At 43.4% G+C, this 54,092-nt stretch overlaps 2 protein-coding genes across 3 annotated transcripts; one reads left to right on the forward strand and one right to left on the reverse strand.

The window, feature by feature from the left end:
* Positions 1-334: 334 nt before the first annotated feature.
* On the reverse strand, positions 335-28,120 carry LOC122681544 (ER degradation-enhancing alpha-mannosidase-like protein 2). The gene is made up of 11 exons (XM_043883748.1): positions 27,920-28,120; positions 27,565-27,675; positions 25,184-25,223; positions 23,104-23,209; positions 20,099-20,224; positions 17,466-17,677; positions 14,965-15,106; positions 12,408-12,532; positions 7,354-7,498; positions 3,692-3,813; positions 335-894 (listed from the first exon to the last, which is right to left on the reverse strand). Exons 1-11 carry the CDS (start codon positions 28,024-28,026, stop codon positions 394-396), a joined length of 1,737 nt encoding a protein of 578 aa, XP_043739683.1. The 5' UTR covers positions 28,027-28,120; the 3' UTR covers positions 335-393.
* A 20,954-nt stretch (positions 28,121-49,074) lies between these two features.
* Positions 49,075-53,539, forward strand: PROCR (protein C receptor). 2 transcript variants are annotated; one of them, XM_043884635.1, is made up of 4 exons: positions 49,075-49,348; positions 51,728-51,979; positions 52,351-52,629; positions 52,880-53,539. In XM_043884635.1, exons 1-4 carry the CDS (start codon positions 49,270-49,272, stop codon positions 52,999-53,001), a joined length of 732 nt encoding a protein of 243 aa, XP_043740570.1. In that variant the 5' UTR covers positions 49,075-49,269; the 3' UTR covers positions 53,002-53,539. The 2 variants fall into 2 exon arrangements, with proteins under 2 accessions (XP_043740570.1, XP_043740571.1); XM_043884636.1 differs by having other exon boundaries at positions 52,883-53,539.
* The last annotated feature ends 553 nt before the right edge of the window (positions 53,540-54,092 follow it).

Here is a 54,092-nt window from a genome sequence, read left to right on the forward strand (position 1 = left end):
ATACAGTACACTTCTTATATAGTTCTATATAAGCCCTATGGAATTTATATAATATTGTAAGTCAGCTATACTGCAATTAAAAAATAAAAAATGAAAATCTCTCCCTTCGCCCCCCAGAAAAGGACTAACAAATACATTTACAACACTCTCCAGAAAATGGGAACCTTGAAAGGAAGGGAGATTCAAGTATCAAGCCCTGGGGTCTTTGAAGCCAGCTAACTTTATGTTCAGCTATTTCTCCAACCGTAAAAGAAAAACTAGATTTGCAATTGGTTTTAGTTGTGCACCCTACCTTTGAATGAAACAACCCAATTTGTAAAATAGAAAACCATGATCATCAAAAGCAGATTTATTGTTACAGTTTAGTTTCAAAAACAAAATATCATCCAGTGGTTATGAGGAATCTAGGAAAACCTGTCCCAGTAATGCCAGCTTGGAGGTAAAAGGCTGACTAGGGCAGCTGAGAAGTGGGCTTTGCTGTCTGGCAGGCTTCTTTTCCCTTGCCCGCTCATGGTTTTCAGGGGAGGAGAATGTTCCAGGCCCTGTTGGGGGTTCCCATGGCCCGGAGCTCATGGTTTTCTTCTGAAATCTCGACCTTTTCCGTTTGAGAGAGTAGAATTCCCTCATCAAATCTTCCACTTCCCACTGTTCTTCCTTCAGCCTCCGGCAACAGTGCAGGGCAGCGGGGTCGATGGGGTGCGCTTCTGTGTTGAAGATATAACCCCCGGCCCCCAAGACGCACTCCCCATAGGGGGTGATCACCGCATCGAAGGTGGAGCCGTTGTTGTGGATAAAGTTGGTCGAATCAAACAGCAGATAGAGGTATTTCACAGTCTCGGCCAGGAAGAAAGACTCCATGCGGTTGTCAAGCTTGTGGTCCCGCAGATCTTTGATCTGCCACGTGGAAGAGGAAAGTAAGTCAGATTAGCATCAGAGCAGGAGAAAGGGTCGGGGGACCCCGTCAGGCCTTCCTGCCATTAGGCGGCTATGGGTCTTTGAGCAAATCACTTAACGTCATCTCTCACCAAGCTTATCACAATTTTCAACTGGGCTTCCTTCTTCCATTCTTACCCTAAAGGATTTGTTTTAGTTGCTAAGCTGTATCCTACTCTTTGTGACCCCACGGACTGTAGCCTGCCAGGCTCCTCTGTCCATGATATTTCCCAGGCAAGAATACCAGAGTGCCATTTCCTTCTCCAGGGGATCTTCCCAACTCATGGATTGAACCTGTATCTCCTGCTTGGCAGGCGGATTCTTTACCACTGAACCACCTGGGAAATGCTATGCTCAAGGATATTTTTATTTTAAGTCTTACCTGTCACTCCTCTGTGGAAAACCCTCTGTTAACATCCCATTTTCTGCCAACTAAAATCAAAGTCCTCATCATGGCCTAACAGGTGTTTGCTGATCGGGCTCCTGCTCCCTTGCTGACCTCATCTTTTTCCTGCTCTCTCTGTAGCTCTCGTAGGTCCAGCCACTCAGCTTTTCTATTCTGTGAACAAGCTCATGCCTGGCTTGGTTCTTTTCAGTGGTGTTCTTGAAGCCTGGAGCCATCTTCCTTCAGATATCTTCCCCCTCCTTCACTTCCTGCAGGTCTCTGTTCAAATGCTGCCTCATCAGAATGGTCTTTCTTGGTCCCCCTACATGATACAACAATATCCTAGCCCCTTATCCTACCCTTTTGTGACTCCAAACATTGATCTAATGTTTATGTCTCTTAATGATGTAAAAATGTAGCATCATTTACTTATTGGACATTAAGATGGTTATCAAGTTTTTTGCTCTTGTACACAACTGATTAGGAGTCTTTACAAAGAAAAATTCTTACTGAGTTTATAGTTGGGGATGAGTAGGTTTACTTGCTACAAACATTTAGTTTCTAAAATAAATATTTATTTTAGAATTAGCAATACATTTTCTTAAACAAAACTAGTTCTCAGTAGACATCTATTTTATACCCAAAAAATGTGACTAAAATATGGACTTGATGTACCAGGAATTATTATTCTTTTGTCCTATTTGCCAAAGGCCAAGGAGTCAGATGCCTATTCCCATCATTCGCCTTGGCAGGGCTCCAAAAGACTTCACTTCCATGGAAATAAATCAAGAGTTCTAAGGCTCCACTGAGCTCATCCACTTTGGCTTTTCACAAAATACAACATACTAGAAATTAAAGCACATCGTTGCTTTATATTTCTCCTAGACATACAGGTCTTTCCTTTAAAAATATGCATCTATGTTTTACTCATAGAATATAATCACATTACAACTTTTTGAAAAGGAAGAGTTTTTTTTATTTGTTTTTAATTCCATACCCTAAAAAGCCTCTGTAGGCTTTTTGGTGAATTTCCTTCCAGACTGTTTGCTTCCACATCTTGTTTTTACATGTCTGTAACCACTGTTTATTTCTATCTTGCCTGCTTGGGTCCTCTAAGGATGTGATATGGCTCTCCTCCTTGACCCTTTCAATCCATTCTCCACAGAGGGGCCAGAGTGATCTTTCTGAAATACAGCATGTCACTGCTCTGCTGTAAATCCTACCAAGGCTTCTCGTTCCCAGCAGAATGAAATCCCAGCTCTTCCTCATGGCTAATACAAAGCTCTATGTGATCTAGCCCCTGCCTACTTCTGGGGATGTATCTTCTCCCACTTTCCCCCTTGCTCACCCACATCCAGCCACAATGGCCTCCTTTCTGTCTCCTAGACATACATTCACTGTTTTTTCTACTAAAATGTCAGCTCAGGGGCTTGGTCTTTCCTCATTGCTATAATCCTCAGTCTAGCACAGCACCTGGCCTGTGAAAGACACTCAGTAAATATCTGTGAGACCAGTAGGGCTGTTTCATTAAGGATCCTTGGGTTTGCAAATAAGGCTTATTGTTGTTCTTTTTCAGTCTCTAAGTCGTATCCAACTCTTTTGCAACTCCATGGACTGTAGCCAGTCAGGCCCCTCTGTCCGTGGGATTCTCCAGGCAAGAATACTGGGTTGTCATTTCCTTCTCCAGGGAATCTTCCCAGCTCAGGGATTGAACCCACATCTCCTGTTTGGCAAAGGGATTCTTTACTACTGAGCCACCAGGGAAGCCCACAAATAAAGCTGTGTGCGTGTGTGTGTGTGCATGCGTGATTAGCTGCTCCATCATGTCCAATTCTTTGTGACCCCATGGACTGCAGGCAGCCAGACTCCTCTGTCCATGGGAATTTTTCCAGGCAAGAAGACAGGAGTGGGTTGCTATTTTCTCCTTCAAGGGATCTTCCTGATCCAGGAATCAAACCTGCATCTCCTGTGTCTTCTGCATTGCAGGTGGATTCTTTACTGCTGAGCCATCAGGCTTCCCTGAAAATAAGGCTATGGGACTGTAATTCCCTTCTAAAATCCATTTTGTAGGCCTTTTCACAAAATGTTTCACAAAACACTTCTTTGCAAAGTAGCCTATTCAGACAGCTAGAGGGTCTCTGAAGTAGGGAGAAGGCCAAGGGCATGGAGTCTAGATCCCTGGGAACGAATCCTAGCTCCACCTCTACCTGCTTTGTGACCTTTAGACAGGCTCAGCTTCTATTCCTCAGCCTCCCTGTCTATAAAATAAAGACACTACTTACACCTTTGAGTCCTTCCAGTGTTAATATTCCAGAGGCTCTGTAGCAGCAGGGGGAGACATTTCCTAATTCTTGGGCCCATGGAAACACTTACTGTGGCAAATCCACACTCCACCTTGCTGATTTTCTCGATGGATTCCACAGCATCTCTTCCGAGTTCTAAGAGGGTGGGATCCCCCGTGGCACGGTAGAGGTACATGGCACTCTCAATGAGTTCTGCAAAGTTCAAAGTGGACCCTTCTCATCCAGTGGCTGGGCAGGGAAGGCTGGGAGCCTGCCTGGAGCAGCGAGAGACTCCTCCCCTCCTTACTGTGTCCACAGGGTCCCAGCGACAAGGAACAGGGGGCAACTCCCTTGAATTGAATCTTCAGAGCCAATCCACCCACAATCTGAGGCTTAGTGGAGACCAGCATTAAAATGGATCATGGATTCCCATCCCAAGGGAGAGACGGGCAGCCAGGTTCTGGGAAGGGGAAGGGGGCAGGGGCTGCTGCCCACCTCCCAATATCTGTTCCCTCCTTCTTCCTTAGTAACAGAATTGCTAACTTTACCCAGGCACAAGACTCCCTGGATTAACAACTATTCCCAGCAGGGAGGTGTGGGATTAAGGTCCCTGACACCAAAGAGTACCACATAAGGCCAGAAAATCAGAGAATAAATTAAATTTCATGTTTTTCTTTTACCACACGGTATGGCATGTGAATCTTAGTTTCCCCACCAGGGATTGAACCCAGGCCCCTTGCAGTAGAAGCGAGGAGTCTTAACCACTGGACCGCTAGGGAAGTCCCCCCAAAATAAACTTCTATTTTAATTAAGCTACTATTTTTTTCTCTGCCACTTACAGCCTAACCTGATCCTAAAGCTTCAAAGAGTATGAGTCTGTCATTATAAGGCCTTTCCAAGATGGGATGGGCAAAAAGATGAAGGTTAAGATATTCAAGAATCAACTTACAATCTAGCAAAGATGCAGCCATCAGTTCACTGTGCCCAGAACAGGGCAACAGTCTTGCCTTGTTCTACACAACTGGAATCTGACATTCAGACATGAGCCCCATCATAAGATGAATATTAGCCAACTAGCCAACAGGAGCTGGACTAGACGGGACTATTTATCTGGAGAAAAGAAAACCCAGGACAATGTGTTTGTGCTTTCAGATATCTAGAGGGCCATTACGGAAAAGAAAGATGTGACTTCTGGGGTGGGCCGGGTGGATAGAAGCTACAGCTCCACAGACTTTGCTACTTCTTCACCTGTCTTTACTCGGACAGGAAAGAACTCATCTCCTCTCCCTACACCAGCCTCTCCTCCTCATGTTCTATTTCCTGTTTCCTCCTGACTCCTAATGAGTACTTTTTTCCCTAATGATTTATTACTGCAAACTCTATTTCTGGTTTTGTTTTTTTTCTGACCGTGGCATGTGGGATCTCAGTTTCCTGACCAGGGATCGAATCTGTGCCCCCGTCATGTAAACGCAGAGTCTTAACCACTGGACCACCAGGGAAGTCCCTTGAACATTTTCATGTGTAATTCAAGGAATTAAACACATTGGCTTTTATCGAGTTTGTTTCAATAGGAATTATTATTCCATTTCATTTTGGCAGAGTTGAGAAGACATCAGAATTGTTTTATATTCAATTTCTTTTTTTTTTAAGCCATGCCACACAGCATGTGGGATCTTAGTTCCCTGACCTGGGGTCAAGCCCAGGCTTCCTGCATTGGAAGTACAGACTCCTAACCACTGGACTGCCAAGGAAGTCCCATCTGTTTCTTATTTTGGGAGAAAATACCACTGCCAATCTCCCCAGTGTTCTCCTATTCTCCCTCCCTTTACCCCACAGGCCTGTGGACACTTACTAATCTAATTGCTCATATTCTAAGCATAGATGGGGGTACACTTACTGGTAGATGAACACACTGTGCATGTTCAGAGATGGAAAAGATGGTGCCCTCATGGGAAGCTTCCCCTTATGCTTCTTGCGGCTGTCTGGCTCAGTGCACCCAGGGCCAAGCATCTTGTTTCTTGTTTTCTCTTCCTCACACATAGGCCTGCGTCTGCTAGTGATTGCTTTAATTTCCTGTGTATCTGGTCAACTCTCTGGAAGAGGGTGAGAGCCCAAGGTTTAGACTTGGACTTAGGTGAAGGTGTAGGCCTTCAGAGGCTTTTAGGCTAGGTTCTGTGCTCCAACACTGCTGGTCAGAAACATGCATCAGAGCATAGGCACTGGCCAACCTAATTATAGAAGAGTCCCTTATCTCCCATTTGCTATTGTTTGGGGTAGGAAGAGTGACTGGTCTAAGGCATTTCTGGATTCCCGGCTGTGGTGCCTTACTTTCCACTGAGCCTTCCTGCCAGCCTATCCTGCAAACAAAACACATTGCCTCCGTAAGTAGTAAGCCTCATGTCGTTGGTAACTGAACAAAGAAACGAGATAACTACATGATAGGGCTATTGCACAGGGATATCAATTAGAACAGGAGTCCCCAACCTCTGGGATCTAATGCCCAACAATCTGAGGTGAAGCTGATGTAATAATAATAGAATAAAGTGCACAATAAATGTAATACACTTGAATCATCCCCACACCATCCCTCCCCCAACCTTGGTCTATGGAAAATTGTCTTCCACGAAACTGATGCACAGTGCCGAAAAGGTTGGGGCCACTGGATTAGACGACCTCTCAGGTTCCCTCTGTCTTTGAGAATGCACAAGCCTAGGTCTCACATTTAGTCCCAAACTCTGTCTTTATCCTATTTATTAGTAACATGGCATCAAAACAATCTGACCATTTTCTCTTAAAAAAAAAAAAAAAAAGCTATGAGAATAAATGCATGAGCAATAGTAAAAACAGCAGCCTCCAAGGAGTCAAAAATGACTAATTTGCTCATTCCAGTTGCTGTTTTATTCCCCTTCTGTTGCTTCTCCAAGATTCCTACAACAATCACTGAGAAGATTAGCAGGTCAAAGGAGGAAGGAAGAGGGGTAAAGAAGGGCAGAATGGGCAGAAGCCACTAGAAGGCCCATCCCACAGCTAAAAGGCATTCAGGTGGGAAGAGAAAAACAATGGGAACATAAGCTATTTTGGGGTAAGGGGGGTGACTGTGTGCTGACTCAGCTTCCTTCCTCTGCCCCCCTTTCCTTTCCCCTCCTTGTAATGTTTAACTTTCCTTCAGTGAATCAGAAGATCGGAGCTGGAAAAGAACGTAAGTTATCGAGTGTATGAACCCTTCCTTCTCTACGCCTTGAGGACTGAGCTAAAAATGAGGAGGTGATGACAAGAGATGATTCACTCCTAAAGTCCATTCCTAAAGTCCCAACATTCCACAGATGCACAGTTTATCTGACCTGACCCATTGACTTAGGTTAAGATTGCCTATGCGTCCGAAATCCCAGTGGCAGGAACTCAAAAGGCATCAACCAGGCTTTGTCCATCTCACTCGCTTGTCCAAGTTTGAAAAAGCATAGGATGTAATGAGGAGACCTGGGTTCCAGTCCTAGCTCCCACACCTAACAGCCTTGGGGAAGCCATTGCAACCAACCAGGCTTCCATTTCCTTCTCTGAAAATAAAAGGGATATAGAATTCCTAGCAGGAAAACCACCCAGAGTCACTGGAAGAAGCAGATGGGGGTGGGGGGTGGGGGTGGGGAATGGAGCTGTGAGCATTTGTGAGGCATGGAACCTCATAGAGATGTTGAGGGCTTGGGGTTCGGAGAATTGGAGGCTGTGAGCTGGCCATGGGCCAAAGATGCTGCTTACCTGGCCGAAGCGGGTAGCCCTCTCGCTTCTCCACTGTATATCCCTGAGGAATGTTGTAGAATTCTGGGAGCCCCCCAAATTGCTTCCAGACGGTGTAGTAGTTGAGGAAGGTCCTCATGGCATTGTCAATGTCCCCAATGAGGCTCTGCAGGAGAGCACTGGTTGTCAGGCAAGCAGCCATGGCAGGAAACCCACATACAGAACCCCACACACACCCTCGGGGAAAAGAGAAGGCAAAGGCTTTGGAGCTCAAGACCTGCGATCAAACCCTTAGTTGGCCATTTACTCACTGTGCAACCTCAAATCAGACACTTAACTTCTCTGAGCCTCATGTACAACATGCAATTATAGTGTATATTTTATTTTGCTGTAAGGGACACAGGGTGTATACAAAGTCCCTGCCCACTAGTACTTGCTCAGTCAATACTGGCTACTAATAGTTAAATAGGTAAGTCAGTCATCTGATTTAAAATTCTAATTAAAAAAAGGTTGATTATACTAAGTTTCACTCCTACCCTACACCCCAGCAAGTAATCATTTTGCATTAGTTTGTAAACATAAGCAAAGGTGTATGAGTATATATTACTTCCCCTGCATTAAATACAGCTTATTCAATATACTCTTCTGCAGTTTCCTTTATTCATTTAACAATACATCTCAATTTTTCCAAGTAAGTACATCTCCCTCCTTCTATTTCTATAGTTGCATAGTATTCCACTGCTTGGAGCACAAGCAGTTATTGATAGTTAGTTGACTTGCTTCCAATCTTTTGCTGTTTGCTGTAATAATCACTGTTACAACAAATAACCCTGTACTTATGTCACTTCAAATATGTGAAGTGTATCTGTAAGATACATTTCCAGAATTAGGATTGCTGAGTCAGAGGATGTAGGTGCTTGTCATTTTACTAGGTGCTTCTAAGTAGCTATTCATATTAATATAAGCTCACAGGGAAGCAGCTGACCTTCCTGACATCTCCACTGGATGTCTCAGGGATAGAACAAATGACGTTTTCCAGGCTAAATTCTTGGTTCCCTCACTCTCTCACAAATTTGCCTCTCTATTCTCACCTCTCTCCCTTTTCATTAAATGGCACCACCTTCCACTGATTCCACTCTGGCTAGACAGCTGGGGGTCATCCTTGGCTCTTCCTTCTTCCCTGACCCTTACATCCATTCTATCAGCAATACCCATCAATTTGCTCTCTCTCAAACATCAAGATTTTTCCCTACTTATCTCCAGAGCCACCACTTATTCACCAGCATCTTGCACTGGGATGACCTCAAAGGCCTCCTCACTGACTGGTTCTACGACTTGTCTTCTCCAGTCTACTCTCCCCAGTGCAGCCAGAGTAACTGTCTTACTCAAAGGCTTATGTTGACCAGACTCAGTATAAGGTCAAGATGCCACCATGGCCCTCAAGGCCCTGTGCGATCTGGCCACTGCTGACTTTCCATTAACTGTTCTTTCCCTTCCTTGCACTGTGGCCATCCTGCTTTTGTCTCTGATAAACACCTGACTCCTTCCTGCCTCCAAGACCTTCACACATCATGTTTCCTCTGCCTGGAACATCACCCCCACCCCTGAAGTATCAGTTCAGCATCACCACTTCTGAGAGTCCTTCTTATCTAAAGTAAGTCCCCATCTAATATTCTCTCTTTTAGCCTCTTACTTGTTTCCTTAATTGCAACTTATTGTTTTATGAATTTGTCTAAGTTTTTCTTTGTGTCTCGCTCTCTATGAACTTCGTGAAGGCACCCAAATGTCTGTTGAGGATATGAACAAATTTATTTAATTAATTTATTTATTTATTTAAAATTTTTTTGATATCAACAAATTTAATGTCCTCCTTTCTTCATCTATGGAACATCACCTCAATGGGCTATGATCATTCTGTGTAAAATGCCCAACACATAAATCATTCTTCCATAAATATTTATCACCTCTATGTACCAAACTGTCAGCTAAATGTTAGCTATTAGTGTTATTATAAACTCACAGAGAAATAACCCCAGAAACCTTTCTCAAAGTAGGAAAAGTGCCACACACAAAGCACACAAATCCTATACAAACTGGGATGGCAAAGTGTGACATATACTCACAAAGGAATATTATTCAGCCTAAAATAGAAGGAAATTCTGATATAGGTTACAAGCATGAAACTTGACAATATGCTAAATGAAATAAGTCAGTCACAAGAAAACAAATACCATGTGATTCCACAGATATGATACCTGGAGTAGTCAACATCATAAAGACAGAAATTATAATGCTGGTTGTCAAGAGGCTTGGGAAAGACAGAATGGAGAGTTAGTGTTTAAAAGGTGTACAGTTTTAGTTTTACAGTTTTAGTTTTACAAGATGAAAAGAGTTATGGGGATGGATGGTGGTCTGCATAACAACATGAACATAAATTCCATCGAACTGTACCCTTAAAAGGATTAAGATGGTAAATTTTATGTTGTGTGAATTTTGCCACAATTTAAAAAAAGGAAAAAAAATACAATCATTTATTTTTCTTTCATTACTAGACATTTGGATCATTTCCAGTTTTTCTTTGTCATAAACTTTGCTGCTAGAAATACCCATATATGAGTTACATCTTTCCCTGATCAATTATTTTCTTGGAAAATATGCACAGAAATAAAATCATGCAAAGTCAATAGGTGCGATCAGCTGTATGGCTGGCTGGTACAGCGGGTTTTTTAAGAGGAATGTAGTCACAAATGGTTTTAAGGAAATAGATTTCCAGATCCTCAACTTTTCTAAAATGTATCACCAACACAAAGGCAGGCTACCCATTCTGTCTCTTTCACAACTGTCCTTCTACCACTTGACAAAAGCAAAGTGCACCCACCAACAATCTCCAACCTTACTGTGGAACACTGAACACTCAACTAGGTTAAATTTAAAATATTAGTGTAATGAAAAACAAAAACAAAAAATACTAGCGTAGGTGTTAAGAAAAATGAATGACTCTAACCACTGGGTAACAAATCCTTCTGCAAATCAGATGGCTTTCAATTCTTTGCTTTCAAGAAATGAAGAGAGGAACTGGTCACGTTGTCGGCAGAGACATCATTAAAAATTATTTTTGATGACAAATCATTATGTGATTTTCTTTGAACAATATAATATTGCTACTTCTTCAGGTCAAAAATGGTTGAATGCCGGCAATTTTATACAGTTCAATCTATTAACTCAATGATTTCAAAGAACTGAATGATACTACAATTATCAAACTCCTTCCATCTCCATCTACTTATTTATGTGCTCAGGCTCCTCGGCACTTATATCTAAAAAAAAGTGAAAAACAGGAATAAAATTGATGTGTAACTGTGCCCCGTTTTAGTACATTTGGGTTGCAAAAGAGTCGGAGATGACTGAGTGACTAAAACAACATATTCTTCATGCACAAATACATGAACTACTTAAAAATTTTAAAAGCCCCAAAAATCTCATTAAGAAATGAACCTCCAATTAAGTTGCTTTCAGGTTAATAATCATCAAAAATTGTAAGCTATAAATGTTGTTTTAATCATTTACATACTAATGATAACTAAATCCAGAAAAAAATAAATACTCAGAGTCTGTGGACATGGGAAATTTTAAAACATTTAAAATTTCTACATATGAATAAATTTTGTCACAGAGACATATAATAGTGTGTCCAATAAAATGCTTTCAGCATAAAATTATAATTAGGATAAAATTCTATTGAGGTAGTAGAATGGAAATATGAGTTGGAGGAGAAAAAGGAATGGTATGCCACTATTTAAATTCATAAGATTAAAAACATGCAAGGGACCCTATAATTTTTCAAAATCCTTTTAGGGGATACTCAAGTAATAAAATTTGAAGATCTCAGAAGAGCTGGACCAATATTCAATATTACCCTCAAGTTCTTTCTGAGCTTCTTTCCCCATCTGTAGAATGAAAGGGTTGGCTAAAAGTACATAATGGGGAACTAGTTAAATAAATGATGTTATATCTATTCGATGGAATATACACAACTGTTTAAAAAAGTAAAATTGGTCTATGTGTATCAATAAAGAATGATCTCCAAGACAGTGAAAAATAATAAAATGCTCCTATTTATATAAAGAAAAAAGGGGCCATAAATATACACATATCTATGTATATGGATTTCTGGAAAGAGGTATAGAAAACTGGCAATAAGGGCTGGCTTAGGGAGAGTATCTGAGGGTGGGGGCTTGAGACTTATCTATCATTGTATTCCTCTTTTTGGGGGCTTTTCTTTTTATGCTGAAAAAATTTACTACTATCTACATGTCTGATTCTTTGCGACCCCATGGACTGTAGCTTGCCAGGCTCCTCTGTCCATGGAATTCTCCAGGCAAGAATACTAGGGTGGGTAGCCATTCCCTTCTCCAGGGGATCTTCCCAACCCAGGGATCGAACCCAGGTCTCCTGCATTCCAGGCAGATTCTTTACCATCTGAGCCATCAGGGAAGCCCCTACATGTGATAACCTTTTTTTAACTTCTTAAGGTTAAAAAAAAGTTTATAAAAATATTTTAAATATATTTTAAAATACTTACAGCTTATAAAAATATTTTAAATATTTGAGGACACCCAGAGGGTGGATTAGCTGGGCTCTAAGATCCCTTCCCACTGCAATGCTGTCAAGACCATGTAATCGGAAAACACAATGATGGCTGCAGAGTGGCCCCAGATGCATTCACGCCCATCTTAGGCCAGCTGTCAAGAATGAGGACATGTGACAGAAATGTCCGATGGAGAAATGGTCACTGCCAATGGCTATGACCGCCCAACCCAGAAAAGACACTGTGTACTTTAAATGGTACAACATTTCACAGCCAACTAGGAGTTCAGTTCCTGACACCCGAAAGCTCCCCCTGAAAAACTCAGTGTGGCAGAACTTTTAAATCTGTCTGACTCACTCTAAGCTTCTCTTCCCTCCCCAATCCACCCCTCCAATAAAACGTACTCAAGCGCTTTTGATTACACATCAGAATGAGCTTGCTTTGCCCATTCCATAGAAAAAGGACCACTCTCTCTGATTGCTCCTACCTGCAGACCAGGCCAGTATGCCTCCAGAGATTGGAAGACTGGCATGGACACAGTCCCCTTGTACATCTGCACCCACAGGTACCAGTCATCAAAGCGGGTGTAATTCCGAATGGCTTTGTTATATTCTGCAGAAGAAGTAAGACAATGGACATATCAATGATGAGGGACACAGAAGGCAGGCTTTGGCAACTGAGGAATGGATTTAAACAATTGAAAGACCCTTGGATGACCCAGACTCAAAGTAGACAAGGAATGCAAGGAGACAGATGAAGGAGCATAGACTCTGCAGTTGAACTTCCAGGTTCAAATTTCAGCTCCAGCTCTGCTACTTGCTAGCTGTGACCCTGGGGTGAGTTTTCCCCCTCTTAAGCTTCAGTTTTTGGTTTTTAATTTAATTAAAAATATTTTTATTGGAGCACAGTTGATTTACAATGTTGTGTTAGTTTCAGGTATACCATTAAGTCAACAGTTACGCTGCTGTTGTTCAGTTGCTAAGCTGTCTGACTCTGTGATTCCATGAACTGCAGCATGCCAGGCCCCCATGACCTTTACTATCTTCTGGAGTTTGCTCAAATTCATGGCCATGCTATCTAACCATCTCATCTTCTGCCACCCTGTCCTCCTTTTGCCTTCAATCTTTCCCAGCATCAAGGTTTTTTCCAGTGAGTTGGCTCTTCGCATCAGGTGACCAAAGTATTGGAGCTTCAGCTTCAATCCTTCCAATAAATATTCAGGTTTGATTTCCTTTAAGATTGACTGATTTGATCTCCTTGTGGTCCAAAGGACTCTCAAGAGTCTTCTCAGCACCACAATTCGAAGGCAATGATTCTCCAGCACTCAGCCTTCTTTACACTCCAACTCTCACATCTGTACATGACTACTGGAAAAACTATAGCTTTGACTATGTGGACCTTCGTCAGCAAAGTGATATCTTTGCTTTTTAATACCCTGTCTAGGTTTGTCATAGCTTTCCTTCCAAGGGGCAAGCATCTTTTCATTTCATGGCTGCAGTCACCATCCGTAGTGATTTTGGAGCCCAAGAAAATAAAATCTGTCACATATACATATATCCACTCTTTTCCAGATTTAAGCCTCAGCCTTATTATCTATAAAGTGATGAAAGTAATGTTATACATCTCATGGGATTATGCAGTCATTTGTTCACTCAACAGTATTTACTGAGCACCTCTAGGTCCCTGGGTCGGGAAGATCCCCTGGAGAAGGAAATGGCAACCCACTCCAGTATTCTTGCCTGGAAAATCTCATGGACAGCAGAGCCTGGCGGGCTAGTCCATGGGGTCGCAAGAGTTGGACACAATTTAGGGATTAAACCACCTAGGTTCCAGATATCTAGGGAGTGGCAAACAAATCAAAGTTCAACCCTGAGGGAGCTTGCATTCCAGTGGCAACTCCCCCTAGAGTGTAAATCCATGAGAATTAGGACTTTGTTTTGTTGACTGCAGGATCACCAACACGAAGATAGTACATAATAAATATGCAAAATAAACATTATCTGGGGACTTCCCTGGTGGTCCAGTGGTTAAGAATCTGCCTGGCAATGCAGGAGACAGACGTTTGATCACTGGTCAGGGAACTAAGATCCCACATGTCACAGAGCAACTAGGCCTGCACGCCACAACTAGAGAGTCCATGCATCTCAATCAAAGATCCCTCATGATGCAACAAAGATCCTGCAGGCTGAAACTAAGACCCAATGTGGTCAAATAAATAAATAAATATATTTCTTAAAAAGCAGATATTTGAAATAAAAACAAAACATTATCTGAAAGATTCAAGTACCAAAAACACATCCAAATAAATAAGACAATCTCAGTGTTGCAAGGTTTAAAAGAAATAGTCCATGCTCAGTACTTGGTACTGCAGTTGACACATCAATGGTACCCAACAAATATTTGCTGAATAAATGAATGGTAGCCATAATTATTACTAGGTGCCCAATAATTCCTCAGTATTATTATTACTAGTGTCGTGTCTAAGGGACTGGAGGGTAAAATGTTTCTATTCAACAGACATTCATCTGCTAGCTACTTCCTGCAAAGCACTGTGGGAAGTACACAGATGAATAAGGCCTGGATGTTGCACTCAGTTGGTGGAGCTGTAACTTGTGATGACAGCCGATGGCAAAAAAAGATGCTGAAGGTCCTAAATTCTGAGGAAGCATCAAGCTATTTCCTGGGCAAAATGACATTTAAGCTGAGCCGTAAAGGGTGAACAGAATTTGAACACATAATGGCAGGAAAAAAAGGCATTCAAGGCAAAGGAAACACTGTGTGTGCAATGGCCAGGAAATGAAAAAAGAAAATCCAGGGCCACCTACAGGAAGGCAGCATGGTTCAGCTGGGCTCTCGCAGGATAGCATGAAGAGGTGTTAGGGGCCTCAAGTGGGCAGTGTAAGTCCATGGTAGTTTTGAATGCAGACTGGTACTCAGAACTAATTGTGTAGGCAGGCACTTGGGAGCAACTGAAAGTTTATAAATAAACGATATTTCAACAGGGGAAACCAAGAGGAAAAGCCCCCCTTCCCCACCCTCTTTACCTAGGAACATGGCCATGAGCTTTTTATCCTGAAGCAGGATGGCTCCTTTCACCAGGTACTCAAAGTAGGAGTCCACGCCAGCCCCGATGCCCGCATCCTGGGCCACCCATTTGCCAGTGAGCACGTCGATGTGGTTGCCAACCTAGGAGGAAGACACGTGGTCTCAAAGGAGGGCCCAAGACTAGCAAGGAGATGCATCCCCCGGCTGCCTGGTGAGATGCAAGGTAGGCACCCCAGCACTTCTTGGGAGACATGGAGGTTCTTGGGGTACAGGGTTGGGGAGCAAGGTTGGATCATAGCCAGCTCTCCTGTGTATCTGTACAATGGAGACGCATCTCATGTACATTTAGGAGGACTTAATTATACAAAACTGGTCAAAAACTGAAAAAAGAACTAGACTCGGAGTGTTCATGCCAAGAACATGTTCACGCCTAGAATGTATTCACGCCTAGTGTCTAGAGTGAGTGTGAGCTGGGATGTGAGAACGTGCTGTTCCCACAATCTGTCTCAGACTTCTCAGCCTGAGAAACTGCATGTGGTTCCAGTGTCTAAAGACACAAGGCACACTCTACATTTCCATTAATCAATCTGGGCAGGACATTCAAGAAACAGAGCAGTTGCTTGTAAGGAGAGGAACTGAGTAACTAAGGTACTTTCTTGTATTCTTTGACTTGTGAACCACTTAAACATAAATTTTAGGGACTTCCTTAATGGTCCAGTGGCTAAGACTCTGTGCTCTCAATGCAGGAGGCCCAGGTTCAGTCCCTGGTCAGGGAACTAGATCCCGCGTGCTGCAACTTAAGATTCCCCATGCTGCAATGAAGGTCGACGATCCCATGTGAGGCCAAGTAAGACCTGGCACAGCCAAGTAAAACAGAAATACACTTTGAAGATTTAAATGAAGAGATATGTTGTCCACATAACTGCAACCCCGATGGATGCTGAGAGCTTCACCTGGTATTCAAAGAAACAGCTAACTGTCCTGTTAGTTTGGGCAGATCCATGGTAAGGAAGGCAGGAAGTAGTTGATTTGGAAAGTGAGTTCCTGGAAACTCTGGTAGAGGAGAGGGAAAGTGAGGCAGGACAGGGAGGCAGCCCAGGAAAGGTGTACCAGCAGGCAAGTTACCACCATAACTGGAGCTCCATCCCGCTGGGCAACTTTGGGACTCAGTGTAGAGCACAAGCCTCAGACCTTAGGTGGGATGGGGAAGTGAGGTGTTTACCCACAAAGTCCCATCAGTATCAGTCACTGATGGAGAACTGCTCCAGGGGAGAATTAAGCTTTGGCCCTTTTAGCCAAGGACAAGCAAAGCAGGATCCAGGTACCAGAAAAAGGCCTGTAGGCAAAGAGACTTAGGTGATAGCAGCTGGAAGACAGGCCAGTGTGCACAGAAATGATAAAGGGCTGAGGGGGTGTGGGCAGGCCAGCCACGGAGTCCACCATGGTTCCAGGGATGGAGAAAAGACTGCCTGTGTTGGACTCACTAAAGGAGTTACTCGAGGTCCCCAGAGTGGCACCCTCTTGAGGAAATGTTAAGGATTCCTCACACAACTTTCACTTTCAAGCTGACTTAGAACCAGAATTTGTATAAACATGCCCCCACCTGAATCTTTTTCAGACAACACTGTCTTTATCAGTCATAATGACTCAGTGAACAGGTATAAGTATGTCACCATTACTACTGAAGCAATTGTGGATCAGAAAGGGTGAGTGACTTGGCCAGGGTCACACAGTTTCAACAGAGTAAAGCCAGAACTCGGTCTCAATTCTGACTAAATCCAGAGCTATTTCCTGGACAGCTCTGGCTCAGTTACTGTTAGTTTCACTGGATGATTCAGTTTAGGAACTGCAATCGACCTCAGAGATGACTGGTCACATTTTTCATAGGTTAGTAGGTGTGGAGAGGAAAGGGAAGACCTGGTATCAAATAAGTTTATGAAACATTGTGCTAAGCAAAATTAAACAGATGAATTTATCAGAGGTTTTCATAACCTTTAACCTGTTTGTGTTCATTGTGATTCTTCAGAAAAAGGATATTATTTATAATATTCCCCAAACTTAATTGACCAGGAATCTTTTTTTTTCATGGAATAGTCATTCAGTGTCTCATGTATTTTCTGGTTCTAGGAAACATAATTTCACAAAAATACGTAAAAATGAGGGCCAGACAGGCTGATTATCTAAGGCCACTAAGTGAGTCGGGGCATGAAGCATGCGACCCACTCCCTGGAAATCAGAGAAGCTCAAGGAGTCAGAGTTCGTCACACCCCCCTTCCTGGAAAAGGATGTGCTCTCATGCTCTCCTCCTCTCTGTGCCAAAGCAGGAACTGGTGGTCTCATCTACTTTCTGTGTCATGAGCCTAAGTCTTGGACCACTCCTGAGGTCACCCTTCATTTCCTTCAGCTGAACTGCAATTTGTTGCTCAGAGCCCCGAGCCAAGTAAGCTCGGGCTAAGGTGGCCAACTTGACCTGGCTGGGAAGGGTGGCAGCGGGACCTACCAGCCCAATGTCAGACCGGCTCTCCCAGAGGCGCATCAGGGCCACTCTGGCCACGTCTTCAAACACGGGGTCACCGGTGAGGCTGCTGAGGGTGGCAAATTCCACGATGAAGGTCCCGATGCCTGCCGTACAGGTGACAGGAGTCTCTCCCGGGTTCACGCCGTGAAGCAGGTTCACCGTGCCATATGGCATGCCAGTGGGGGTCTGAAAGGCTGAAGGATCACAAAATTAAGACCCCAGACAGGAGTGGGGAGGTGGGGATGGTTGGACACAGGTCTAAAGCCTGAGGCTTTGGCCAGTGCTTCCCTCTTGTCCCCTAGGTCCGCAGTCCACAACCTTTTTGGCACCAGGGACCGATCTTGTGGAAGACAGTTTTTCTACAGACTGGGACAGGGGGATGTTCCAGGCGGTAATGCGAGTGATGGGGACTGATGGGAAGTGGCAGATGACGCTTCGCTCGCTTGCCCACCACTCACCTCCTGCTGAGTGGCCCGGTTTCTATCAGCTTGCACACCAGTACTGGTCAGCAGCCGGGGGCTTGGGGACCCCTGCCCTAGGTGATCTGCTAGAGACTGAGCCAGAGAAGGATAAATGTCGCAAATGGAGACCTCAATGGCCACTTAACCCAGATGCTGCCAAACACCGCTCCCCATGCCTCGGGCTCTTGCCTGTGGTGCAGAGGGGAACAGCAGGCTGTGCTCTGGGTTGGTGTGCTCCACACATGCTCACTGTAGCTAAAGGAGCTCTACTTTTACTTATTTTATACTGTGTCTTCAGAGGCCAGGCAGGTAACTTAGTGTGAAGCAGCTGGGGCTTAAGCCATAGGCAGTGGTGGAGCTGTTGGCACCACAAGGAAGCCATTCATCTACTTTTTAAAACACCATTCTGACAAATGAACCATATCTGCAGACTCTAAACAGTCCCAGAGGAGCCAGTTCGGGATTCCTGCTTGAGTCTTGGGGCTATTTTTTTTCTTTATTTTTTTAAATTGGTATATAGGTGCTTTGCAATGTTGTGTTAGCTTCTACTGTACAATAATGTGAATCAGCTATATGTATACATACATCCCTTCCCTCTTGGGTTTCCCTCCCACCTCCCCCCAACCCACCCCTCCAGGTCATCACAGAGCCCTGAGCTGAGCTCCCTGTTCTATACAGCAGCTTAGCATTGACACAGATACACCATCATGTGTAAAATAGATAGCTAGTGGCTATGTTACTTTTTCTTTTTTAAAGGATATAAACCACAAACCTGCTGATTATAGTCCAATCCTCAATTCACAGGTAGGAAAAGACATGTTTGCAAAGAAGTGACGCAAAAGTCACACAGCGAGCCAAATGGAGCTAAGATGGGAATGACTGCCACGTGCCCCCTCCCTTCTCCCTCCCCACAGGCCCAGTGTCCTGCCCACCCGACCCCAGTGCTTTCCGACTCAAGGCAAGGATCTAGACAGCAAGCCAGAGGCAGAGACTTCCTCTCCAGGCTGAAAGGTCAACCAACCCCAGAGCAGCCTGTGCGTCACCAAACTGTGAACAAAGCTGTCAAAACTTCCAAGAACCACAAGGCCCAGCAACTTTACTGTAGGAGGAGAAACTTGCTATCTGGCAGACATGAATGGAAAGCAAGGAGGATTCAAGTCACCATCAAGAAGGCCCCAAAGAGATAGCTCAGAGAAGTCAGGCAGTCTTAAAAAGAGAGGAGGGTGACTAAATCCTGTTTCTCGACCTGAATGGTAGAGACATGGGTGCCAACTTCAGCATGCACTGTGCAATATGTATATTTCTCAATTAAAAAAAAAAAATTAATGCAAAAGAAAAGGGAGCAGGCAGGTAGAGTTTCTTCCAAGGATAAGTCACACAGGACATGAAGGCTGTGAGAGAGCAAGCCTGAACTGGGCTCGCTCATTCTCCTCAGCTCGTCCCCAAGGATCAGAGGCAAGTCCTGGGTAAAAGGGAGAAGTGACATGGCCAAGAGGCTGGTGGAAAGCACAGCGTGACGTGTTTGGGTGTGAACAGCACTCAGAGCCTCCACCACACCCTGAAGAGAACACAGCGTCCAGCTGATGCTGCTGAGCCCAGCTGCTGCCCCAGCAGACAAACACCGCGGCTTGGCCCGCAGCCCCGGGCGAGGCTCAGCTACAAAACAAGCCCATCTCGCGTCTCAGTGGTGTTTGAGGTTCCCCAAGAACTTTCTCCATTCTGATCTCATTTTATGTCTCCCCAGGGGGAGGCAGGAATTATGACTGTCATCTGATAGATGGGGAAATTGAACCAAGGAGAGTATATGGGTCAAGAGACTGGCTGGAGAGCCGAATCTGGAATCTGGGGTTGCAAACACTCAGACCTGGAATCCTTTCATCCCAGCAGTGTGTGGGCCTGGGAGGGGGCAACAGCACTCACTTAAATAAGGTTAAGAGCCTTGCAGCCGCCAGGCTCCCTGCCCACAGTCATGAGGTCAGCTTATCCATCCTAGTCTAGCCCTCCAAATGCCCAGGACTCCCCTGATTTCCATGGTGGGCGCTGAAAGGCTGAAATACCAAGTGTCCGGTATAATAATTCAGCCACTCTCTTTTCCAGCAAGAGCAGCAGGACCTCCTGAACTTCCTCTCTGATCTGTCTCGACATGGGTCTTACCTGGGAGGAGTTTCCGGGCTGCCTCCTCCGCCATCCTCAGGAGAGGCCCTGAGCAGGGCCATCCGGCCTCCACTTCCACCCCAGCCTTCTTTGATAGCAGGTGAGCCGACAGAAGTCCTCCTACCACTACAGATGGCACAAAAAGCAAGTGTCAGACTCCCAAGGACCAGTCTTTCCCTTGTGCAAATTAAACCCAACGCTCTGTTTGGTGGTTCACTGGGAAGTGGGTAGAACTACCGAGGGAAAGAAGAGTCCATAATACCCACATTAGTACAGTGTTAAGGTCACCAAGTCTTTTTTCCTCTTGGTAGGTCACAAAAACAATGACTATCACTTTTAGTCCCTAGGGTATATCAAGCAGGACTTCCCAGGTGGTGCTAGTGCTAAGGAACCTGCCTACCAGTGCAGGAGACATAAGAAATGCAGGTTTAGTCCCTGGGTTGGGAAGATCCCCTGGAGGAAGGCATGGCAACCCACTCCAGTATTCTTGCCTGGAGAACCCCATGGACAGAGGAGGCTGGCGGGATACAGTCCATAGGGTCGCACAGAGTCGGGCACAACTGAAGCACCTTAGCACGCACGCACGTGCACCAAACACCAGGTATCTTGTGCCCTCTTCAGACAAAGACACTGAGGTTCGGAGGGGCAAAGCGACTCGCCCAGAGTCGCCCATCTAGCAGGTGGTAGGCCCAGGTCTGCCTGACTCCAAAGCCCACGCTCACTGTACTTGGTCACTGTCTCCCAATCGCCAGGAGAAGAAGAGAAAGATACTTATTACCTTCATTTTATTCATTTCTCTATTTCAATTTATTAAATAATATTTAGGACTTATAAAAAAAGACCTAAAGCTTACATATCTGGAAATATGGCTAAACTGGTGACCTTGGGCTTCAGTTTCCGCCCTTCAAAGGCCAAACAAAGGCAGTGAGATAAAGACGTTTTCATACTAAGAAAAGCTGAGAAAGAACACACCTGCACTAAAGGACATGCAAAAGGAAATTTTTCAGATAAAAGGAAAGTGACCACTGATGTAAGGTCTGTGATACAAGAAGGAAAGATGGTTCCAAAGTGGCAAATAATAGTAAATCTAAACCTTCAATTCTATAGAACAACAATAATATATGGACAGCTTAAAACAAATAATTAAAATATATATATAACTAAGGCATACAGGTACAGATAATCCTCAGAGCCAGGTTTTATATTATTCAGGAGGAGAATAAAGATCTTCATTAATTTTAGACTATGCTTGTTAAATTTTCCAAGAAAACTAATAAGCTAGATATATTGCACAATTTCTAGATTAGTATAGAAAAATGGGATGAGGGGGAAAACAAATCAACCTACAGAAGGCATAAAAAAGAAAGGGACTTCCCCAGCGGTCCAGTGGTTAGGATTCCATGCTTCCATTGCACGGGGTACAGGCAGGTTCAGTCCTGGTTAGGGGAACTAAGACCTCATATGCCACATGGCATGGCCAAAAAAATAAAATTGAAAAGAAAAAGAGAAAGAGTAGAGAGAAAAATGGGACAAATAGCACAAAGTAATACCATAGAAATGAATGCAAATATGTCAGTAGTTGCAGTAAATGTAAATGGATTGAATGCTTCAGTCAGAAGAAAAGATTGTTAGAATGGATAAACATACTATGTAAATTACAAAAGACAGCTAATCATAAAATACAGCAAGATAGAAAATAAAAGAGAAGAAAAAGACATACTGGGCAAATGTCAACCAAAAGAAGGCTGATACAATTACATGTATATCAGAAACAGAGACATAAGGACAACCTTAACTTATAAGATGACAATCTGGACTCAGCAGTTCTGGGACACAGCATTGAGCATGGCCTCAAACGCAGGTCTGATCCCTACACCAGGATTTTATACCATGCTGTCCCTCTGCTCCATAGTCTTTTTTTAATCAAAAAAATTATATATCTGTAATACAAATTTCATTGCACATAACATATAAAATAAAGATGAGCAAAATAAGGAGGAAAAAATATAACTGTATCATCCAGAGGTGCTGGCTGTTAAGCCACCAATGGTCTAGAAGCTCACTGAAAAGAAGGGTTGTACTACTTTCATAAGAATCATTGGATCAAAATTCACTGAAATGTGTAAATCTGTGCATTTCAGTATATGTAAATGTACCTCAACAAAAGGAATGAATCATTCTAAAAAAAAGATTCATTGGAAGCTGCTAAAAATACTGATTCTAGGACCCAACCCAAAGATTCCAATTCATTAGATTTAGAGTGGAGTCTAGACAGCTGAACTTTTAAAAAGGTCCCAGGTGCTTCTGATTGGCAGCCAGGTTTGGAAACTAATACCCAAGACTCACACTATGTAATACAGCAAGTAGTAAAAACATGCCACTATTTAAATTTGCATTCATTAAAATTAAATAAAATTAAAAATTCAGTTCTACAGCTGCAGTAAACACATTTCCCCTGGAGATGGAGGCAAACCATTTCAGTATTCTTGCCTGGAAAATCCCATGGATGGAGGAGCCTGGCGGGCTACAGTCCATAGAGTCACAAAGAGTTGGACACAACTGAGCGACTTCACTTTCCCTTTCAAACATGTTTCAGGTGTGACTACTGGACTAGACAACAGAGATATAAAACATTTCCATCATCAGTGCAGTTCTATGGGATAGTGCTTCCTAGGCAAATAAGCTATGAGAAGGCAAGGATTACATCTTTCTTGCTCTTGGCTGAAAGCCTAGTACCAAGTATATGTTAAATATGTGAGTAATCCTGGCATGTTTCTCTTCAGTCTTTTCTCTGTCCCCTGCTCACTTTCATGTCTAAAACTGATGAGGGATCCTGAGACCTCACTACCCCACCCCCCAGGAGGGAAGAGCTCTGTCGATCTGTTTTGAGTCAAGTGCCCTGGCAAGGCTGGCCCTTAAGATCCTATTTACCACCTCCTGGTTTATACAGAGACCAAAACTCCACAGTCTCCTTTCTTCCAAGGACCCTCGAAGGCACCCCTCACCTCGGATGTTGGTTTCAAACACAGAGGCGTTCACGTCAATATCAAAGTCCACATTGTCCTGGAGCACTTCAACCACTCTTTGGAATTCTGAGACATTCCCCAAAATCTGTAGGAAAGAGCGACCTGATAGTGAGGCTCCCAGGCTTGTAGGCACTGGAGATGCTAGATCAGTCTAGGATCTTCTGCTGGTGTGACTCTCACTTTTTCAACTTAAGACCTACAGTTTCTGTTCTAGAACTGCTGGGAACAATTCAAAACATTGAGAGCTGGAAATCACACAGACCCAGTATTGAGACATTAGTAAATTCTTTGGTTCCAATTTAAGAATCCTATGTACTCATTTAAATGAAACCAATATAAAGACTGTAGACCACATAAGGAAATCTTAGTTTGACATTTTCAGTGGACATCTGTTGTTTTTAACCTTGTCACATTCATCCTGGAGGAAAATACTGCAGGTTGGTTGACCCAACACTGATTCCCAATCTTCTTTATACTTGTAGCTTCCAGCCTTGGAGCTAGAAATCCACATCCTTGTTTCTCAGCCTCATTTGCTACTAGAGGTGCTTGTGTTATCCAGTCAATTCTGAGTGTTGTAGTCTACTAAGGGCACTTCTCAGAAATGGCCTAATAAAAAGAGATAAGATACCACTAGCATGGCTTTTACTCTTTTCCTTTCTACTTTGAAAGCAGACTTGATTTCTGGAGCTGTGGCAGCCATCCCAGACCATGAGGTACTAAGCATGCAAATGAAAGTCAATATACTAATGATGGCAGAATGGAAGGATACCAAGAGCATGGGTTTATGATGACACAATTAAGCAGCTGACCCAATGCTAGAAATTATTAATACCTTCAGATTTACTTTTACTTGAGAAAATTAAACCCTTTTTGTTTAAACTGTCAGTCAAATGCAATCCCGATACCTTTTATTCTGATACGACTGCTCCAATTTTCCCCTGAGGAATCACCCTTCTTCCACAGTCACTCTTATAATTTGAAGAAGCTGATTCCATTCCTTCAGCTGCAAGAATGGGCACTTCACCTACACCAGCCAGCATACTAAACCTCTTGGCCAACTGATTAGTTCAGGGATAGATGTGTAACCCAAGCCAGATCATTGAGACTCAATCATTGCAATTAATGAAAAATAACATTCTTTCCATACACAGGTTACTAAATGAGTGGGATGTGAGTCTGGGGTTACCATTGGTTACCCTGTCAGCTTAAGGAAAGCCTGAGAATACAGCCAGCAAAGAAGGCAGAAATAAGAGACTGAAAAAGATTCCTACTGACATTCTTTATATTGTCCGGAACCAGCCGAGTCGGAGGCCAGTCTTTACCTGGATTTTTTAGCTATGTGACTCAGTAAATTTCCTTCCTATCTAAATCTATTACTTGCAACCCAAACAATCCTATCTCAGCATTTAAAGCCCTCTATGATTTAGACCTAATCTATCCTCTGTGTCTCTCATTGTTCATCTAGCCTCGTCTCATCCACTTCAGTAGAACTGTATCTACTGTTCCTCGATTTTCTAACCTCAGACATGCTGTTCCCTCTACCAGAAATCACACCCTGTGTCTTCCCATTTACAAATCCAACTTACCCTCAATTGTCTACATGTTACCTTCTCTAGAAAGTCTTTGATTCCCCCAAGTGAAATACCTCTTCTTCCCTCAAAAGACTCCAGTTAAGTTTATCCCCACAACTCTGAGGCATCTATTTCTTTCCATGTGATGAGAATCTTTGCACAGGCAGGAGGCTCACTCATTCCTACGCTCCCCCAGAGGGCTCAGCACAGTGCATGAAACAATTACTCAAAAAATATTTGTTAAATGATTGCATGAATCTTTCTCCACATTGTAGCCAGTGATCTTCTCAAAACAGAAATCTAATTTCCTACCCTCATCTTGAAAAATGCCAGTGGCTTTCCACTTCCCTCAAATTAAAGATCAAAATGAAAGATGAAACTCAAAGGCTCAGGTGAAGAATTCACTTTTCACCCACAGCCAAGCTGCCAAAAAAGGATATTGGTTATGCAATGTTGGGGAGAAAAAGGAATAGATGAGGGACACTTACCAGCAAGGTGTCCAGAGCATCAATCAGAGTCAGAGAAAAACTGTAAAAGGACAAAAATATCAGCTGCTTAGTAACAAAATCAAACACCATATATTAAGGCCTCAGATCAGATACCCCAGAAAATAATAAGTGAGGCATAGCAATGCCTCTGCCAGTCCCACTTGCTGTCACAACAGAGATGCCATAGTGAAAATCGCCAGGAACCTCTAACCCTTTTAAGGCACTTGGGAGGTGGGCAGATGCAGCTGACTATAGTTAAACATCGCCTATATTCTCTGGCATTCTGCTCCACCATAGGGAGGCAGTATAAGATTGCCGCTCATAGCACAGGCCTCCCACATCCATGACTATCTCACAGTGCACAGAACTGCAGGCTTGAGAATACTTATGGCAGTATTGTTTTTAGAACAGCAAAAAGCTAGAAATAACCCAAATGTACACCAGTTGAAGAGTGAGTAACCAAATTGTAATATATTCAAATAATGCAAAACTATGAGGTTGTCAAAAAGATTATCAAGAGTTCTATGGGCTAATGTGAAAATATTCAAATTATCTAGTTCAATGAAAAAGACAGGCTACAGAATAGGTAGTGTCATATGTTCTAACTGCATTTTCAAAAACAGACATATATACAGAAAGATTAGCCGTTTTTTGGGCCAGTGGTGGTGGAGGGATTAACTATAAAAGGCCACAAGGGATCTTTTTAGGGTGACAGAAATGGTTCTCTATTTCTGAGAGATAGCAACCACCAACTATGATGGTGGTTGCTACACACTTAGTGGGTTGCTACACTTACATTTCATGTAAGTTACACCTTTAAAAAGTTAATTTAAAAAGATACATATATACATATCTATCAATTCAGTTCAGTTTAGTCGCTCAGTGTCTGACTCCTTGCAACCCCATGAATCGCAGCACGCCAGGCCTCCCTGTCCATCACCAACTCCCGGAGTTCACCCAAACTCATGTCCATCGAGTCGGTGATGCCATCCAGCCATCTCATCCTCTGTTGTCCCCTTCTCCTCCTGCCCCCAATCCCTCCCAGCATCAGGGTCTTTTCCAATGAGTCAACTCTTCTCATGAGGTGGCCAAAGTATTGGAGTTTCAGCTTCAGCATCAGTCCTTCCAATGAACACCCAGGACTGATCTCCTTTAGGATGGACTGGTTGGATCTTCTATAGGATGGTATAAATAAAAAATATTTATGGAAGGACCCACAAGAAAGTTAACAGTGATTGGAGTTCTAGCATATGGGAGATATTTATTTTATTACATAACATTGTACTGATTAAATTTGCCATTCTCGTGCATTATTTTTTTTATCTAAAAAACAACCCAACAAATTTTGGGGGCTTCCCTCATAGCTCAGTTGGTAAAGAATCCACCTGCAATGCAGGAGACCCCGGTTCAATTCCTGGGTCGGGAAGATCCCCTGGAGAAGGGAAAGGGTAATACTGGAATACTACAGTATTCTGGCCTGGAGAATTCCATGGACTGTATAGTATAGCCCATGGAGTCCCAAAGAGCTGGACACGACTGATCAGCTTTCACTTTCACTTTAATTTCTCCAGTTCTTAGCATACTCATTTGTAAAATGGAGATAAGAGCACTTAACGCCTAGGGATGTTAATTACATGAGATGATGCAAGGAAAATGCTTAGCACAGTGTTTCATCAATGTCAGTTTCAGCTAAATGCAATGCTTCTTCACTCACTCAGCAAGGACCAAGACAGAGGATTCCATGTCAGAGATTTTTTTTTTCATAGATTTTTATTCTATTGGAAGTGAGAAATACAAACTAGCAGATAAGTGAAAATGACAGTATCAGAGTGAGAAGTGCTACAAAGAAGATAAAAAAGTGTTTGTGAGACTGACTAGTAGGTGATGGGTATTTAAGGGAACTGACACTAAGGTGACAGTTTGAGCTGAAATCTCAAGAAGCAGTCAGGGATGTGAGGATAAAGAGGAAGTGCATTTCAGTTACACTTAGCAAGGCTCTGAAGTTTCACCTTTGGGAGAGTTCACTTACAACATGAAGGGGTTGGCTCCTCTGACTTCCTGAAGCCCTCCCACACATCCTATGGCTCCAGGGATTTGCCCAAGTCCCAGCAGCTGGTGCCTGTTACTGCTATGGCCAGAGCCCAGAGATCCAGCCCACTAGGATAACCCAGCCTTTTCCCACCTTGTGATCCAAATTTCCAGGAGGCTGGGTGGATCCCGGTGGCGTGAGCCTGAATTGAAGGCAATGCGACCCCACCCTGACTAGGAGATTTTCCTGGAACCCCGTGAGGAGACCATGAAGCCACCAGTCCCAGCAGACCCGCAGCCGAGGACCACAATGCTCGGCCCAGGCCTCCCCCTTGCCCCTCCCCTCGCACTACCTGCCCCAGGTGTCGTGCCCGTCACAGGTGAGAGGTCGCAGCTCATCGTAGGGAAAGGCATTCTCCAGGTAGCTGTCGTAGGCGTGGTAGAACATGGCTTTGACTCGCTCCCTGTGCAGGGTACGAGAAATAAGGCAGAGGGCCACCAAATGAAACCAGGCAGGGGAAAAGGCCAGGAAACAGCGCGGAAAGTGGGAATTATCACCTGATTTCTGCCAGGAGCCCAGTAGTTGGGTCCCAGCAGGTCAGGATGGGGGTCCCGGGATGGAGGGAACAGGGAAGGGACCAAGTCTGGGCTTCCCATTCCCCAACTATGGAAGGGCAGGGAGCTTGACCCCCCCCCCCCCCACTTCACCTGTAGTGGGCGGGGTCGGGTGCGGTGCCATCAGGGCCGGGTGCACCATGGTGCAGGGGCAGCAGCGCACACAGGAGGCCAAGCGGGACGAGCAGCCGGAAAAGCATAGAGCTCGTATCCGGTCAGCGCCGCCGCTGCAGCAGCAGCCGCCACCACCCGCTCATCCTGCGAGCCTCAGCGTGTTCTTCCGGGAGTTTGCGGCACTACGCCTGCGTGCCCATGAATCATCCACTCACTTCCGGACTACAAGCCCCAGAATGCAATGGGCGGCGGAACTCAAGCAAAGAGAAGCTTGGGATATATAGTCTCTGAAGCGGAGATCAACGTGTCTTAAAGATAGTGGCTGTTATAGCTACTATTATTAATTAATGTTTTAGCAACAGCGTGTTTTAAAGCTTTCTTAAATTTAATTATTTTATTGAAGTATAGTTGACGTGTAATATTATATGTTACAGTATAGTGATTCACCATCTTTAAGGGTTATACTTGATTTATAGTTACTATAGAATATTATCTGTATTCCCTGTGTTGTAAAATAGATCCTTGTAACTTACTTTATACGTAAAGTTTGTACCTCTTAATCCCCTACCCTTAAAACATTGCCCCTCTTCACTTCCCTCTCCCCAATGGTAACCACTAGTTTGTTCTGTATATCCCTGAATCTGTTTATTTGTTATGTCACTAATTTGTTGGGTTTTAAAAAAAATTCTATGTATAAATGATATCACACAGTATTTATCTTTCTTTGACTTATTTCAGTTAGCATAACGCCCTCCGAACTCCATCGATATTGCAAATGGCAAAATGTTCATTCTTTTTTATGACTGAGTAGTATTCCATTAAATAAATGTATCAATACCACATCTTCTTTATTCAACCATCTGTTGATTGACACTTAGGTTGCTTTCATATCTTGGTAATTGTAAATAATACTGGTATGAACATTAGGGTGAATGTTTATTTTTCAATTAGTGTTTTCATTTTTTTCAGATGTATATCCAGAAGTGAAATTGTCAGGTCATATGGTAGTTCTATTTGTGGTCCTATTGATGACAGCCATTCTTTCAGATGGGAGGTGATAGCTCACTGTGGTTCTGACTTGCATTTCCCTGATGATTAGCAGTTTTGAGCATCTCTGCATGTGCCTGTTGGTAATCTGCATGACCTCTTTGGAGAAATGTCTATCCAGATCTTCGGCCCATTTTTTAACTGGGTTGTTTGTTTTTTTGATATTGAATTGTAAGAGCTGTTTATATATTTTCAATTAACCTATTATTGGTCATATCATTTGCAAACATTTTCTTCCATTCAGTAGGTTGTCACTTTGTTTTGTCAATGGTTTCCTCTGCAATGCAAAAGCTTTTAAGTTTGATTAGGTCCCATTTGATTATTTTTGCTTTTATTTCCTTAGCTGTAGGAGATGAATCCAAAAAATAATGCTATGATTTGTGTCAAAGAATGTTCTGCCTATGTTTTATTCTAGGAGTTTAATGTTTTCAGGTCTTACATTTAGCTCTTTAGTCCATTTAGAGTTTATTTTTGTATGTGATGTTATAGAATGTTCTAATTTCATTCTTCTATATCTAGGTGCCCAGTATTCCCAGTACCACTTATTGAAGAGGCTGTCTTTTCTCTTTGTATATTTTTGCTTCCTTGGTCATAGGTTAATTGACCATAATGTCTCTGTTTTTGTGCCAATACCATACTATCTTGATTACTGTAGCTTTATAGTGTGATCTGAGGTCAGAGAGCATGATTCTTCCTGCTTTGTTGTTCTTTCTCAAGATTGTTTTGGTTATCTAGGGTCTTTTGTATTACCATATAGTTTTTAAAATTATTTGTTCTAGTTCTGTGAAAAATGCCCTGGTAGATTGGAAGGGACTGTATCAAATTATAGATTGCCTGGGGTAGTATAGCCATTTAAAAATATTATTTCTTCCAATTCAAGAACACACTGTATCTTTCCATCTGTTTGTGACATCTTCAAGTTCTTTCTTAGCAACAGCATTTTAAAGGACTTGTTACCAAGACTGTATGCAGTACTTTAAATATATTATCTTTTTTAAAAACCACCTTATTATGCATGAAAGCAGAGATCTGCAGGGACTTAATATTTATTAGTGGATGCATTTAAAGATGGATAAAGAATGTCCAGCCTTTACTATAATTAGACATATTGAGTTTCCCAAACAAGTACCCTGCTAAGTGTAAGATACAACATACTTCCATTTATTTGTCCAAAGCTGCTACTGTCAAGATTTTCAGAAGTCTCATCAGTTCTAGGAATTCATGAATTCTTGTCATATCCTTTTTCTCATTTGGGACGTGGTCACATTATTATGGTCTCTTCAGTCTCTGTCCCAGTGCAGAAGCTTCTCCCTCCCAATCCCCTGGACCAGCACAGTGGCTGCAGCCCTGTGGGTTATCCTAGGTGAAAATTGGGCACCATAGCTTTAAGAAGGAGAAGGCAATGGCAACCCACTCCAGTACTCTTCCCTGGAAAATCCCATGGACGGAGAAGCCTGGTGGGCTGTAGTCCATGGGGTCGCAAAGAGTTGGACACAACTGAGCGACTTCACTTTCACTTTTCACTTTCATGCATTGAAGAAGGAAATGGCAACCCACTCCAGTGTTCTTGCCTGGAGAATCCCAGGGATGGAGGATCCCGGTGGGCTGCCATCTATGGGGTTGCACAGAGTCAGACATGACTGACGTGACTTAGCAGCAACAGCAGCAGCAGCTTTAAGAAAGATGGGACCCATTTTTCCATTTTCCTGCTTGCAAGTTCCCAGAATTTCATCAACTTTTTCAACCACAGCAACACACTTGACTTTGAACAGTGCAGCAGAATCAACCCCAGGTTTGAAGTGCAACTGGGACTTCAATTCCAACTTTACCAGTTAAAGCCTCTATAGGTGACCCTAAGCAAGCCCCTCTCCTTCTGTAAACCCAGCTTTATCATATATAAAATGAGGAATTTAAATAAATGGATCTCTGATGTCTTTTTAAACTGAGCTTTCTGTGATGCTAGAGTTGGCTATTCTCTTCTCTTTTCTAAAAAAATGGCACTTCAGTTCCTTGAGCTAGAACAAAGACATGTTTGGTCTCCCTTGGTACAGACTCCTTGAAAATATCCCTCAGATAAACTTGCCAAAACATCGACAGTAGATATGAGAATTAAAACCCTGATTTAACCCAGAGAGCTTGAGGTAGTACAATATAGAGGTTAAAAGTGTGGTCTTTAAATCTAAGCAGACCTGAGTTGGAATACTAGTTCCATCACCTATTATGAGTATGGCTCCACCAGCTTCTCTTCTGAACTTCATTTTACTCATCTATAGAACAGGAATAACATTAGGATCTACCTAATAGGATTTATGAGGATTCAGTGAACCTGTAAAGTACTTGTCACAGTTCCTGGCAGAAGAGATAAAACACACTAGGATGGTTTTGGAAACTCTTTTCGGAAGTACCAGATGGAGTGGGAAGGAGATGACAGTAAACTGAGACTCGGATAACAACACAGGGGCATGGTATTAGTTTCCTGTGACCACAGTAACAAATTATAATTACCATAAACTTGATGGTTTAAAGCAACAGAAATCTATTCTCCCAGAGTTCTGGAGGCCAGAAGTCTGAAATTAGTTTCAGTGAGCCAAAATCAAGATATTAGCAGAGCCACACTCCCCCTGGAGCCTCTAGAGAAGAATCTGCTGCTTGCCTCTCCAGCTTCTCTGGGAGAAGAGAATGTTACTGGCATTCCTGGCCTGTATCACTGCCAGGCCTCTACATACTCTGCCTCTACATTCACACTGTCTCCTCCTCTGTGGATCTGTATCATATCTCCCTCTGCCTCTCTCTGCCTTTCTAAGGACACTTGTGACTGCATTTGGGGCTGATCTAGATGATACAGTGTAATCTCCCATCTCAAGATCCTTTACTTGATCACATTTGCAAATACCCTTTTTCCACATCCAAATAGGGCATTCTTACAGATTCCAGGAACTAGGACCTAACTGGGCCTCACTGGTGGTTCAGATGGTAAGGAAACCACCTATAATGCTGGAGACCTGAGTTCGATCCCTGGTTTGGGAAGATCCACTGGAGAAGGGAATGGCTACCTACTCCAATATTCTTGTCTGGAGAGTTCCATGGACAGAGGAGCCTGGTGGGCTACAATCCATGTGATTGCAGAATCAGACACAACTGAGCGACTAACACACACACAGGACCTAATTACCTTTAGGGAACCACTTTTTTTTTTTTAGCCTAGCACAGGTATTAAGCATTTTTCAGGTCTGAACTCTTTCATGCTATGAAACTTGCCCAGGCCTAATTGTTCTTCTCCATATAAGTCCTGTAGCTTATCTTGTCTCCATTCAAAACTCTAGTGTGATTAAGTGTTCACAGGGAGAGTAGAGTCAGGTTAACTGGATTTGGTAATGATGGGTCTCTATTTATTAGCAAGTTTCAAATATTCATAATTTTTCTTTTTTTATAATGTAGATCTTTTTTAAAAAATGTATTTGGCCTTAGTGGCAGCACATGGGATCTTCACTGTGGCATGCGGGATCTTACATTGTGGCCCATGGCTTAGTTGCTCCACTGCATATAGGATCTTAGCTTCCAGGGATGGAAGCTGCATCCCCTGCATTGGAAGGCAGATTCTTAACCACTAGATCATCAGGGAAGTCCCTGTTTTCTTTTTCTTAGCTTGATGAAAACATATGTTTCCACATTGTCAGAGCAAATACGATCATGACTTTTATTTTCACAATTTATATGGTGGATTTCATGGTTGTTCATGAGAAAAAAACTTTTTTTTTTAAACCTTCTGGAAAGTTTTAGGTCTCTTTATTCCTGGCTTTACCTCTCACTCCATGGTTATCATACGAGATTCTAAAAGGTTGTAGCCCACCAGAGAAATGTCAATCTTGAATACTTACTCATGAAAACTCAGAGTAACCTTAATTTCTTGATTCAAAATCTGGAAATTGATAATGCTGTAAAGAATATCTGGGGAGGAAATGGAAGAGTGGTGAAAGTCCTATTGCAGTGACCAGAACATATTGATTTCTTAATATATCTTCTCTTTTCTCCACTACCTTATTCCTCTTTTTTTAAAGTGGGGGTGTATTAATTAGTCCTATTTATTGAGCATCTGCCCCTAACAATCCAAAGTGTTATAGGCAATAATTTCTGCCCTCAAGAGCCTGAAGCATAGTGCTGGGCATACAATGAAGATGATAAGGTAGTCAAGCCATAGACCTTTCCCTTGAAATGCTTGCAATTTTGATAGAAAGGAAAGACATCTTTTGGCGAATACTTGGAATCATAGAGTGTTCAAGTCTTCCTGTGGGTGTTTGGAGGATGAGCAAAGTGTTTTTATTAATACAAGCTCAGTATTCTTGGACTCTGTATCGAGTGGAACAAGCTGTGGACTCATGGTCAGAAGGCCTTTAGTCACTGTCTCTGTGTGCCCTTGGGCAAGTCGCTTTCCCTTTTGGGGATTCAGTTTCCAAATCTGGAAAATGAGAGAATAAGACTACATTTCAGTACAAGGAAAATATTAACAGATTCATGGAGTTATTGCAAAAAATCAGAAAGCAAAATTCAATACACCTTAACTACATAAATTTTCCCCCAGAAACTGTAGGAAGACACTCCAAATAAAATAAAATTTGATTATTTACCAACTAAATAATAATGGTAATAATAACAAAGAGGAAAGGAGGAGGAGGCAAAAAATGTATTGACAAGAGTAAGAACTTATATAGCATTTACTATGTCCCAGGCACTGTTCTTGGGACGTTAGTCCTCACTGCAGTTCTCTGAGACAATACGATTATTAGTACCATTTTAAAGATTTTAAAAATCGAGACATAGGTTTTCAAAACTAAAGAGAGGTTTAGTAATAATCAGCGTCTCACACTGAACAAGTAATAGAGCCAAGATTCAGACCTAGTCTCTATTCTACTACATTGATGAAACTGCTGCTGCTGCTGCTAAGTCGCTTCAGTCATGTCCAACTCTGTGCGACCCCATAGACAGCAGCCCACCAGGCTCCCCCATCCCTGGGATTCTCTAGGCAAGAACGCTGGAGCAGGTTGCCATTTCCTTCTCCGATGAAATCAATGACAATTGTATAAATAAATGTCCAAAACAGAATTAAAAAGTGGGGATACATTCACCATTCCCTTTCTTTGTGCTGGAACGTCAGGGGGAAAAGGTTCAATTTCCTGAAGCCGGAAGCCAAGGCATTTTAGTCCTCGTTTGACCCCGTATTCTTCACTACTTTTAATAGGGAAGTATCCGGGAATTCCTTTTCTAGCATCAAGAAGTCATGTGGTTCAAGTGGATTCTCCCAACTCCCAGAGCAGAGCTTGCAAACTACATACTTTGGACTGCCAAGAAATAACTGGTTTATTCCTGGGAAATTTTCCATCTGTTGCTTTGTCGAAATGCTTGAATTCCCCTTGTCCCCAGTGTATACAAAATTTAGAGCACATCAGCGCCCCAGAACATGTTCTAAACACTCATATTCCATGGAAACAGGGACCTGTGGCTAAATCTGCCTAGAGAAACCTAGTCATCCTGGTTGTATTAAGGCAAAAGTACAGAATCAAGAAGTGACTACAGATGGTCTCATAGTCTAATTGGTCCCAGGCTCTGAGCCAGATTACAATATTTGAGATCTCAAGCCCTGAAAATGGCACCCATCCCTCAAATGCAATTCAAAACAAAAACAATCTTATACTATAAAATAAAAGGAGGCAATAGCCAAAAGACGGAAGCAGTGCAAGCAACCATCAATGGATAACTAGGTAAACAAAATGTGATATAAATACAATGGAATATTATTCAGCGTTAAAAAGGAAGGAAATTCTGACACGTGCTACAACTTGGATGAAGCTTGAAGACATGATACTAAGTTAAATAAGTCAGTCACAAGAGAACAAATTTTTAAAAAATATTTTGATGCTATTTTATTTATTAAAAAAATATTTGGCCACACCACACAGCATATGGGATCTCAGCTCCCCAACTAAAGATCGAACCCGTGTCCCTTGGAAACAAGGAGTCTTAATCACTAGACTACCAATGAAATACCCGAGAGCAAATATTGTGTGACATTATCGATATGAGGTACCTAGAGTAGTCAAATTCACAGAGACAGAAGGCAGAAGTGTGGTTGCCAGGGGTGGGGATAAGGGCAATGTGTTATTGTTTAATAGGTACCAAGTTTCAGTTTTGCAACATGAAAAGAGTTCTAGAGATGGATGGCTGCACCAAAGTGTGACTATACTTACTGCCATTGAACTGTACACCTAAGATGGTTAGGATGGTAAATTTTATGTTATATATATATTTACCAAAATATTCTAAATTGAAAAATGGACCCCCAAAAAATGGATAGTATAGTGGTACCCAAATTTTCTGATTTTTTCCCATGGTGTCTACTTCACTACCTTTTTGGAAATATCCAGTTCTTTAAAAAAAAAATTATCCTGGGAGAAGGGAGGGGTATGTGCCTGCTTTACTGATGCCCAAAGCAGATACTTCCTCTGCCTATTTAATGACACATAATTAGCCCGACACCACCCCAGGTTGAGGGAAGAAAGAGCACAGGGTTCCCCCCTCAGTCTACCAGCAATGTAGATCCCAAACTCTGATGCTGGAGAGAAGGAAAAAAGCCTAATGGAACAAAAATTCTTTCCACAGATACTTACTGGGAGCCTTATTATACTAATGGTATCTATTAAACTAAACTTACCAGTGTTAAGATTATCTAACTATCTAAAACTTGTTACTAAACTAAAAAGATGACTTTGTGACCTTTTGATGTCATAATAAAATGTTGATTAGCAAATCTACTTAAGAGTCATCTGCCTCAGGGACTTTACTGGCAGTCCATGGGTTAAGACCCTGCTCCCAATGTGGGAGGTGAGGGTTCCATCCCTGGTGGGGGAACTAAGATCTCACATGGTGCACAGTGCAGTTAAAAAATAAACACAAACCAACTTACCAATTAAAAAGAAGTCATCTGCCCCCAAAGAGAAATTTAACACTATTTACGCAAATGATGGGGCCAGACATTTCACAATTCTGTGAGGTAATAGGATGTGACGATTTCCTCTTCTGTCTGGTAGAAAAGATGATCCTAAAGGTTATTTTTTTTTAACCCATAGGACATTGATCATTTTGCATATAATTTAGCAATCTCATTGCAAGATTCTTTTTCATTGACTATTAAAAAACTCAGTTTCTATATTCTATTTTGAATTGGCTTTGTCATCCTGCTAGCCCCCTTACTAATGGAGTTAAATGGAATTTTTACCCAGGCTCACTGTCTATTTGTATGAGAATTACGTTTTTAATATGCAGAAAATTATCCTTTACACTAAGCGTCAGACCCTGGATTAAGCAATTCACAGACCTATGATATCCCCTTGAGGTAATTTCTTTTTTATCCCCATTTTCCAGATGAAAAACTGATACACGCTAAAAGATTAAATCATTTTCTAAGGGCTAATTTTGTGCCAGGCATTTTGCTGCTCACAATTTTCTCTCCTTCCCTAGTTGTTCTATTTATTTGTTCATTCATCCAATAAATATCTATTGAGCACTTACTATGTTCTAGGTACTCTACTAACCTTGTGTTACAGAAATGTTAAAGTATTCCCTACCCTCTTACAGCTTTTGGTATGGAGGAAAGATGCTTAGACAATTATCATGGAAAGAAGTTAGGGCTGCGATGAGGAAAAAGAAAGGCCTATGGTAAAACAGAGGAAATATGCAAGACAGACTTGCATGCATATCAGGGAAGGCTTTCTGGAGTAGGTGACATGTACTCAGGTGTTAGGTGGGCCAAAGAAAGGGGTGAGAATTGGTTCAAGATAAAATCTGGTAGTCCAGTGGCAAAAACTCCAAGCTCCCAATGCTCTAGAGGGCCCAGGGCCCTGGCACAGCCAAAAAATAAATAATTTTTTATTAAAATAAAAAAAGAGATAAAGTCTCAATTGCTTAGTGTAGCATGACAGACTCTTCATCTGACTCCTGCTTACCTCTTCACATCACTTCTCCCTCCCACCACCTGCTCTGTTTTGGTCACGATTTAGTCAGTCAGTTCAATCGCTTAGTAGTGTCCGACTCTTTGCGACCCCATGGACCGCAAAACGCCAGGCCTCCCTGTCCATCACCAACTCCCGGAGTTTACTCAAACTCATATCCATTGAGTCGGTGATGCCATCCAACCACCTTATCAATCTTCTATCGCCCCCTTCTCCTCCCACCTTCAATCTTTCCCAGCATCAGGGTCTTTTCAAATGAGGCAGTTCTTTGCATCAGGTGGCCGAAGTATTGCAGTTTTAGCTTCAGCATCAGTCCTTCCAATGAATATTCAGGACCAATTTCCTTTAGGATGGACTGAGTGGATCTCCTTACAGTCCAAGGGACACTCAAGAGTCTTCTCCAACACCACAGTTCAAAAGCATCAATTCTTCAGCACTCAGCTTTCTTTATAGTCCAACTCTCACATTCATACATGACTACTGGAAAAACCATAGCCTTGACTAGATGGAACTTTGTTGGCAAAGTAATGTCTTTGCTTTTTAATATGCTGTCTAGGTTGGCAATAACTTTTCATGGCTGCAGTCACCATCTGCAGTGATTTTGGAGCCCAAAAAGATAAAGTCTGTCACTGTTTCCACTGTTTCCCCATCGATTTGCCATGAAGTGATGGGACCAGATGCCATGATCTTAGTTTTCTGAATGTTAAGCTTTAAGCCAACTTTTTCACTTTCCTCTTTCACTTTCATCAAGAGACTTTTCAGTTCCTCTTCACACTCTGCCATAAGGGTGGTGTCATCTGTATATCTGAGGTTATTGATATTTCTCCCGGCAATCTTGATTCCAGCTTGTGCTTCCTCCAGCCCAGCATTTCTCATGATGTACTCTGCATATAAGTTAAAGAAGCAGGGTGACAATATACAGCCTTGACGTACTCCTTTTCCTATTTGGAACCAGTCTGTTGTTTCGGCACATCCCAGGGTTGAGGACAGTCCCCTGCAGCAAAAACCCTACTTAAAAGTCAATTGAAAAAGGCGGCTGCGCGGGGCTTGAGTGGCTGTGAGAGATGCCCCACATCCAAGGGCAAAGGAGAAGCCCCAGCAAGACAGTAGGAGGGGCGAATTCACGTTTAGAATCAAATCCCATACCTGCCAGAGACACTCAGAGGGCTCAAACAAACTCACCAGGACCCAGAGACCCCACAGAGACTGAGACAGAACTGTGTTTGAGCATCTCCTGTGGAGGTACGGGTCTGCAGTGGACTGCCGCAGGGGCAGGGGCTCTGGGTGCAGCAGACTTGGGTATGGCATAAGCCCTCTTGGAGGAGGTCTCCATTAACTCCACTCTAGAGCTGCCAGAACTTACACAGGACTGGGAAATAGACTCCTGGAGGGCACAAACAGAAACTTGTGTGCATCAGGAGCCAGGAGAAAGGAGCAGTGACCCCACAAGAGACTGACCCCGACTTGCCTGGGAGTGTCCAGGAGTCTCCAGCGGAGGAATGGGTTGGCAGTAGCCGGCGGTGGCCTGCTGCAGGGTTAGGGGCACTAGGTGTGGTGGTGCGTGCAAGGGAGTTTTTGAAGGAGGTCACCATTATCTTTGTTACCTCCACCATAGTTTGTGAAAGTCACTCAGTCGTGTCCAACTCTTTGCGACCCCATGGACTGTAGCCTACCAGGCTCCTCCCTCCATGGGATTCTCCAGGCAAGAGTACTGGAGTGGGTTGCCGTTTCCTTCACCAGGAAATCTTCCCAACTCAGGGATCAAACCCGGGTCTCCCGCATTCCAGGCAGACGCTTTAACCTGTGAGCCACCAGGGTTTGGCCCCAGGTAAATAACAGGGAGGGAACACAGCCCCACCTATCAACAGAAAACTGGATTAAAGATTTACTGAGCATGGCCCCGCCCATCAGAACAAGACCCAGTTTCCCCCTCTGTCAGTCTCTCCCTTCAGAAAGCTTCCATAAGCCTCTTATCCTTCTCCATCAGAGGGCAGACAGACTGAAAACCACAATCACAGAAAACTAACCAGTCTGATTCCATGAACCACAGCCTTGTCTAACTCAATGAAACTATGAGCCATGCCATGTAGGGCCACCCAAGTTGGACGAGTCATGGTGGAGAGTTCTGACAAAATGTGGTCCACTGGAGAAGGGAATGGCAAACCACTTCAGTATTCTTGCCTTGAGAACCCCATGAACAGTATAAAAAGGCAAAAAGATAGGATACTGAAAGATGAACTCCCCAGGTCGGTAGGTGCCCAATATCCTACTGGAGATCAGTGGAGAAATAACTCCAGAAAGAATGAAGAGACGGAGCCAAAGCAAAAACAACACCCAGTTGTGGATGTGACTGATGATAGAAGCAAAGTCCGATGCTGTAAAGAGCAATATTGCATAGGAACCTGGGATGTTTGATCCATGAATCAAGGCAAATTGGTCATGCTTAAGTACTACCAATTTCTCAAGCATGTTATATTCTTTCTCTTTTCGCATTATTTTCTTTTGCACTTTCTCCTTCTATTTGAGATCACTTTTCCCACGCCTCCTGCCTTCCGCCCACCTCCCATCCTTCACTCACCCTCCAGGACCAGCTTAGGCATCAAGCCCTCAGAGAAGTCTTCTCTAACCCCTAGGCTAAGTTAGAGGACTCTACTCACATGAGCTCAATCCCCATCCATGCTCCCCAGCCTCAGTCCTCCATCTCCCCCGCCCTCTCTCTTAACATGTATCACATTGCGTTTCCAGTGACTGCCTCTATGTCTCTCTCCTCTGCTTGGTTGTCTGCTTCAGGTCCTAGCACACAGTAATTGCTCAATAAATGCCCATTGAATGAAAGAGCAAAGCAGCATAAGAACAGCTTTAGAGGAAACAAAGGAAGATGAGATGGCTCTCAGAAGCCCTTGGAAACAGGAAGTTCCCTGGTGGTCCAGTGGTTAGGACTCAGTGCTTTCACTGCTGTGGCCCAGTTTAAATCTCTGGATCCCTGGTTGGGGAACTAAGATCCTACAAGCTGATCCCATAAGCAGTGGTGTGACAGGAAAAAAAAAAAAATGGAGAAACTTGGAAATAAATCGTGAGTAGTTCAGAGCAAGAGAAGCACAGAAAAAAGAGGGAGAGAGAAGCATAGACTATAGTGGCAATTGCTATGGACCAAGATAACAAGAAAAATATTCTCAAAACAACTTTATGAGTTAGGTACTATTATTCTCCCTATTTAACAATGGGCTCAGGGAGACCAAGTGGCATGCCCTAAATCCCACAGCTAACGAGTGGCCGAGCTGAGATGTGAGCCCAGGAAGCTTTACCCCAGAACCTATGGCCTCATCCTTGGTGTTACACTTGATACCACCTCTGCTCTGGGTCCTGGGAGGAGAAAGAGGGCTGAGAAGAGTGCACAAAGATCTCTCAAGAAGTTTATAGTCCATGAGAGAAGACAAGGGGATAGAGAGTGACAATAGAGCAACAATGACGCTACATAGGGAGGCAATGTTCTATTGGTTCCATAGCTGGGGGCATCCTGGAAGGCTTTCAGAAGCAGGTCATATCTAACGAGAGCTTTGAAGGACTCAGTCTCCATTTGGGAAAGTTGAGAAAAACATCAGAATACTAAAATATATGTTACATTGGTAATACCTCGTGAAGAACTATTCAACATTACAAAGTTTGTTTAACACTAGAAATTTAATCCATTTGCCCCATTAACAAACTAAAGCTGGAAAATCGTATGATCATTTCATTAGATGATAATAAAGGATTAGAAAAATTCAAAAGATTTATGATAAAAATTCAGCAAATGAAATAAAAAGAACCTTCTTTATGCCAATAAAGGGTATCTATTTTTTTTAATACAACAAACATCATAAAAAACTTTCCTTTTTAAAGCCAGGAAAATGACAAGAATACTCATCTTTATTTTCTATCCTTTCTATTTAACGTTGTACTAGAGATCAGAGACAAAACAATAAGTTAAGAAAAAGAAGCTATACAAAAATTAGAAAGGAAGGAATAAAACTGTCACTATCTACCAGTGATAGGACTATGCATGTAGAAAATCTAAAAGAATCCCCCCAAATTATTGGAATAAATAAATTAATTAAGATTTCTAGATACAAAATCAAGGCAACAGAAGTTATCGGTATTTTATGTATTCATTTATGGCTGCACTGAGTCTTCATTGCTGCAGGCAGGCTTGCTCTTGTTGCAGCGAGTGGGGGCTCCTCTCCAGTTTTGTGTGTGCAGGATTCTCACTGTGGTGGCTTCCCTCACTGCAGAGCATAGGCTTTAAGGTGCTCAGGCTCAGGTGTGGCATGTGGCTCAGCGGACAGGCTTTAGGTCTCTGGAGCACGGGGTCAGTAGTTATGGTTCATGGGCTTAGCTGCCCCACAGCACGTGGAATCTTTCGGACCAGAGTTAACCACTGGACCATAAGGGAAGTCCCAGTATTTATATATATAGCAATAAATAGTAAGAACATGAAATTTCTTATAAATACCATTGTCAATAACCTTTTAAAATAAGAGGGACCTGGGGGGAAATCTAACAAAGTATGGGCAAGATTTCTAGAGAGAAACTCATGTAACACTGGGAGACCCTAGCAGCGTGCTTGTTCAGTTGCTCGATCATGTCCGATTCTTTCCGACTCCATGGACTGTAGCCTGCCAGGCTCCTCTCTCTATGTAATTTTCCATGCGAGAATATTGGAGTGGGCTGCCATTTCCTACTCCAGGGGATCTTCCCCACCTGGGGATTGAACTCATGACTCCTGCATCTCCTGCATTGGCAGGTGGATTCTTTATCACTAGGGATTCTTTATCACTGGGACACTAGCAGAGATGTAAATAAATGATGAAATATACTCTATCAGGTGTTGGATGATTCAATATTACGAAGATGTCAATTTTCCCCAAAGCCATTAACACATTATATGTATTAATAACAGCAATTAAAATCCCAATGACTTGTTAAAATGATTCCAAAATTTATGTATAGAAGTTAAACAGACATTCTCAAAGAATAATATGGGAAGACTTGATTTGCAAGACATGAAGATGTATTATGTTTATACTAATTGAGAGAATGTGGCATTGGGGCAGGGAGAGAATAGGCTGTTGAAGCAAAAGAAACTAACTATAAATCACAGATGTCACTGCTAAGTAGTAAGGAAGGGCAGACTTTCAAGAAGTGGTGCTGGGACAATTGGCTATCCACATAAAGGAAACTAATCTTGATCTCTATTTCACACCATACACCTAAAGACAAAAGACAAAACTATAAAGATTTTGAAAATAGATAGGAGAATATCTTCATGATCTCAGGGTAGGGAAGGATTTCTCAGACTAACAGAAAAGATGATAAAGTTGATTATGCTAATGTTAGAAACTTCTGTTTATCTAAAGACAAGATAAAGTGAAAAGATAATATTTGTGTGTTCTCTGCTCAGGAAACCAAGAGGAGCAGATTTGGCTGAGACTGGAATACATGGAAAGATAAGGCTGGAAAGATGGGCAGGTGCCAAGGCAGGAATGCCAGGCTCCCACCACTTGCTGGGAAGGCAGGAGTTGGACTCATCCTACTTTAGGGGCATCTTTTCATGTTTCCTAAGTTGGGCTGTGCGAGTGTGTACAGGGCAAAATCTTGAGTAAGATTCCTCTCTATTCCTTTGCCTCTCTTTCAGGAAATCCCACTTAATGTCTATCCTCTGTTCTTCCTGCTATACAGTCAGTTCTGTTTGCTGCCCCCGAAGCCAAGTTCCTTTCTTATCTCTTCCACCTACTGAGTATGTACTGTGTTCTGGTACTTTGTATGAGTCATCTCATTTACCCTTTTAGGATGGCTTCGTAGTTAAGAAAGCATATTTGGGATACAGCTCACGATCTGTCTTTACTAGTTGGGTGGCTTCCAGCAGGTCAGTTCACTGTTCTGTGCCTCTATGTCCTTATCTGTGAAATGGGAGTAATGACTGGGCCTTCACAGCTTTCATAGGGCACCAGTGAGAATAAAACACAAGTACTCCACTGACAATGCTTAGCATATAATAAGCTTCAATACATATTATTGTTATTTTTTTCACATCCTCAGGGGGAGGTGATCCCTGAAGGAAGCACACTCTCCTGTTATTTGTTGTTATCTGAGTTGGACCTGGTTGGTTAAGCTGCCTCTCTTTAGTAGCTCACAGGGAGGCAGAGGGCTGGTCCTCTGAAGTCCAGCTGGGCACCCTGCCAGTCCCCAGCTCAGCCCAGCTCCTGCGGCCCTAGCAGGGCCTCTCTTCACCCACTGGGGCTGCACCAGCCCTGGCCTGCACTCAGCTTCCTGTCTCCCTTATCTCTCCCCAGCATGTGCTCTCTGCAGTGGGAAATCCTACCACTTGCTTCCTTCACTTCCCTTTGCTCACAGGACCCTCATTCTTTAGGTCTCAGTCAAATTCCAGTATCTGGCCCTGTGCCCACTCTGCTTGGTGGTTTTCTGCCCTCTCGGCCACCCAGGCCAGGTGCAGCAGAGGCTGTGGCTCCAAGCGCAGCGCTTCTCTTCTCTTACCACTCTCATCCCTAGCTTTAGAAAGGGAATGCGGACACCCCTTGAGCTGCCCCCACTTACCAGCTTCCTCACCCCTGACATTTTCTTTGTTCTTCCTGTGCCCAATTCCATACCCCATCCTCTTCGAGTTTCAATCCCTGCTCTGCACCTCTCAGCTCTGTGACCTTGGGCAAGTTCATTACCCTTCCTGTGTTTTAATTACTCAATTTGTCACATGGAGACAATGAGCTGGGGCTATCTGCCCCAGAGGAAGCTATAAGGGTCTAACACTTGGTATGAACTTTTGGCATGTTTTATATATTTATATATATAACATATTCAAGCATGTTGGAAGCATGTGTTCAAAAATATATTGATGGAGAGTTAGCTCCCCCAATTTTTGAGATACTGTGTGGTGCTTAAATTCACAAACTTTGGCATCAGAGAGATGTAGTTTCAAATTAGAACTTTTGCTGTATGATCTTAGGTAAGTCTTTTACCCTCTCGAAGTCTCTGTTTCTTTATTTATAAAATGACATTAATGAAACCTACCTGGTAGGGCTGACATATGAATAATGTGAGATTATCTGTGTAAAGATCTTAAAACTGTTACTAGCCATGATAAATGTTACCTATAATAATTGCTATCTCTGCTACTTAATTTTCAGGGCACCGGTGTGTGAAGAGGGTGCCTGAGAAACAGCTGTTGCTGTTATCACTGTGTCCATGACAGATCTTAGCTTGGTGGGAAAGACCTCTCTGTAACTAGCTCTGTGTGTATTGGAGTGGATCCACTTTTTAAAATTTTAATTTATTTTTTAATTTATGGTTTTGGCCACGTGGCATGTGGGATGTTAGTTCCCTGACCAGGGATCAAACCCGCATCCCCTGCCTTGTAAGCATGGAGTCTTAACCACTGGACCACCAGGGGAGTCCTGGTATGGATCCACTTTAATAATCCCAGTAACCCAGGCCCTATCTACTTAGATCAAAGACTCACAGCCTTCAATTCCAAATTGGTTCCATCATATACTTTATTACACTTCATCCCAAAGTACCCTTCAAGTCCCCAAGAGAGACAAAAGGCAAAGCAAAAATACACAAACTCACTTGGAACCAGATAAAGCAAAGGAAAACCGAAACCAAGTGCCATTTGACACCCAACATCTGACGATGTCTATAGCTGACCAGGAGATGGATGAGGGAACTCTCATGCACTACTAGGGTATAACCTGGTCCAAACTTTTTGTAAAGCAGTTTGGCAATATCTAGTCAAATTGAAGATGTGCATATACCCTGTGACTCAGCAATTCCACTCCCAAGTTTGTATCTACAAAAGCTCTCCCACACATTCACAAGAAAATGTTTATAAGAACATTCATGCGATAAAAAAAAAAAAGAACATTCATGCTGTTTAAAATAGCAAAAAGTTAGAAAAAAAGACTGAAATGTGTAATAACAGGAAAATGGATAAATTGTGATATGTTCATAAACATGGTATGTCATAAAGCAGTGGAAATGAATAGACCAACACATGGCAGCGTGAATGAACCTTATTAATATGTCAGGTGAAAAAGAGCAAATTGCAGAGGAATACAAGCACTTCAATACCACTTACATAAGGCCCAACTTCTGCAGAATACCATCATATATTACTTAAGAGTAAATGCATATGCCATACAGGAATACAGAAGTGTAAGACTGTAAAAAATAACAAATTCTGATTAGTGGTTACTTCGGTGGTGGGTCATGGGGGAGAGAGATGCAATTAGGGAGGAGTATAGAAGGGGCTTCAATTATACTGGTAATATTTTACTTCTTACGCTGAGTGCTGGGGGCTTGTGTGTGTATGTGATAAAAATTCTTCAAGAGTGAATTCTTCAAGTATGAATTATTTCATACTAATTTTGTATAAATTTATATGCAGAGTACTTATAGGCAGAGTACAACATGAGCAATGCTGGGCTGGATGAAGCACAAGCTGAAATCAAGATTGCCAGGAGAAATATCAGTAACTTCAGATATGCAGATGACACCACCGTTATGGCAGAAAGCAAAGAACTAAAGAGTCTCTTGATGAAAGTGAAAGAGGAGAGTGAAAAAGTTGGCTTAAAACTCAACATTCAGAAAACTAAGATCATGGCATCTGGTCCCATCACTTCATGGCAAATAGATGGGGCAACAGTGGAAACAGTGACAGACTTTATTTTTGGGAGCTCCAAAATCACTGCAGATGGTGACTGCAGCCATGAAATTGAAAGACCCTTGCTCCTTGGAAGAAAAGTTATGGCCAACCTAGACAGCATATTAAAAAGCAGAGACATTACTTTGTCAGCAAAGGTCCATCTAGTCAAAGCTTTGGTTTTTCCAATAGTCATGTATGGATGTGAGAGTTGGACTATAAAGAAAGCTGAGTGCCAAAGAATTGATGCTTTTGAACTGTGGTGTTGGAGAAGACTCTTGAGAGGCCCTTGGACTGCAAGGAGATCCACTCAGTCAATCCTAAAGGAAATCAGTCCTGAATAGTCATTGGAAGGACTGATACTGAAGCTGAAACTCCAATACTTTGGCCACGTGATGTGAAGAACTGACTCACTAGAAAAGACCCTGATGCTGGGAAGGATTGAAGGCGGGAGGAGAAGGGGACAACAGAGGATGAGATGGTTGGATAGCATCACCGACTCGATGGACACGAATCTGAGTAAGCTCCGGGAGTTGGTGATGGACAGGGAAGACTGGCATGCTGCAGTCCATGGGGTCACAAAGAGTTGGACACGACTGAGCAACTGAACTGAACTGATCCGAATTTTGTATAAAAGATGAGACAATATAATTAGCAGCGACTTAAATTCTGCTTTTCCTGAGCCCCAGTTCAGGAAAACAAGGCCCATCTTCTCCTTCAGACTAGATTGTTTTGATGAGCTGGAAAAAACTTTGTTATTTCTATGTTGTTTTATAACAACTGAGAGGTGAGTATGGACTCCTGCATATTTTCAGCTCGGAGACTGGGAGCCTGGTATGTACCCAAGGTTTGCCCCCAATTCTATGACATCAACTCTCCCTCTGAGAAAGAGTATGTAAAATAAAAAGTTAAAATCCCCCCATCAGCCCTTTATCTAATCTCATTTCCCAGAGGTACTCTCTACTGATAATCCCCTTGCAGGCATTTTTTTCTATGCATATACTAATACATAGGTACATACATAAAGTTTCTTTTAATATAATAATGGAATTATATATGGATTACATGGACAGAAGTAAAATTTTTAAACTAAAAATAAACAGAATTTTATTGGGTTGGCCAAAAAGTTTGTTTGGGTTTTTCTGTAATATCTTACAGAAAAATTTGAATGAACTTTTTGGTCAACCCAATACTATATGTGGGAGACGTGGGTTCCATCCTTGGGTTGGGAAGATCTCCTAGAGGAGGGCATGGCAACCCACTCCAGTATTCTTGCCTGGAGAATCCCCATGGACAGAGGAGCCTGGTGGGCTACAGTCCGTGGGGTCGCAGAGTCAGACACGACTGAGCGACTGAGTACAGCACAGCAATACTGTATGTATTATTCCACACTTTCCTTTTTCATTTATCAGCATCTCATGTCAACACATCAGCTCATAATCATTTGCCACCTTCTTCTACCACAGTTTGTTCCTGAAACTTCTATTTTTAATTCAACAAGAGATACATGATCACATTCAAGATGCAAAATTTTCAAACAATACAGATAGAATGATAAAATCCTTCACAAAATAGAGAAAACCTTTTACAAAATTGCCATCCCTAACACACACACCACACACACACACACACTCTCTTAATCTCAGGCCCCTCCCTGGAGATAAACCACTGCTGTATTTGATGTATATCCTTCCAGATTCATTCACTCCCACAAAGAAATAGGTTGTTTAGTTGCTGTGTATGTGGTTGACATGTAAGTGGTTCTAAACTGTACATAATGTTCCATAACTTACTCTTGATGATTTCTACATATTATAACTATCTCATTCTGTCATCCACTAGCTGATATTTATTATTTATTATGCTATTATTTGCACTGTTCTAGGTATAGAAGCAAATAAGATGGACAGCCTCTATCCTCATGGAGTTTACATTTTGATGAGACATTCAGACAATAAACATGTAAGTGAGTAGGTGATATAATTTCAGGTAGTGCTAAGTAATATGATGAAAATAGAGTGGGCATTGGTAGTAAGTTCCCTACATATGAACCTTCAAGTTGCAAATGTTCAAAGATTCGAACATGCATGCCAGTCCCTGTATGCCAACTGTTGTATTGTACTACTGTACTTTTCAAGGAACTGTACTGGAAGATTAAAAACGTTTTCTTTTTTTTGTTTGTTTTATTTGTCTGAAAAGTATTATAAACTTATTACAGTACGGTACTATATAGCTAATTGTGTTAGTGGGTACCCAGGCTAACTTTGTTGGACTTATATGAACTCACTCTCGAAACAGAATTCATTTGTGTATAGGGGACTTACTGTATTTGCTTCCTAGAGTAAGAAATACACTTTACACTGCTGCTTAATATCCATCATAGAAACCTACATGCACAAAATCAATACACACACACATGTACAGTTGAATAAATATTTCATGAAATAACATTTACCCTGATTAAGGGTGATACACTGAAAATTTTTATACTGTTCTATTACATTCAAAGGAAAAACCCTGCTAATCATAACCTGCCTAATTGTCTTCATTGCCCACTAATCAGAGAAGGCAAGGGCACCCCACTCCAGTACTCTTGCCTGGAAAATCCCATGGACGGAGGAGCCTGGCAGGCTGCGGTCCATGGGGTCTCAAAGAGTCGGACACGACTGAGTGACTTCACTTTCACTTTTCACTTTCATGCATTGGAGAAGGAAATGGCAACCCACTCCAGTGTTCTTGCCTGGAAAATCCCAGGGATGGAGGAGCCTCGTGGGCTGCCATCTATGGGGTCGTGAAGAGTCGAACATGACTGAAGCGACTTAGCAGCAGCAGGAGCAGCAGCAACCCGCTGCTAATAGTCGCTAATAGTTTGCGACTTCATTTTGAAAAATATTACTGCAAGGAACCAGTTCTCTACTGAGAAGTAGATTATTTATAATTCTCCCCTGTTTCAAACAATGCTGTATGAAGCAGCTTTATCTTCATTTTGTGGCTATTTCTGAGAACAAGATCCCTGACTGTATAATTACTATTTATTTAAAATTCCGATAAAATGCAGTCAATATATCGGAAAACTGAATTCTAATCCTGGCTCTGTCATCACCATGATGTATACACTTTGGGTAATTCCTTACATCTCTCTGGGCCTCAGTTTCCCCACCAGAAACATGCTGATCTCAACATCCTAAAATCTGCTCTAAGTGGATGCCCCACCCCCTGACTCAGCGAGGGCAGGACTTCTCTCTGGCCCTTCTCCCCCCTTTCCGCTGACTGTTCCTCGGAAGCGGCCCAGGGAAAAGGGAAAAGGCAGGTCTGGGCTGGAGGGTGTGATGCCGGGCGGGGCGGAGGGAGGGGAAGAGGGAGGCCGGCCCCCTAGTAGGAAATGAGACAGGGTAAGAATAACACTTTAAAAGCCTGCTGCCCTCTTTCTCCTCCCAAGCCCTGGCCACCTTCCAGCCACCTCCGTCCAGCCTCCTCCCCTCCCAGACAGTCCTCATTTCTTTTTCCCCTAGGCAGCAGCCGGCCAGAGCCCCCAGTCTGCCAGAGCCAAGAGCCCAGGTGGGGCTGAGAACCTCAGCTACAGAATGTGGACAACACTGCTGCCCTTGCTGCCACTACTTCTCCTGCCCGGAGGGGCCCTCTGCAGCCAGGAAGCCTCAGATGGTGAGTCGAGGGCACATGTCCTGTCCTGGGATGGTTCCAGCGACTCTCAGCCTGTCTGGGTGCCCGGGCAAGACCAGAGGAAAGTTTATCCCCCAGGTTCCGGGCCTGCAGCCAGCTGGATCTCTCCAGAGGGCAGGCGATCCTGGGGACTGGTTTGTGTCCCAAAGCCAAGGTGAGGAAGTTACAGTTCAGCTCCTGGGAAGGGGGAGATGGGGGTGGGGGGGAGGCTAGGGGGAAACAAGACTGGACAAATGGGAAAGGGGCTGGTAGAAAGGGTGAGAGAATTAGCCATGGGGAGAGGGGAGAGATGGGTGGGTGAAGTCTGGAGAAGGAGAGGTGTGAGGGTGATGGTGGATGGAGGTGAGTTTAGGGAAGACGGGAAAAGAGATGAGACGGGAGATGGAAGGAATTGAGAGACACTGGGAGAAGTGACGGGAGTTTTGGGGAGAGACTAGATCTGAGAACTGTGAGGCAGAAGAGGAGACTAGAGACGACGGTGAGGGGAAATTCAGGGGAGAGACAAGCTGTAGTCAGTGGGAAGACTCAACGGGGATCAGGCTGCCGCAGTGGCTCCATTTAAGCAGAGAAGGGAGTCTCTGCCCTGCATTATACTGCACAAGGGCCTCCTCTCTCCTGTCCTGCAGTCCCGGTAGCTTCAGTCTCCCCCACTCCCTGCCCCAGAGAGAGAGCAAATAACCAGTATTCAATGAATGCTCACTACACTTAATACGTGTATTGACTTATTTAACCTCAACAAAATCTTTACAAGGTGGGTAATGCTATTATCTCCATTTTACAAAGGAGACTGGTCACCAAGCAGGTAAGAACCTTGTCTGGGGGTGACCCACACAGATATACTTATTCACATCTATAGATACAGAGCACAACTTCTCAGATGCAGACGTGGACAGAGACACACCCCCCACACACAGATTTACAATCCTGGACTCATTCCCTCCTCAAACATTCTCTGGGCACCAATTCCATGCCAGGCCCTTGGCAGGTGTAGGAGGCAGAGATAACCAGACATGATTCCAGCGCCAAGAGGGATGGAAGTCTGTGTGTTTGAAGACAGTTAAGCAGAATCTGGGATCGCTGGAATTGACCCATTGTGTATGAGAGGGTAAAGAGGAGAAGCAATAGGAAAACTTCTCCAAGAAGAGGGCAATAGAGCTGGGCCTTAAAGCATAAATAGAAGTTCGCCAAGAGGCAGAGCAACCCTGCCATGCTATTCACATGTCAGCCGAAAGGCAGCATGATGGACTCCAAGTACTGATGTACCATCTAAGCATAGGGAAGAGACCAAAAGAGCTGGGTGGGGGGGCCGGGGGAGGGAACCAGCCTTTGGGAAGCTTTGAATGTCAGGCTAAAGACTTTGGATTGATTCTATAGACATATAGCTTATGGGAAGACAGTGTAGTTGAGTGGCTAAGAGTGCTGGATTCAGACAGCCTGCATGCTAACCTTAACTCTCCTATGCCACTTGTCTGTTTTTCCATATGATGGGGTTAATGATAGTAGCTACTACATCAACTTAATGGGAGGAAGGCACAAATTAGATAATAGTGCATGTAAAGTATAGTGCCCAGGTCACTTAATAGCTATTATTGTTGTTGCTGTTGATAGAGGAGTGTGTCCCTGGAAGATTTTAAGCAGAAGGATGTAATCTTATTTCTGGGCCAGGTGGAGGTCAGATAAAAGGGGTGAGACTAAAAGATGAGTGGAGGGGACCAGGAAATCACTACTCCAGTCCAGATGAGAACGTCTAAGGCCTGAAGTAGGGCAGCGGCAGAAGAGGTAGAGAACAGGAGATGAAATTGGGTCTTCAAGTGAAAATGTGTTAGTTCCTCAGTCGTGTCCGATTCTTTGCGACCCCATGGACTATAGCCTGCCAGGCTCCTCTGTCCATGGGAATTCCCAGGCAAGAATACTGGAGTGAGTTGCCATTTCCTTCTCCAGGGGATCTTCCGGACCCAGGGATTGAGCCCAGGTCTCCCTCACTGCAGGTGTCTGAGCCACCAGGATTTAATAACCAACTGGAAATGACGGGGCGGAGCGGGGGGCGGTGGAGGGGAGGAAGGGGTGAGAGCTTGAAAGGAGGTCAGAGTGGCTCTTCCACTCGTCTGGATTATCCTGGGGCAAGTGGCTTCTGCACGTCTAGCCTCAGTTTCCTCATCTGTAAAACAAAGATAATAACCTCTTGCCCTCCTGACAGGGTTACTGACAGCGTCAAATGGGTAGAAGGGTGGGAGGGCAATTTATGTTTATAAAGGACCAAGGAGGTGGGCGGCTGACCTCTGGGTGGGGGGTTATTATCTCGAGTTACACGCTGACCCTCCCACGCCGGCCGGGACCCGACGCTCTTACTCCCGCCCCCAGGCCCGTTGGACCTCCACATGACCCAGGTCTCCTACTTCCGCAACCCCTCTCAAGTGTGGCACCGGGGCAACGCGACGCTGGGGGGGGTCCTGACGCACGTGCTGGAAGGCCCAGGCCACAACGTCTCGATCCAACAGCTGCAGCCCTTGCAGGAGCCCGACAGCTGGGCACTCACGAAGAGTTACCTGAATCGCTACCTGGAAGAGTTCGTGGGCCTGGTGCAGGTGGTGCACCAGGAGCGGGGCGTGACCTGTGAGTGACGCACACGGGGGCGGGGCTGGCGGGGGCGGGCCCTTGAGGTGGGAGGCGTGGCCCGTGGGCGGGCCATAACGAGGGGGCGGGCTTATGGAAGAACGAGGCGGGGCCGAGTTCTGGGATGGGTGTGCCCGCCCGGCGTTGCCTTTGCTGATTGCTGGGTGGGTGCTTGAGGCTGGAGAAAAGTCGGCATCCTAGCTGACATACTGTACTGTCCGTCAGGCCCTTTTCCTGCTGGGCAAGACTTCGGGGTAATCCCTTTTGGGAGTCCCTGTCCCTGGTCCACCTTGCACCCTGAACTCCCGTTTCCCCCTCACACCTGACACCTTTTCCACACTGTCCCCTGATCCTGAATCCCCTACCTACAGTTCCTCTGATCATTCGCTGCTTCCTGGGCTGCGAGTTGCCTCCTGAGGGCTCGGAAGCCCGTGTCTTCTTCGAAGTGGCTGTGAATGGGAGCTCCTTTGTAAATTTCCAGCCAAAGACAGCCTCATGGGTGGCGGAACCTCATGCACTGTCCAGAGTGGTCACTTACACGGTTGAGCAGCTCAACAAGTACAATCGTACTCGGTACGAACTGCGGGAATTTCTACAGGACACCTGTGTGCAATACATACAGAAACACATGACCGTGAACAACTTGAAAGGTATGATGGGCTCAGGGAGGGACCTATGTGTTGGGTGGGTTCCAGGCAAATGGGTGGAACTGAAAGATGGATATCTTGAGCAACAGGAGGCCGAGGGCTGGCGATTTGGGACTGAGTACACACATATGTGAATTGGTAAACTAGCCCCTCCCCTACTTCCTTTGGGGAAGAAACCCTTTGGGGTTTGACTCAAACCAGGGACTCACTTGTTTGGGGGTATGTTCTTCAAGCTAACTCTTCCCACGTTCAGCAGGAAGCCAAACAGGCCGTTCCTACACTTCACTGGTCCTGGGCGTCCTGGTGGGCTGTTTCATCGTCACTGGAGTGGCTGTAGGCATCTTCCTGTGCACAGGTGGACGGCGGCGGTGTTGATTATCTCCAGCCCTCGCTGGAAAAAGGCTAGACTGATTCAGCTCACTGCAGAACTGTGCAGACTCTCCATCTGGGACATTATATTCCAGAAGATTTAGAGTGGCAGCTTATTCTTCTCTGAGATCTGCCCACGAAGAGTTTGGGGGAAGGAAGGGGAGGAGCCTAGGTAGACAGGGTACTAGGCTTGCCAAGAACCAAAGAATTCCCATATTTTGCTGAATTGGTCTGGGAAGTGAATGCTTATTTGTATTTGTGGAAAACAGATAATGGAGTTGGGGCAACGGAGGTGGTCTATGACCCATCTTTCAAAGAAAGATTCTGAGGCATTCAGAACACTCAACCAAGTAAAAGAAGTCATCCACAACCCAAATAACCAATATTCTGTGCTTTCAGGTATGTTAGATTTGGGAAGAGACACTGGTGCAATAGAGGTAGTGGTAACCAGAGAAATGATGGAAGTGTGACATTCAAGTAATATGGGAGCAAGGAGTTATTAAGTAATCGATAATAATAACTAATAAAATTCCTTACTTATGTATACAGCATTATTATTTCCTCTACTTTGCAAAACTTTGGGGAAAGTAGCTTATACCCCCCCCCTCCCGCTTTTTTTTTTTTAAGAAAGAGAGAATTTCTTTTTTAAGAAAATATTTATTTGGCTGTGCCAGGTCTTAGTTACAATATGTGGGATCTTCAGTTGCAGCACGTGGGATCTAGTTCCCTAACCAGGGAAGTCTTTAACCTATACCCTTGCTTCTGCTTCCTCATCTCCCACTCACTATCCAACCCACTGCAATCTGACTTGTCTATAAACTACTCTTAAATCATCAATGACCTCTACATGTGAAACCTTAGTCTTCCGTGATATTTGCAACAATTCACTTTGTGGACTAGGAATTTCTTTTTACCCTAACTTCTGAGATAGCATACTTCTCACTTTTAAAAACTGTTCTGGCCACTCAGTCAGTCCTTTTGCATGTGTCAGCTTCCTCAATTCACCTTTGAAATGTTGACTTCCTTAAAATTCCTTTTTTGGCTCCTTTTGTCCCTCCTTAAACTGTACCATTTCCGGTGACCTATTAACTTCCATG

Source organism: Cervus elaphus, chromosome 23 (assembly GCF_910594005.1).
Source record: "Cervus elaphus chromosome 23, mCerEla1.1, whole genome shotgun sequence".
In the NCBI taxonomy this organism is placed as follows: Eukaryota; Metazoa; Chordata; class Mammalia; order Artiodactyla; family Cervidae; genus Cervus; species Cervus elaphus.

Excerpts from the sequence above, each read along its gene's own strand:
- LOC122681544 (XM_043883748.1), bottom strand. The coding sequence starts at position 28,026 with ATGCTTTTCCGGCTGCTCGTCCCGCTTGGCCTCCTGTGTGCGCTGCTG. Across the intron at positions 12,533-14,964 it reads GCTCATGGCCATGTTCCTAG|AATATAACAAAGCCATTCGG; the intron begins GTAAAGAGGGTG and ends CTTCTTCTGCAG. Across the intron at positions 895-3,691 it reads TGGAGTGTGGATTTGCCACA|ATCAAAGATCTGCGGGACCA; the intron begins GTAAGTGTTTCC and ends TCCACGTGGCAG.
- PROCR (XM_043884635.1), top strand. The coding sequence starts at position 49,270 with ATGTGGACAACACTGCTGCCCTTGCTGCCACTACTTCTCCTGCCCGGA. Across the intron at positions 51,980-52,350 it reads CCAGGAGCGGGGCGTGACCT|TTCCTCTGATCATTCGCTGC; the intron begins GTGAGTGACGCA and ends CCCTACCTACAG. Across the intron at positions 52,630-52,879 it reads GACCGTGAACAACTTGAAAG|CAGGAAGCCAAACAGGCCGT; the intron begins GTATGATGGGCT and ends TCCCACGTTCAG.